This window comes from Nicotiana tabacum, chromosome 3, assembly GCF_000715075.1.
Source record: "Nicotiana tabacum cultivar K326 chromosome 3, ASM71507v2, whole genome shotgun sequence".
Classification (NCBI taxonomy): Eukaryota; Viridiplantae; Streptophyta; class Magnoliopsida; order Solanales; family Solanaceae; genus Nicotiana; species Nicotiana tabacum.
In genome coordinates, this window is record NC_134082.1 from 138,908,623 (window position 1) to 138,980,711 (window position 72,089).

At 37.6% G+C, this 72,089-nt stretch overlaps 2 protein-coding genes across 4 annotated transcripts; one reads left to right on the top strand and one right to left on the bottom strand.

Annotated features, from left to right (window-relative positions):
- Positions 1 to 19,298: 19,298 nt before the first annotated feature.
- Positions 19,299 to 21,218, top strand: LOC107796712 (protein WUSCHEL). Its single transcript, XM_016619508.2, has 3 exons — positions 19,299 to 19,891; positions 20,054 to 20,151; positions 20,654 to 21,218. The coding sequence occupies exons 1-3, from the start codon at positions 19,441 to 19,443 to the stop codon at positions 21,038 to 21,040; spliced, it is 936 nt and encodes a 311-aa protein (XP_016474994.1). The 5' UTR covers positions 19,299 to 19,440; the 3' UTR covers positions 21,041 to 21,218.
- Positions 21,219 to 30,216: 8,998 nt separating this feature from the next.
- LOC107811301 (protein ANTHESIS POMOTING FACTOR 1) lies at positions 30,217 to 38,443 on the bottom strand. 3 transcript variants are annotated; one of them, XR_012707864.1, is made up of 13 exons: positions 38,209 to 38,443; positions 38,024 to 38,115; positions 36,525 to 36,625; positions 35,595 to 35,695; positions 35,436 to 35,502; positions 35,253 to 35,352; positions 35,053 to 35,166; positions 34,831 to 34,968; positions 34,651 to 34,735; positions 32,817 to 32,866; positions 31,871 to 32,178; positions 31,216 to 31,389; positions 30,217 to 30,678 (listed from the first exon to the last, which is right to left on the bottom strand). XR_012707864.1 is itself a non-coding variant. In XM_075249973.1 (12 exons), exons 1-11 carry the CDS (start codon positions 38,213 to 38,215, stop codon positions 32,035 to 32,037), a joined length of 999 nt encoding a protein of 332 aa, XP_075106074.1. In that variant the 5' UTR covers positions 38,216 to 38,443; the 3' UTR covers positions 31,557 to 31,605; positions 32,023 to 32,034. The 3 variants fall into 3 exon arrangements, 1 of the variants encoding a protein (XP_075106074.1); XR_012707863.1 differs by lacking the exon at positions 31,216 to 31,389; XM_075249973.1 differs by lacking the exons at positions 30,217 to 30,678; positions 31,216 to 31,389 and adding an exon at positions 31,557 to 31,605 and having other exon boundaries at positions 32,023 to 32,178.
- Positions 38,444 to 72,089: the final 33,646 nt, after the last annotated feature.

Below are 72,089 nucleotides of genomic sequence, written 5' to 3' on the forward strand. Positions count from 1 at the left end.
GAACTACACTGACCTGATTCCTTTTTAGCCAAGGATATGTAGGCAACCTCGGAAGCAGGGTGCGGTCAAATCTTTCAAAAATACTTCCCACAGAGTATTCAAACGGGCAAAAATCACTCGTATTCGCTCACTTTATCTTTGCACGAAAACTCTTCGTGTTTCCGGGCAAAGAGGGGCAGCTGTGAGCACGTGATTTTTGCCCTATATGAATTACTCCCATAAATTCAAAACAAAATAATTTCTTTCAGTGTTCGCAATTTTGTGAATTTTCTGACATGTTCTGTTATTTGTTTGCATTTTGTGTGTGCATTTTAGTTAATGAAAAATACAAAATCTGTTGCATTTGCATTTAGAGTTTAACTTTGCATTTTCTTAAAAAATTAATTAATTTAATTGTTTTGTAAAAAGGGAAAAATCAAATAATACTAACGTAGTTTTGCATTTTTAATTTTAGTTTCGAATTTTGGTAGTTTTTCGTTGATTTGGTATTTAATTAATGGTGGTAATTATTATTTAGAATTAATTAATTTAATTTGATAAGATAATTTGATGAGGAATTAATTTAGGTTTTATTTTTAATTTTAATTTTATTTAAAAGAAATTAAAGGGAAAATTTAAAAAAAAAAGAAGAAAACAAAAAAATAGATCAGATTGGGCCAAATCTGATTTTTCAGCCCAAAATACCCGTTTAACCCAGGCCCAGACCATCCAAAACCCGGTCTGGTCACCGTTTTCCCCGAACGACACCGTTTCCGTGGCAACAGATCAGGACTGTCGAGGTTTCTTGATTGGAAGGTCCTGAAGCTGGGGTCATATGATATTTAAGTGTCCAAACCTCTCAGACCCCCCCCCCGGTCGTCTCCAACACTCCCAAAGACCCCAACCCAACCCCACCGTGCACCGCCACCGGAAATCGCCCTACGGCGGTGGTAGGTCTCTGATGGCTACCAAATTTACACCCTAGCTCCTTCTCCTTCTCCTCATTCCAAATCCACACCCCTTTTCCCTCGAATCACACTCGAACGTCTCAAATCTGGCTCAGAAGTTCCAAATCCTAATCCGCCGCCCTATTTTTCCACCGCCTCAACCGTCGGCGCCCCCACCAACCACCACCAAATTTACACCCCATTACCTCCTTCATCTCCTCTACCCTATCCCTTAGTCAGTTTTCCCCCATACATGGATTGAGCCCTTCAAATTTCAAAAATAGGGTTTGAGTTCAAAAGCCAAATTGGAGGTCATGCATGCAAGTTCAGTCCTCCGAGTTTCTCTGAATGTCTAAGTCTGTTTCATCTCAGAGTGGTGTTATTCATGTGTTCTTACCGAAGAACAGGTGAGTTGCACTATTTTGAGGTTAAATCAGAATTGTTCGATGTCTTCAAGTCTAAATCGGTAAGTTTTCTCTTTTTTTTCTTTGTTTTGTTTGTTATTTTTGCCCGCCTTTTCGTTTTCTCCCTTCTCTAGCATGTTCTGAGTGAAATCAGTGTCGGAGTCCAGTTTTCCTTCCCAAATTTTAGCCAAATGTCCTTTGTTATCTTCTTAGTTTCATGTTATTTTTCTTGATAATAGTCTAGGTTGGATTGTTAATTAATTGGTTAATCAGTGTTGTTTTAAATTTCATTTGTTTTAACTTTTAGGCCATTGGGGTTTTCTCTGTTCACATTTTTTTTGGGAATCTCATTATTGGCAAGGTTGGACCTGGGCCCAAAGAGAGGGCTCAGCCCAGGCCTTGCCAGAAATAACTTGTGTGGAGCCTTTGGGGTCCAATCGGACCCATTCTGGGCTGATAGGATAGGGTAAAAACAAGGAACTTGAAGGGTAATTTAGGAAATTGGGGTAGGGAATCTTGTTCTGACTAACTAGGAAGCTTCTAGGAAGCTGGGGAGGGGGACTAGTTTGAAGTTCTGAGATTTAAAAGAAGGATACCTAAGCAAAAACGAAAATTTCTGAAGGTTTGAAATGCAATGGTGAATTTATTAGAGCTGCCCTAGTGGCTTTCCTATAAAGGCATAAGTTACTTGCAGCTCAAGGGAGATTTTTCGAGAGCTGAAAATCCAGAAATAATACAGAAGCTGCATAAATTTACACTTTAATAGACTTCAAGAGCTAAAAAAAGGGTTCTGAGCAGCTGAAGGTTTTAAAAAAGAAGTCGAATCTGTTTGGTATTCCAGTTTTGGTTCACTCTTGAGTGGATTTTAGTTCTGAGCTTTGTGTGATATCATTGTGAATACAAAACTGGGCTAAAGTGGTCTTTTCTCAATCATTTCTGGGCTGATTTTGTTGTTGATTCCTGTTCCTACTACTGATTCCATTACTAATTCTTCATTTCTCTGTTTTGCTTTTTAACTTCCAGGTATTTCCTTCAAACCTTGAATGGAAATGAAGCTTGTTATGGCAATTGTGCTTGAATTATGTAATGCCAGTCGAAGAAATTGATCGTTGCCTTTTCCCTGTTACCTTACCAGCTTTGATGTTTATTATAAGTCATCTTCACGTTCATCCTAGACTCATATAAGTTACTTAGTTTATGGTCATTATCTTTTGGATTTTTTATAGTAATGTATAAATGTTTCCCTTTTATTCGCTTAGCTTGAATGTTTTAAGGCTCTTGATCATGTGTAGGAGCAGCAGAGAATTATTGCAAAGAAATTTTAGTAGTATTCAGTGTATTTCAGGTCTGTTTGGGATCTGTTGAGACCCATGTTGTTTGATTGAATGCATGTTACTCAGCTTTCTTTTAGCTGGCTTGGGCTCGCTTGGGCCCAAAGTTCATTTTTCTTGTGATGTGGCCTTGTGAATCCAAGGCAAATATGGGCCTGAGGTGCAGACAGGATTAGAATTATAATTTTAGTTACTCTATGTTTGAATAACTAAGAAAGCAAAGATGTTGGTTTAATCGCTGCTCAACATAGCTTTAGCTGATTGGTATTCAATAAAAATTTGTACAATGCTGAGTTCTTGGGTATGATCTGGCGTTGGAGCGTGCAATTGAGCCTTTAACGTTGGCCCCGTGCCTTCGACGCGCTGCAAATTTCGTTCCAAGACTTCTGTTATCTTTTGTGATTTGGGCCCGTGACTGATTTGGGCCGGCTATTGGTTAGGTTCTATATTGATGAAACGTTGTCCCATTTTATTAAGTCACTTATTTGCTTTAGACGGAATTCAAATTACCTTAGACCTTTAGCTAACTAATTAGACCTTTTAAAAATGGGTCGAGGCCCGCCCGATTAGTCAAATGTATAACTTATGGCCTTCAAAATCTCAATTTCGAACTTCCTTTAAAAATTGGGAACGAGGTGCGCCGTGTCAAATAAAATCTTAGAACGCATGGACCTCTACTAATTTCTTATGATTTAGATATAAAATAACAAATGTTCGTAGTTTGCTTTAGGCCCGTTTAATATACCACCGTGATCGTGGAGATGTTCGCGTGACATGATTACGGTTTCTAAAAACATAATGCGTTATTAATTGTGGACACGTTCGCATGACATGATTTTGACACGCCAAACAGACAGGTACACGTAAGCGTGACCCGTTTCAAGATAATTTTCTTAATTAAAAAGCGGTGAAAGGTAAATTCACATAGGTTCTAAAATCAGTAATTAAATAATTTTAGTAAGCCAAGTATGATCAAAGCGACCGTGCTAGAACCACAGAACTCGGGAGTGCCTAACACCTTCTCTCGGGTTAACAGAATTCCTTACTCGGATTTCTGGTTCGCAGACTATTAAACAGAGTCAATCTTTCCTCGATTCGGGATTCAATCGGTGACTTGGGACACCGTAAATCTCCCAAGTGGCGACTCTGAATTTTTAATAAATAAATCCCGTTTTGATTGTCTTTTAATTGAAAAAACTCCCTTTATTTATACCCTTACGGGGCGTAGTAAAAAAGGAGGTGTGACAAGGCAGAGTCTCTTGAAGCGGTGATTTGAACTCTCCGCTCCGAGTAAGAAAATGACACAACGGCAAGGCTTAAAGAAGAGCGGCTCTATGAGAGGATTGGAGAGGTGGAGAAAGAGATTTCTGGCCTCTACGATCGAGTTGTTGTTCTATAGGCCGAGAAGGCCCAATTGCTAGCACGGCCGTCCTCTTCCCGTACTTCAGATTCTCCTAATTTTCCTCGGGATTTATATGAGGAATGGATCCATTTCGAGGCCCAGTTAGACGTGTTTTGAGATTTGCATGCGGCAGGGTCTGTTGTTGAGGCTGACCTCGAAGATGTTCGTATTAGGACTCGTGAAGCCCGTGTCGCTTGTGGGTATGATCCTGCTATGCCTGAGGACGGTGATGACGAATGGGACAAGGGTGTAGACCGGCTCAAGGAGAATGCCTGGTATGAGGCCACATATCCTGAGGGCCAAGGTGGCGATGGCGAGGGTATTGATGGTCAAGGTGGCAACGATGTTGAATGCCAAGTTGTCGAGGATGTTGAAGGTCGTAATGGTGGGGGCCAGTAGTTTTCTCTTTTGATTTTTTGTATATGTTTTCCGGCGTCCTCACGAGCCTATTGTAAATAGTTTTAACTAGGTGAAATATCAAAGTTGTTCCGTGCATCTTCTTTTCTTCCTGTGGTTTATTTTCTGTACTTGTGTATATTTTTTGTTTTTTTTGTTGGGATGTGGTCGAGGGCTGATAGGTGTATATTCGAGAGAGGTCAAACATAATCTTTCGTTAAATCACGGCCGAGGGCCAGTAGATGTTTGTTTGATTGTAATCAAACATCACCTTTCGGTAGATTGTGGCTAAGGGCCGGTAGGTGTTTGTTTCAGCTTAGTCGAACATAACCTTTCATTAAATTGCGGCCAAGGGCCGGTAGGTGTTTTTTCGAGCGGGGTCAAACAAAACTTTTCATTAAATTGTGGCCGAGGGCTGGTAGGTGTTTGTTTGAGCTTAGTCAAACATAACCTTTCGTTAAATCGTGGCCAAGGGCCGGTAGGTGTTTGTTCGAGCAGGGTAGAACATAACCTTTCGTTAAATTGCAACCGAGGGTCGGTAGGTGTTTGCTCGAGTGGGGTCAAACATAACCTTTTATTAAATCACGGCTGAGGGCCGGTAGGTTATTCGAGCTTGGTCAAACATAACATTTCATTAAATCGCGTCCGCAGGCCGATAAATATTTGTTCAAGCTTGGTCGAACATAACCTTTTGTTAAATCGCGGCCTAGGCCGGTAGATGTTTGTTCGAGTGTGGTCGAAACATTACCTTCATTAAATTGCGGTTGAGGGCTAGTAGGTGTTTGTTCGAGCGGGGTCGAACATAAACTTTCATTAAATTGCGAACAAGGGCCAGTAGGTGTTTGTTTGAGCAAAGTCGAACATAACCTTTCATTAAAATGCGGCTGAGGGCCGATAGGTGTTTGTTCGAGCGGGGTCAAACATAACCATTCATTAAATTGCGGCTGAGGGTCGGTAGGTGTTTGTTCGAGCGGGGTCGAACATAACCTTGACACGAAAAAGGTGTGCTCATAAGCGTAAGTTTCTTATTGCTTTTGAAATTGTTGTTTTGGTTACATACTTGGAGAAATTTATAGGTTTTTGGGTGTTGGCTAGCGTTCCAGTCCCAGTCCTAATCTATTTATTCCCTTCATTGGTTGACTTGGAGAATATTGAGAGGTCGAGCAATGAAATAGTAACCACGACCCTACCATCACGTACTTCAACTCGAAGCATTGCCTTTGCCACCTCGTTAAAAACCTCCTTGAGAAAACCCAAATGGGACAAAACTCAAGTGAGGGAAAAAAGAGTACGACTTGGGGGACGCTTTTTCTGTCAGAAGTTGAAATGTTTGAGGTAACTGATATTCGAGTTGTTTAGTAGTAGCTTTCCTTCCATTATCTCTAGTTGGAATGAACCGTTATTTGCTTTGGCTGTGATTTTGTATGGACCATCCCAGTTTGTTTCCAGCTTTCCTTCTCAGGGATCTTTGCTCACCTGAGTTTTGGCTTTCAGTACGTAGTCCCCGACTTTAAGCAGCCAAACCTTTGCTTTCGTGTTGTAATAACATTCTGCTTGTTTTTTTTTGGTGACCATTCTTATATAGGCCATGTCTCTTTGTTCGTTAATTTTGTCGAGTTCCTGCCTTCTACTTTTGCTGTTTCATGAGAGTACCTTAAGTTGGGTTCTCCGGCCTCTATCGGTATTACTGCCTCATTCCCATAGACCAAAAAGTAGGGCGTCTCTGTTATGCTCGTCTCTGGAGTTGTTCGATAGGCCCATAATACTTCCAGTAGCATTTCCGGCCACAGTCCCTTGGCGTCTTCGAGCTTTTTCTTTATGATGTTTAGTATAGACTTATTGGAGGACTATGCTTGCCTGTTGCCCGCTGGATGGTATAGGGTTTAGAGTATCTTCTTGATGTGCCATTTCCCGAAGAATTCGGCAGTTTTCTTCCCTGTGAACTATGGTCCGTTGTCACAGTTGATTTCCTTAGGTAGGCCAAATTAGCATATGATGTTTCTCCATATAAAGGTGATTACCTCCTATTCCCGTATTTGGGCGAATGCTCCTGCTTCCACCCATTTAGAGAAATAGTCAATTAAAACCAAAAGGAATCGTACATTACCTCACCCTGCTAGGATGGGACCCATGATGTCCATTTCCTATTTGATAAACGACCAAAGGAAGGTGCCCGAGTGGAGGTGTTCGCCTTCTTGGTGAATTATTAAGGTAACAAAGTCTGCGGCATCATTTTTCATGGTGGGCCGGTAGTAACCCGCATGTATGAGGCATCTAACCAGTGCTCGATTACCGAAATAAGCTCCGCAATGGCCTTTGTGAACTTCTTCGAGGATGCACTGTGTTTGATTTGGGCCTAAGCACTTCGCTATAGGGCTGCTGTAAGTCCTCTTGTATAGGTCTCTATGAAGGAGATTGCATCTAGCCGCTTAAATTCTTAGTTTCTTAGCCTTTTTTTTGTCGCCTGGGAGTGTGTAATCCTGCAAATATGCAAAAATGCGACTGTGCCAGTCCCAAGTTAAGTTTATGGTTCTTACTTCAATTTGGTCTAGTGATGAGTTAAGGAGGTGGACTATACTGTTATCTCCTGTTCTGATGTTTTTGGTAGCTGCGGCTAGTTTGGCGAGGCCATCAACTTCGACATTCTACGCTCGTGGGTTTGATCGAGCTGGTATTTGTCGAACTAAGGCAATAGCTTCCAGATTTTGATTTGGTATTTTTGCAATATTTGCACCTTGATTTGGAAAGTCCCTATAACTTGGTTGACTACGAGCTGGGAGTCAAAGCGGAGTTTCAACCGTTTTGCCCCATATTTGAGTGCTAGCCTTAACCCTACAATTATGGCCTCATACTCTACCTGATTTTTAGTCATATCTGGACACCTTATAGACTGGCGAATTACTTCGCATGTCGGGACCTCGAGTACGAGTCCTAGTCCAGACCCTGATATGTTGGTTGCACCATCGGTGAATAGGACCTAGAGGTCTTGTGTTTAAGGGGAAGCTTTGATGGATTCCCTTTCGACTTCGAACATTATTTTTGCACTGAAGTCGACGACGAAGTCGACGAGCACTTGTGACTTTATCGCTGTTTGCGGCTGGTATGTGATATCGTGCTCGCTTAGCTCAATGGCCCATTTGGCTAGCCTACCCGATAGCTCGGGTTTATTCAAAATGCTCCTCAGGGGAAAAATTGTGACGACCAAGATAGGGTGACATTGGAAATAGGGTCTAAGCTTCCGTGAAGCTACGACCAAGGATAGAACAAGTGTTTTGAGGTGTGGGTACCTCGTTTTGGCGTTGATGAGTGTTTTGCTAATGTAATAAATGGTAGGTTGCATACCTTTATTTCGCGGATCAAGATTTCACTTACTGCTACCTCGGATACGGCTAGATAAATGAGGAATTGCTCCCCAAGTTCGGGCTTTGAATGCATGGGCAGTGATGATAGGTATGACTTTAGTTCTCACATATCTTAGACGCACTCGGAAGTCCATTTGAGGTCATTTTCCTTCTTGAGTACGCCAAAAAATTTGTGACATCTATCTGACGACCAGGAAATGAACCTTGATTGGGCGGCGATACAACCAGTCAACCTCTGGACTTGCTTTTTGGTGGTTAAAAGTTCTATTATCCCCTCTATAGATTTCATTTGGTATAGGTTGACCTTGATCCCTCGCTGCAACACCAGGAAACCCAAGAATTTTCCCGAGGCTACGCCAAACGTGCATTTCTCTAGGTTCAGCTTCATTTCGTATTGTCTGAGTATGTTGAAAGTTTCTTTCAGATGATCGATGTGATCCTCTGCCCTTTTGGACTTGACCAACATATCGTCTATATATACCTCCATGATCTTCCGAGCTGGTCTTTGAACATCTTGGTTACCAACCTTTGATAAGTAGCCCCTGCATTTTTTAGTCCAAATGACATGACCCGATAGCATTATGTTCCTTGGAGGGTAATGACGCGTCTACTCCTGGTATTCTTCCTAAATGAGAATTTTATTATAGACTGAGTAAGCGTCCAATAAACTCAATAATTTATGCGCGACTATTGCGCCGATGAGTTGGTCGATCTGGGGTAATAGGAACGAATCCTTCGAAAATGCTTTGTTCAAGTCTGTGAAATCCACGCACATCCTCCACTTCCCATTTTTCATTTTGACCATCACTACGTTGGCAATCCACTTGGGGTAATGGAGCCGTTTTCTAACACTTTTCCCACCTCCTCACGGACCTCATCGTTGATGGCAGGGTTGAATTTACGTGTGACTTGCCTTACTGGGGGTGGAATGGGTCGACGTTTAACTTGTGTGTGGAGATTTCCTTTGGGATGTCTGTCATATCTGCATGGCTAAAAGCAAACAAATTTGCATTAGCTATTAAGGATTGATTGAATTTACCTGGTTGTTCGAGTTTATAGCCAGTATAGGCCTTCCTACTATAATTGTTGAGGTCCAATTAAATAAGATCAAGGTCTTCTATGGTCGAACCTGCAGCCTCGGCCATGTCGGGGTCCATGATGACATCCCTAGTTTCTTCTTGCTTCGACCTCGACCCTGTTGATTGCTATGCCTCTTTTTCTTTATTTTTTTTCTGCTAGATGGTTGTGCTGTCCAAGGCAATGCGGTAGCATTCTTAAGATGTGCGATGTTCTCCCTATATGCAGAATATCCTCTATGGTGTCGGGAACTTAATTACTTAGTATATGCTGGATGAGATGGCTCTCATGGAGTGTATCCATGGTCGTCCCACTATGGCATTGTACGTCGTGGCCTGGTCCATAATGTGGAATGTCGTCTCCAGAGTCATACTGCCGTCCAGGACGGGGAGTGTAATTTCCCTGGATGGCAGCTCAACTACATTATTAAAATCGGTTAGCGTGATGCAAATGCGGCACTATCTTATCCTTGAGCCTCATTTGGGTAAGGACTTTGGTATAGATAACGCATGCACCATTCCATCGTCCACCATGATGCATTTGACATCGATATCCAAAATACATAAAGTAATAATGAGGGCATCATTATGTGGGAAAATCAAATCGTTGGCATCCGACTCGTCGAAGATGATACTTTCTTCGATTCCGTCGTACCCTTCGTGGGTGATAGACCGCTTGAGTTTATGATTGGTGGTGAATTTCACTCCATTGATAGAGGCGTCGTCGTTGCCACCAATGATCATATTGATGGTAAGAGCTGGCGATGGCAGCTTCGGCGGGCCTTGATGTTCACGTCCTTTAGTGAAGTTGGTCCTCCCCTTATCACTTAACAGCTCTTTAGGGTGCCCTTGCCATAACATATTTACGACTTCCTGTCTGAGGGCGATGCAATATTCCATTTTGTGCCCGTGTTCCTGGTGGAACTCATAGAGGGCATCATACTTTCTCAATCTTTGGCTGCCACTTCACTTTTCTGATATCATCTTTGGCGGCCACTTAACTTTTGTTCTAAGTTTCTCAAGAGCTTAGACTATTTCTATAGGTGACATACAAAAATTATGAGCAGATAATAAAGGAGGCATACCTCTTTCGTTCCAATGAGTCCCTATCCTTGGCCTGGACAGGCCTTCTTCATAGCGGAGGGAGGGTGGGGCGGCTGCCCTAACATATGGTTGGTGACGTTCCATGTTAGGCCGCGGAATCGGATGATCTCTTACGGTATTATCTCTTCGTTTTTTTATGGATTCGGCTTGTACTGAGGTTAGCCGATGAGTTGGTTCGTTGAGATCGTCCTCGTCTGCTCGGACCTCAGCACAATAAGCATTGTGGATTTCATCCTAAGTGGTTGGAGGATACTTCATCAATTGGCTTAACAGCTTTCTAGTTGCTCTTGAAGCACTCTGCTCAGCCCGTTCTAAAAAGCTGCGACCGACATCCCTTCGGATATGTTTGGCAGAGTCATCCTTACTCTGTTGAACCTGGCGAAGAAGTCCCTTAGTCCCTCTCCCAAGGACTGCTTAATAGCAAATATGTTGTTTACTCTCGCCTCGGCCTTCTTGGCTCTGACATGGGCGGTTACAAACTTGTCGGCCATTTCTTCAAAAGTTTCTATGGAGCGGGCTGGCAACTGCGAATACCATGTTAATTCCCCTCCCGTGAGGGTTTCTCCAAACTTCTTCAGCAAAATGGAGGACACTTGTTCCTTGGCGAGGTCATGCGGTGACGTAATAAGTCACATGATCTTCAGGATCATTCATTCTGTCGTATATCCTGAGATAGGGCGACATTTTGAAGATCTTTGGTATGGCATGTGTGGTTTCATTATTGTTGTATGGGTGCTCTACGAACTGGCTAGCGTTCCTTTTCAGCAGCAGCTTAGGAGCACCTGGTATCTTGTCAACTCGTTCTTGATATTCTTTCATCTGGTCTCGGAGTGCCTTATTTTCATTCTTCATTTCTTCCATCCTCTTTAGAATGGCAGCAAGGGCGTTGTCACCTACACTATCAGTAACATTGTGAGTTATACCTATTGCTGGCGGGAGCCAGTTGCACTGCTCGTCTGTTTGTTGTATCGTGCATGCCCTTGCGATTTCTGTAGTCTTGCCTGGAGCGGGTTTATTGAGGACGCTTGCTAGCGTGTCGGTCAACCATGCCTCGAGGAGTTTTTTGTTGGGGGCGTCCCTTCCTCTGTAGATGTGGAGGCCCCTTTTCTGCTGGGTTTCGTTATGTTGCCGCATAGGAGTGGTGACCTCTCTCGTCTAGGGGACGCGTTGGGGGTCGTGTCTTCACCTACTATTTCACAGCTTTCGTTGATGACATTCATGAGGTTGGTTGGGAAACACTCGTCATTCTTTCCCTTTCTCATCGATTACCTGCCATGTAGGGTTTTGTATACACAAAAAAGGAGATCTCGGGATTTTTGACGTTAGCGACTTGCGTTAATTATAGATCTAGAGGAAGCTAAAAATTTAACTAAGAAGCGCCAAATTATTTTACCAATAAATATAGATCTTGGTTCAAATAACTAAACTTATATTAAAAAGGGTTAATCATAGCTAATAATAATATCCTCAAATTGAGCTTTTAAAGAAGCAACAAATATTACGTAAATGTGGTCGGACAGTGGCGGTGGCATACAATAAATATTATAGAAATCATAAGCAATAATGTAGCATTTAATATTAATGAATAGCAATAAATGGAATTTAAGTAAATAGAATGAATGAGTCACCCAAGAAGGGATGAAATATGTGGATGTTCTTTCTGACAATGACGAATGATAGACAATCTCTTGAATAGATGAGTTATTCTCGGATCTAGTGGAAAAGTATAGACAAGAATCTCGGTGAAAAGGTGATGTTTGTATCTTAGCAAATTAGATCTGATTCTATTTCTCTAGTCAAAGTGTGTTTTTACAAATGAATATCACATGTCCCCTATTATTGTGTTTTTTTTTCTATTTATAGGAAACATGCTCCTAAGAAACCTTAATAGTACAAATACAGAGAATATCCACTAGAATATTCTCTTTGATATCCTATCTTGAAACTAGTCGTTATAACTCTGTCAAAGGTACTCGACCTCGGCTTCGACCCTTGTCGACTCTACGACTTCGGCCTTTGTTGACTCTTCGATCACAGACTTCGCCACTTCTTGAGTCATTTCGACAAACGACGACTTGAGAATTTTTTTCCCTAGTATTATCTTGGCTTAAATATTCTAAAGATAAATTTTGACCCATATAATTCTAAACAATATTCTAATTCTTCGAAAAGTTAACCGTATCTTCGTATTCGAATCATCCTATATTTAGATAAAACCAAACTTCATTTCTTAATTAGTTGCCTAAAAAATTATGCCGAAACTATTTAGAACGGACTGAGTGCTTTCAATATCACCTAAGAATCCGTATATTTTTAATTAGTGGTGGCAAAATAGTTAAAAGAAAATGATTAACCACATATATTATTCACTAAAAAATAGGTTGGATAATGAACTTTTTAAAAACGGGTCAAATATGGATAAGAACCATATTATCTATTTAGAAAATGGATAACTAATGGGTTTAACTTTTACATTTGTAAAGCCTCAAATTGGGGGTTCCTCAAGTTTAAGAAACTAGGAATTCTCCCAAAAGTGATCATATTCAAGAAGTCATGGATAATATGGTTATCCATATTATCCGCCGGTTAACCATATTTTATCAGTATTAATATGGGCCGGATCGAATAATTTATCCGTTTTTCATTACCCGCTTTCGACCCATTCCATATCTGACCTAACCCGCCCGTTTGCCACCCGCTGTATTTAACCGAGCACAATACATCAAAAAGCAATTTTGATAGGATTTAACTTATATACTAACAGTAAGATGAGTCTATTTTTCGGATAATTACTTCAACTTATAATGGACAATTACGTGTCGTTACATTTTGGTTTTCTAATAGTGTATAATCCTTAAGTTTAATTTGATGAGTCACTCATTGCATAGTAGGAGAGATACTGAGCTAGCTAAGAACAAATGGCATGTGGTCCTCTGTTACAAGAACTTTCAGTCAACTTAAAGCATTAAAACAACATACGTTAAATGGGTAACTCATCTAGTCTAGAACTAAAAGAAGAATGATATTTGGTAGTGGTCCAAAATCCAAACTGCATTTCTGGGTCCTATATATACTACTACATGTTTGTGAGTTGAAACTATTTAGAGTGCATTAAATTCATAGTCACCTACCTAGAACACTCCACAGTAAAACTCAACAAATGTGTGAAAACTTTAAGAAAAAAGTACATTAAAGCAACCATTTCCATCTCAGACTTTCTCCTTCAATGGACCACCATGCCCATATTATACGTAGGAATATCTAATCTTAGTAATTTTACTTCCTTCACGCGCATCAAAATTTGAAAGAAAAAACTATTTCAAATAGTGAATATAAAGTTTGTGGATTATGGCTAGGGTTTTTTTTACTTCATTTGGTTTGGTAGTCTCTTTCTTGGTATTAATTACAAAGAAAGCGAGAAAGAAATGGAGACTTGTAGCATAATATGTAGAAAAAGAAGGTAGAGAGATCTGAAGATGATGTTAGAAAAATCTTTCAAGATATTGCGAAAGCTAGCTATGGCAAAATTATACTTATATTTTATTATCTATAATACTAGGATATATTATGATTACCCGCAAGAAAAGGGAATATATGTACTTGTCAAGAATTGTAGAAGGCTAGAGATGAGGTAAGAGGTTTTGGTTTGTTTAGAAAATAATATAAAACGAAAGATCAAAGAGTACTGATGTTGAGCTTTACTAGCAAATCAATGTCCGATAGACTTTGAAAGACAATCTGGCCAAAGGAGTAGCCATCACTCCTTACTACTCTTTCCTCCCGTTCCAATTTTTTGTTCAAATTTCGAGAGCCTTACGAATTCTTTAAATATTTTAAATTATTAAATTATTGTGAGTTGTGACTTATACTACGTACTTTTTGTATCATTTTCAAATATGTAAATTTAAGTCAAAATATTACAAATTTTACATTGTATTCACAGTAAAAGTTTGAATCTCAATAAGCGACAATTGTAATATCAAATATTGTAGTACCAAATTCGAGAATTAAATTTAATAATATACTTATATACACACACAAAAAAAAGGTTTAGTTCATTTTAAAAGAAGACTTTATTCAAAATTAGTGAGAGTTCTCACAATATAAATTTCTTACTATAGTGCCATGAATTTTAGTTTTATTAAAGAAGATTCTAATTTTAATATAATTTAAAAATGTACTTCCATTTTGTACTACGGTAATTCTATCATTTTAGGTGTTCTTAATTAATATGATATTACTAGTACATACCCTTGAGTCTAAGGGTTTCAAGTTGAGCAGGACTAAGGCAGAATATCACGAGTGCAAGTTCAGTGCCGAGTCGGGGGAAGTTGGCATGGACGTGGGGCTTTGATCACAGGTCATCCCCAAGAGAAGTAGTTTTAAGTACCTGAGGCCGATTATCCAAGGGGACGGAGAGATCGACGAGGACATCACACACCGTATATAGGGATGGGGTGGATAAAATGAAAATTAGCATCAGGAGTCCTGTGTGACAAGAAAGTACCATCATTACTCAAAGGTAAGTTCTATAGAGTTGCGGTTAGACCGGTCATGTTGTATGGGGCAGAGTATTGGCCGATTAAGAACTCTCATATCCAGAAGATGAAAGTGGCAGAAATAAGGATGTTGAGGTGGATGTGCGGGCATACTAGGGTGGATAAGTTTAGGAATGAAGTTGTTCGGGAGAAGGTGGATGTAACTCCTATGGATGACAAGGTGCAGGAAGCGAGACTCAGATGGTTTGGGCACGTGTAGAGGAGGAGCCTTGATGCTCCAGTGAGGAGGTGTGGGAGGTTGGCCTTGGCGGGTACGAGAAGAGGCAGATGACGGCCTAAGAAGTATTGGGGAGAGGTGATCAAACAGGACATGGCGTTGCTGCAGATTTCCGAGGACATGTTCCTTGATAGAAAGGTATGGAGGTCGAGTATTAGGTTGTAGGTTAGGACGTAGTCGAGTCCAGGGGTGAGGCTAGTTTGATAGGGTTGGCCTTAGATTGCTAGTGGTTAATGTTGTATTCCCACTATCCTTCCACTTTTCATAGCATCGGGGCTTATTTTCTGATTTTGTTATTGCATTTCTACTATATATTTTCTAGTTCTTATGATGCTGTTATTATTTCTTTAATTTGGTTTCTGTTTGATGATACTAATATATTGTCCTTTCGCTTCTCTTCTCGGCTTTTCTGTCTTCTTGAGCTGAGAGTCTTTCGGAAACAACTTCTCTATCACTTCGGGATAGGGGTAAGGTCTGCGTACACACTACCCTCCCCAAACCTCACTTATAAGATTTTACTGCGTCGTCGTCATTGTTGTTTTTGTTGTAGGACATAGATTATACAACATTCCGTTTCACAAATAATGCATAGACTTTCACAGATATTACTAATGTATAAATGCAAGTACTAATTAAGTTTCTTATATGGATCCTTATTGCATTAGTTCCTACTCTTTTCTTTTCATTTTTCCTTCTTAGAGGTGAAAAATGAAGCGAGACAGCTGAGAGAAAGAAATAATATAAATGCATGATAATGAAAGGTAAATGTAATGATGACAGTAGCAAAATCAGAAAAAGAAAAAAAATAGCGCAATCTCAAATGTTGAACTCCCAATAAAGAGTGAGAGTCTGGTAACAGTCAGCAGAATTGAAGGAAAATTGGAATGAGACTGCAATACGATGACTTCAAGGTGAGAGTATATATTCCTTCCCTATATGTTAGACCTAATTTAATTTAATTTCCCCTAAGTTTCATAATTTGCAATAGATATCTTGAATTATCAGCGTATTTACGCCACGGAAAAAGTTTAACTAATATTTGGAGGTTTAGAAACTTCCAGAAAAGGTTAAATTTTCTTCGAAAAAATCTCCACCTAACAAGCTTTTTTTTAAAAAAATGGGAAAATTATTTATATAAAGAAAACTCCGAATATTCTCCCAAAAAATTAAATTTGATATATTATGTGAGTTTGGATTAGAGAAATAGTAAAAGTAATGTAAATGATATTAGAAGCGAAATGGTTTCAAGTATGTTCGGACATGCAAAATAAATAAAAATTATATTTTGAAAAATAAGAAGAATGTCCTACAAATTAAGAGCCGAGAATGACAAAACCATAGCCTATTTGGCCAAAATTTTAAAATGTGCTTTTTTAGAAAAGTACTCTTTATCAAAAGTACAATTCAAAAAAAATACTTTAGAACAGTAAGGGTTTCTTTTTATTTATTTTATACTATAATGATATTTATGTGAACACCACTTTTATATTTTTAATTTAAATTAATTTTTGAAAAGCTTATAAAATGAAATAATATATCAAACATTTTAAAACTAAATAAAAGAGTGATATAACTTAAACTTTCTTTACGATATAACCATCTTGAATTCGAGTACCTACCAACCCCATTAATCGTGATTCCCATTGCGTAAACCCCATTAAAGAAGGAATTGCTTTCGATTAATTATTTCTCCCATCAAAAGCTTAAATTCAGAACTCTTGTTAAAGTTAATAAATTATATCCGTCTCATCACATCCCTTAATGAGTATAACTTAAGTAGCTAAAAAGAAAAAGAAAAGAACCCGCTATTTTTAGACTCCAATTGAGTAATTGGGAGAAAGAAGTTTCCCTAAGGTAGGAGTCTAGCTGCAGTCTATCGGTGCATAGGAAAAGGTAGGATTTGGAAGATTAATAAAATGCGGCGATAGAAAGCAATTCGCTGAAAGGGACTGAATTTTTTAAAACATCCAATTATTTTGATCTCGTGCTTTTTCCTCCTTTGTCTGCATCAAATTTCATTGTCATTTAGACCAAAACCTAAACAAAAACCCTTAAGATTAACTTCTTTTTGTATAAACGACAAATAAGTATTTTCCTCCTCTATGAAACTTTTAATACACATAATATTTACATCAAATTAATTATTAATATAAGAATGAAAAATATCACATATATAAATTTAGTGAGTAGAAATATTTAGTATATGTGCAGAATTACTTGATACTTATAGTTAGTACTTGATAGAATAGTTGAGGTGTCTAATATTGGAACTGTAAAGAGTAATTTTGTAAAGAATACGTAAAACATGAGCGATGAGGTTCCTAGGTAGTATTTTTCATGAGTTGAATGATCATACTACGGAGTAACTCGTAATATCACTACGTAGAGAGCAGAAGTAGATGTTTTGGCAATAAATATTGGGTAGCGTGCTCTACTGTTCCGTAGCAGAAGATTATGAATTATGAATTATGAATTATGAATTATGAATTATGAATTATGAATTATGTTGACGTGATATATGCCATCCATGGCTTTCAATATAATGTTCTCTTTCTGTCTTTCACTCCTAATTCCATTCTCTTTCCACCCCTTTTCTTTTTTCACCTTCCTTCTCTGTGTTACTGCTTGTTCTTTTCCTAAATAGTTCAAGATTCTGGCTGGTATTTTCCTGTGGAGAGTTTCCATTTCCTATTTATAATTATCCAAATTATATGTTTTAAGGATGATATACTTAGATGGTACGTACTATTCGAATGAGAGAAAAATACACAAAGATCGGTTAACAAATGTGCTTAGACGCTCCATCGGAATATGATGATATTTACTAAATCGTACATAATACTACTTTTTAGTAGCTATTGTATAGGATTTCTTTAGAGTTAGCTTTTATACAGAGACGGTAAATAATTATTTTTACATTATAAAGAGCTCATTTGGGGTACTGAAAATCACTTTTACTTGTTCAACCTAAATTTATAAATAAATAGTTACAGTATGTTGTTGGATAAAATTGCTGAAATAGATAATAAGCAATTATTGTGTTTGGTAAAAATGTACTTAGTATTTTAAAATATTCTTAAAGCTACTTACAAAAAATAAATTTTAAGTATTTTTACATGAAAAGGACTAATAATGGAAATTGAATTGAGAGATAATCCGGAATTATGTTTTAGGAAGAGTATTTCAAAGATTTCACAAGATATAGTTTACCCAAAAATCATAAATGTTTTGGTCAAACCAAAAATGCTTACAAGCATCAGTAAAATCATACGAGGGGTAGATCAACTTATGACTTTTGGCTGATTTTGATTTATAAGTATTTTTTATGTTTACCAAACATATAATAAAAAGTGTGTATAAGCTAGCTAGACTAGCTTATTATAAGCTTGGCCAAACATACTCAAATTCACCTAAAAGATAATTATATATAACAATGTAGGTAATCGGAATTAGTATCTTAAAAAAATAAAGACAAATAACATACTATAACATGTTATAATAGACTAAAATAGTATATACTAGTCCTATAAATTACTGTAAATCCTTTCTTTTGGCGCAGTACCTACTGATGTGTGGATGAGGGACAGGGAATTATCTTCTATATTTTTTTACCCATCAAAATCTGCTGAAGAATTATTCTATTTCTTAGCGGTGTGAACTATAATAATATTTCCCATGTCCATTTGCTAATGCTTGATCTCAAATAAAGAAAAAAGAAGGAAAAAACTAAAAACTGGGAAATGCATGGTATCCTATATGATTAATAATGCTGAAGAACCAAAGAAGTTCACTAATGATCTGTTGGATATTTGCAAGTGCTTCAACTAGCAGAAAACTCTGACATTAATGCTACTTCTGAGAATGTGGCTTTAATAATACCCTCCCAATAGCAGCTGCATTTATATCCAAATGACCACACATCATTTGCAAATTAGTATACTTTTGAATCTTTTCTCTGTATTTATATATGGGAAGAATATTTGTATTACTCCTCCTCACCTTTTACTAGCACATTTACAACTTTACCCTAGTAATCTTTTTGTAAGTACTAGAGTACAAAGAATATCCTAAATTTCTGGCATATTTAACCAGAGACAAAGAGGCCATATCTCCCACATAAAGAAGAATTCCCCTAAATGAAGTCTAAAAATCACAAGAACATATACTAGATAGTAAGTAACATTTTGTAACAAAAATCCATTCATTCATTCATTGAAAAGAAGCTCTAATACTTTCTCTTCTGTCTTCTCATAAAGCACACTTTTTTCTTTCCCATATCTCCACTTAATAATCATAACTTGTCATTGCCTTTTCATCCAAGCAAACTCCTCTGAATTCCACCTTTTTCTAGCCCCTCTTTTGTCCCATATTTTTTTCTTAACTCTTTGCTCTGTCAATTTCAGTCCTTCTCTCCCAGATATCCCTCTGATTTCCTTCCCATGTGCCCCTCCTACACCCCCCCCCCCCTCTCCATCCCCCCACCCCACCCCCCAACAAAACCAAAACTTTCTTTATAATTCTCTCATTCTCTCCATGTAACTCCTCACTCTTCAGTCTTCAGTCTTCACCTACCTAGCCTATAGCCACATTCTTCATTTTTATCTGTTTTTTTTGTCTACATCCCTTTGTTCTCTTCTTGTTTTAGTACTACTCTCTATACACTATGGAAGCTGCCCAACAACAAAACCAGCAGCACTATCTTCACCAACAACATTTATCAATTGGACAGGTGACAAACAACATTATTGAAGATGGTGTTGGTGGTAATAGCAGCAAAAACAACAGCAGCAGTTTCATGTGCAGGCAAAGTAGTACGAGGTGGACACCCACAACTGACCAGATAAGAATCTTGAAGGATCTTTACTACAACAATGGAGTTAGGTCTCCAACTGCTGAACAGATTCAGAGGATCTCTGCTAAGTTAAGACAGTACGGTAAGATTGAAGGCAAGAATGTGTTTTATTGGTTTCAGAACCATAAAGCTCGTGAAAGGCAAAAGAAGAGGCTTATTGCTGCTGCTGCTACTGATAGCAACAATAATATTCCCATGCACATGAGAGGTGTTTGGAGATCTGCTGATGATCCTATCCACCACAAGTATAACAACACTACAGGTAATTTACTGGTCAAAATATCATGAAAGACAAAAGAAAATATAATCTTTTGCCTTTCTTTTTTGTAAGAAAGTTAACTTCTGTAACTATTACTAGGTACTAACATTTCACAAAAAATTGAACTTTATTATGAATGGTTCTAAGGACTTGTTTCATATACAGGTATTCACTGTCCATCAGCTTCTTCTCATGGTGTACTGGCCGTTGGACAGAATGGAAACTATGGTTATGGAACTTTAGCTATGGAAAAGAGCTTTAGGGTAAGTTTGGTGTAAATTCCTTTGCTAATAAGTTAAAAAGGAAACTACTTAAGCCCAAAAAAGAATCTTTTGGACCAGTTTCAAGCTATCATGACAATCCACCAATATTGGGGTAAATAGTTTCTGTTGCTTATGTTTACTCTTTTTTTTCGCCAAGTTTCTTTCTTGTAAACATGAAATGAAGAAGAAAAGGACATAGTCACATAATCAAGACAACAATTTTCCCAAACTTGTGAGTTTCTTCTATAAAGAACTAAACACCCTTTTCTTTACTTCCTCTTTATTTTCCCCTTAAACCAACTCTAATAACACAAATGGAAGAGATATTTCAAGTTATTAGCAGTAGGATAATACTTTCTTTGAGACACAAAAGAAAAGGTGCAATTTTTTTAAAAAAAATTGAGCTTGTCATATGCAAATTTCCTTATAATAGTATATACTAACTTAAATAAATAATTAACAAAAATTGAATTTCTAATTAATGTTAGTGGTTCAAAAACAGGACTGTTCAATATCACCAGGTGGTAACTCCAACGGATCAATGGGTCATCAAAACTTTACATGGGTTGGAGTTGATCCCTACACTTCTCATCAAGCTTATCCTTTTCTTGAAAAGACTAAACATTTTGATGAAACCCTAGTAGACGATTATGAGGAACTGCAACAAGAAGAAGAAAATTACCAAAGAGCCTCTGCTTTAGAAACTCTCCCACTTTTTCCCATGCATGAAGAGAACATCTCCAGTTTCTGCAACATCAAACATGAATCTTCAGGCGGATTCTACACAGAATGGTACCGTTCAGATGATCATAACTTGGCTGCTGCGGCCAGAGCTTCTCTTGAACTTAGTCTCAACTCTTTCATTGGCAGATCTCCTAATTCCCCTTAAATGTTTTAATAGTTTATAGGATCAGTACTTAGTTTCTTTAATTTAGTCTTATGCTAATTAGTAGTACTAATTTGGTGTGTCTATGGACCATGGTAATGTTAATTATAGTATTAATCTAAGTTACTTCCTATGTAATGTTAATTAAAGTACGGAAAAGTTAATATATGATGGTTCCAAAGTTCTCGATCGGCTGCACCAACTTGCAATATTTATGAGTTTTTGCCTTTTGTTACTATTAGACCTAGTTAGGTAGCAGACAGTACGAAGGAAATATATTGTACTGTGTTGTACCTCCCTGCAGTTAGAGTTGCCTACGGCAAAATAGAACCTAACATGCCATGGGTTTCTAGGCTTTATAGTACCCATATTCTAAGGCTAAACAGTAATAGAGACCGTGAACTGATTATGAATATTTAATGGAAGAATTTATTTTTTATGCACTTATACTGTTAAAGAAAAATTGCACCATTAGGTAAAAGTAACTTACAAAATCAGGTAATTGTCTATATTGAGTATAATGTGAAAACGTAAAAAATAAAGTAAATAACCTACTAAAATGTGTTAAAATATATATACAACAATAACAACATACCCAATATATTTCCATATTTGGGTCTGGGAGAATAGTGTGTACGCAGAACTTAGCCCCTACCTAGTGAAGGAAAATGTCTTCAAAATATAATCGTGTAAAATAATATTACAGGGTATGTAAGTTAAATTCATAGTATAATGTTTTAAGAACCGCACGGTCAAGGCTCGAGCCAGGGATCACAAACACTGGGATTCTTTTTTTTTTTTTTTTTCTTTTTTAGAAACTGCCAAATACCTTTTACCATTGATCTTTGGAGCATTGTTGATTTTGTGTTCTTTCTCCTTGATTTCCTTTCACTTGTACCAGCTTAACAAGTCAATAGATCATTAATGAAGACATTTTAGCTTTATTTGATTAAAGATAGAAATACCGATATTTGGTTTTCTTGTCACTTTTGGTAGCTCAAGTATCAAGAGCTGATTGTACCTATAATTAATATTGGGTTTGGTCATCCATTTAATTCCAAGGAGGAAAGGATTTTTGTGATAGTGGGTAAATCATTTTGTCTCATAAGAAGTAATGTGAGTATTGGTTACAGTATATAACCTATAGAATTGTCTTATTAAGTCTTTATTGCTCATTAGAATTTTGGTCAACAAGTGTCTATTTCATTGAGGTAATCATCTCATGCGTGTCTTGAACTTGTCTGTTTTACATCTCTCTCACGTGGAATAACAGATTGTGGTGTTCTTTTCTGAAATAACTTTAGTAATATTATCATATAGTACTAGTAGAATAATACTAATATTAGGGTTTGATCAAGGCCTTGAATGGATGATCTTTGCACTTAAAAGCTCCTACCCGTACTAACAAATGGCGACAATTAATAAGGGGAAAAAACAAAAGAAAGTAAACAAGCACGGATTTATTAGACCTAAAAATTTATGTTAGGAATATCTCTCCAACAATTGATTTTCACTTGGGTGCTTTAACTCGTTTATTAGACCACTGTAAAGTACAGAAATCTATATATCTATATATATATCTATATCTATATATATTAAAGCAAGAAAGTTACCATATATAATTGACATTATAGTTAAGCCAAGTGACAAGCTAATAAATGTCAATAGTATATGATAACTTTATTCTATATTTTATACAAATATAATATATATATATATATATATACGGAATTTGAATTAAAAGATAATTTTAAATTTATAGATAAAGTTCTAACATTCGAATTTAAATTAAAAATAAAATTTATCTTTTTTTATCATGTTATCATATTTAATTCGGTTAATGATCATATGCAATCATGTTAGGAAGTTTTGTTATTTTTTCTAATTATTTAAATACTACTTTGCCCTCTAGCAAAGAAAAAAACTACTCCATATAACTATAAAAATCTTTCACATTTAAAATCCTATAAGTATAGTTCTTTGAAACACTGTAGCTAGATTTGAATAAAACGAAATTCTTTTAAAATAAATGTAATATATAGGGTACATCTATATGTTTATCTAAATAACAAAAAAGAGCTTACAAAACCAAATAAAAGTTTACTTACATATATAATAAAGTAAACATACATGCTGGAGAAAGAAACATCATAAAATCAATCAATATAAAAAAAAGTTGTTTCTTTTTTCTTTTTGAAGAATATTTGCTTGAAGAGTCAATTTGCATAAATGGACATCAAACAAATAACAAAACTTTAGCTATACATATTAATTTTAATTTAGCATATTCAAGAAATTCAAGGGTATAAGCTGAAACCCCTTCGTTTAGCTGTAGTCAAGCCAATATTGCAAGGGTATAATATTTTTTTCGTTGAAGAATATTAGTTTTGAATCATTAGATTATGTAAAAGGTTTTTTTTTTCAAACTCAACAAGAGAGAAATTGGTTTCTAATTGATAGTTTCTATAGTGACTTTTACGTGTAACAAAGAGTATATATAAAGAAAAAATTGTTATGACATAAAATATTTTTTTAATGTAAACAAACTATTTCGAAAAAACTCTTTATTTTTTTAATTCAAAGATAATAAAAAGATAAGAATTTTTTAACATTAGTAGAGAGTTTTAAAATTGTTATAATAGAAGTTATATCATGAATAAACTCAAAAATCCGAAATCATATGGAAAATTTACATAATATCCGGCCATATTTATTGTTTACTTTTTATAGCTAATATAAATAGATGATATACCGGCAACACATGATTATACACATATTATAAATGGAGTATATATATAAATTACACATCATTCAATTTTTTAATTTAAGTGGTCAGGTGAGCACCTATTTAGGCTGATTAGATAAAGCCAAAAAAAAAAATATGAAATAATTTCAAAAAAAGATTAAAAATATAATTAAATTTCATATGTAGACAATTTTTTAAAAACTCATCCTTTTATAGTGAAATAAATTAATTTTTTGTAACAAAAGAAATGACGACATACAAAATATGATAAAAGAAAATAAATATTGAAAAAAATGTTAGAAAGATCTAAAAACCATAAATAAAAGAAGACAACAAATTTCTTCTTATGTTTCATCTTTGTTGAGTATAAAAAATTTAAAAGTTAATTTCATCGATTTCAAATATATTTTTTTCCAACTCAAATACATAGATTATAAGATAAGGATATCTTAGAATATTTTTTTTATTTGCATTACGTGTCGTTTTTTAAAAATCACTATTACTAACAAACTGATATGATATTCGAATTTGAATTGGAATACAATTTGAGTAGTTTGTATTGAGGTTAAGCCAAGTATGGTGTCGAAAAATAAACTACTTGACAATTTTAAAACAATATATGCAATATTTTATAATAATAATCAATTAATTTAACATTTAATGATTCAAAGAAGAAATTTTTTGTATATATAGGGTATTAAAAATTCAAATTCTGGGGCTAGAGATATCGATAAACTTAAAGTGAAGTCATACTGTAATAAATCCGGCCAAAGAATCATTTAAATTTTTAGATAGCCAATTTAAGTGAATTTTAAATTAAGGATAATATCTTCACTTGCATCATTATAAAGATAATCATTATTATAATATATATAAAGTTTTAGAAATTGAAATTTCAAAATAGAAATATTTTTTGAAAGATAAAATCATACCAAATAAGAGCTCAAGTCGTAGTATAAGAGTCACATCGTAATCAAAGAATCGTTTATATCGTGTCAACCTTTGTGCTTTGCCATAAATATGAGTTATTATTTCACTTTGTGGCTATTTTTAGGTTCCAATGACACTTATGAGAATAGTGCAAAAATAAAATTATAACTACGAGAATTGAGAAAATGTTAAGTCTTTTTTCATGTAGTGTTTCTTAATTAATAACTGACGATTATCTATAATTATTTAGAAGGTTTAAATGTTAAGGTTATTTACATATAATTCAAATAACCCAGATATTTAACATGGTTAATGTCAAATATCAAAATGGAGTAAAAAAAATTCACTAGCTAAAGAATTTTTTATATTTTTAGATAGCCAACTAAAATGAGTTTTGAATTAAGCATAATATTTTCAATTATATTATTATAAAAATAATTATTATTGAAAAATAATGCTTTAGAATCTGAAATTTTGAGAAAAAAATATTTTTTAAGAGATATCAACACACCAAATAAGAGTTCAAGTAGTAGTAAAAGAGTTAAGTCTTATCCAAAGAGTCATTCATTGTCTCAACATTTGATTGTTTTGCCATAAATATGGGTTATTATTTTGCTTCCTGACTATTTTTAGGATCCAATGACACCGGCAAGAATGGTATAAAAAAAGAAAAATAAAAGAAATGGTTAATTTTTTTTTATGTAGTTAATATCCAATGATTATCGATATTTACTGAGAAAGTGTAAATTTTAAGATTATTTACGTCAAATCCAAATAACTTAAATATTTGACATAATTAGTGTCCGCACATCCGTGCGGGGTACTAATACTAGTATGATCTGAATGACATGGATCCCCTCTTAATTACTACCTTTTTGAATATTTGGGAGAGCTCTACTGATTAACATCTTTATTGATTCCGTTTTACTTGTTACTTACTGAAGTACAATTTACTTTAGTCATCTTTCCCGGGTAGTTCATGATGTTTAAAGCGATCAATTCTGTTAGTACTATATGAGGTTTTTTAACTCATCTTTCGTTTCCTGTGCTACCGCACTTTAGAAGCATTTAAACAAAATGGCGTAGAAGACTAGTGTGGAGGAACACTACACCAAACACAAGGGTGTTTTTGGTACTAAAGAAATCTAAGCTATTTTCTTACTTATTTTTTGGTATTTGGTAAGTAAACACAAAATATTGTTCCAACTTCCAGGAGCATTATATACTATAATATAAGTAAACACTACAAGGAATGAAAGTGGAAGCGGGGGTAGTGGGCTGGGGGTGAGGGCGAGGGCGAGTGGTAGGGGGCAGGGTAGGGATGGTTGGTAGGTGGAGGCCGGCAGAGGCGTATCTAGAATTTAAATTCTATAGGTTCCACATTTAAAGTTTTTAGTATTGAATCTATTATATATTTTCAAAGTTATGGGTTAATATCTATTATTTATTACAATTTAGGTAATTTTTAAACATAAATTTATACTCCGCGCCGAAAGTACTGGGGTTTAGCTGAACCCGCTAGCTCTATATTGCATCTGCCCCTGGAGGTGGGAGGAGTGTTGGGGATTGGAAAAGAGGCGGATCGAATTAAACCCTAGAGGTTCAATTTTTAAATTTTTTAATATTTAACCCATTATATTTTTAAAGTTATGAATTTATATCCATTATTTTTATAATTTAAATAAATTTTTACATATAAATTTATACTCTGCATCAAAAATTATAAGTTCAATTAAACTTAATTAAACCCGTAGAGTATAAGCTACGTCCGCCTCCCGGTGGAAGGGGACTTATCCAAACTTGTGAAATTTATTTTTCCTACTCGCAATAGGAGTGTCATTGTCCCCATTTTGAGAGACAGTGTTTAAAGTATATCTCCTTTTTTACAAAAGGGGTCTTTATACAAATAGCATATCACATTTATTATTTACTTTTTTTAACAGATATATATATAAATTATATGCTGATTATACATAATTTTATAAATATTAAATAAGGATTTTAGTTTAAGCGGTTGAGTGGACGACTAAATAGATTAATTCCTCTTTATATAAAATTGGGCAAAAATAAGCACAGCGGCAAAACTTCACCTTCTTCCTCCTCTTTTCTCATTCATTTTCTTTATCCACAATTGTTCTTCCTGGGAAATGATAAGCAAAACTTGGTGCAAGGAATCTTTATCACCTGATATAAGTTGAATGTAACATAGATTGATCTTTTATGCTTGTAGCTGATGTTTTTAATATGTCTTGAGAACAAAAGGAAATACGTAATAAGTTACGCTTAACATCAACTTCATACATGTATGAAAACCAGTATAGCTGTTAAAAATAATCACATAATAATCATACAATACATTACATGATTATTCCTCGTAGATTAAACCTTATATTATTAAATGATCTTTTATGGAGTATTCAATAGTACTTTATATGTTAAAAAACTTCTTTTCTTTATATGCCTCTGTGATCAGTCAAGCATGCTCTAAGTAAAGAGAGAAAAATCCGTTTTGTTCAGCCACATACAATGAAGGGCGCGTGGAAGCAGTGATCAACAAGAGTATTGACAGACGACAGACATACCAATGGGGATTGGGGACCCAGCCTTAGGGTGGGGTGGGGTGGTGGGGGTGGGGTGGTGGGGGTAGGGCGGTGCCCTAGCTCTGAAATCCTAAGTCCTATAGCTCTATAGAGAAAAGGCAGTCAGTGACAGTGAGTGAATTAGTCAGGGCTTGTTGATATCCAATCTCATCCAACCCAATCCAAATAGTACACTAAAGAAAAGATTTTCCAATGATCATGATTTAAGAAGACTGCTCCGTCTCCCCTTTTTTCATCGTGAACAGCAATGGCAAAATGATGAGTTTGAAGAATTTATGATTTTGAGCAAAAGTGTGCCTCCTGCCCCTATACTAATGCGGCCGTTATTTTGGGGCAGAAAGGAAAAAGAAGAGTATATTTTTTGAGGTTTGAACCTTACCCCCCTTCATCGTAAATATCATCAGACAATTCTTTGCATGTCTCCTCATACATACTCCATCTCTCTCTCTCTCTCTCTCTTTCTCATCTTTACTACTTGTGTTTTCCAATGCCAGCATCCTCCACAATAATTCTTTTCTTTGGACTATGACCACTGAAATTCGAAATATTGCAACTTGACAACTGAGACAATAACATGTTGGGTAATGCAAGTGTTCTACTATAGATTAGGTACGTCTAGTTTTCACTACCTGAAGATAGAAGCACACAAGCAATTGGAAATGTTAAGATGATATTCCCTCCATCAAATTTTATGTGCTATTATTTGATTGGACATGAAGTTAATAAAATTTTAAAACGTGTGATCTAAATAAATTATAGATATTTGTGCGGCTATAAATCGTTTTATTAATGATAAAATAAAATTATAAAAGTTAATTTTTTTTAAATATAACATTACGAAGGTGTTTGGATTGGCTTTTAAAAAGTACTCCCTTTATTCCAATTTATGTGAACCTCTTTGACTGGACACGGAGTTTAAGAAAAAAATGAAGACTTTTGGAATTTGTTGTCCTAAACAAGTCCAAATGGGGCCCAGAGTATTTGTGTGGTTATAAAAGCTTCTCATTAAGGGTAAAGTTGTAACTTTAAGCTAAATTGTTACCAAATTTGGAAAGGGTTCATTCTTTTTGGAACGGACCAAAAAAGAAATAAGTTCACATAAACTGAGGGAGTAGCTTATAAGCTAAAACCCAAAAGCCATAAATTGGTAATACCCATTACCCAACTTTTGGCTTTTGGCTTTTAGCTTATTTTTGTACTTGTCATGTCTAAAAATAAGTGTTTTTAAGCACTTTTTATCATTGTCAAACACCACAAAAACTAGAAAAATGCTTAAAAGCCAATAAACACTTAAAATTAACCACTCCAAATACCCTCTATAACATTTTTTTGGGGGACACGTTAATAAGGAATTTGTGCCACATAAGTTAAGATAGAAGAAGTAATGAGTAACAGCTCGGCCTTACATCTCTACCCATCAAATGGTTCATCAAAGAATCAAAATTGTTACTTATAACAACTTTATTCTCTCCACCTTAAAGAAATTGATCTTGCACAATATATCAGATAAGGCAATTTAGGTCACCACTTATAATGGCAAAATGTCAAAAGTTCTAATCTCTTAACAACAAACTGAATTTTGGAAGCTAGCTGTGTGGGTGGCCTACGCCTTCCCGAGTGACTAGTTTGAGCACAACTCACTTGAATCCATCAAGCTCTACATTCGAACATTTGTAAGTGTTGAAAAATACCTAGCGATAGGGGAATATAAGAAATCATAGTGTGTGTATATATGCCATATATTGTTAAATTGTATGTTTCCAAACTCATTGAGTTTAAATCTTAGGATAGTCTTTTACACTTTGGTATTATACTTCCAGTTGCAAAAAAAATTCTTTCCAGCTCCCACGTTTTTTTTTTTTTTTTTTTTGCCTATATACTATACTATAACCATGGTATTTTTCTTTAATTTGCTTTTTTTTTTCTTCTTTTTGGCATTAAAATTACCCATAAACTCATTCCGACGCAAGCACCCCTGGTCCGACCCCGAAAAATGGAGATAATTATGACAACCATGGAAAAGGACTCGTGAAGAAGCAAGTCACCAGACACGAAAGAAAAACAGACAAAGCTATCTAACTGACATGTGGGCCAATGACGTCGATGGTCCAGGCCAGTTATTGTGATGGGCACATATAACACTTCATTCACATTAGAGTGATTTTCTTCCATCTGCTTTGGCCCCACTGCCTTCAAAAGCTTTTTTTTCTCTCAATAATTATGAAGCCAGTCCCAATCACAAAGATTTGGGTGGGATGCTTTACCATATATGGTTTGACAAATTTTTCATGCTTTCCTGGTTTTGATGACCCTCATTCCCTTTGGAGTACTGTCCTCTCAAACTTCTACTGAGCATGTGTTCGAAGAAAAACAGAGCCAATGAGGAAATTATGGACAATGCTTCTGTTCTTAGTTCATGGATACTTGGAGATTTAGTTGTGGATCCACGATGATCTTTGTAACTTTTTGAATCCACTTTTACGTAATGTCCTTTATGAGTAAGATGAGGCAAGAACCAGCATCCATTTTCACTTTCTAACATACAACTCGGAGAGATTTCAGTTCCGTTCACTTATTGTTTCAATTTCACCTCTGTATACTTTCAAGTAGTACGGAACTACTTGTCCTTGTTAAAATAAACAGCCCCGCACTCAACTCTAAGCCAATCCAACAACCGTCTTGAAATAATTTAGACTCACTACCATGGGTCGGTCGCTCTCTATACTAAGAAATTGATCTAACAAAAAGTGCTCATCGTGAGAAATCACTATGGTACATAACACAACACATTCCATAGAACATACAGAGCGGCAATGAAAATTTGATAGAATCTCCTGTATTGTAGCCAACTAAAATGTAAGTGAACAAAGCTACTGCAATTCACAATAAAGCAGGGAAGCAGAACGCTGAAGTATAAGCACATAACATCAAGAACAAAATCGAGTCAGATAAAGTTATTTACAAGAAGGAAATAAGGGAATACTGTCTAATTTATCTACAGCACTATACTTACTTGCAATCGAGAATACCAATTTACTCTTTCTTTTCCTTTTATCTTGAAATGGTAGATAGTTAAAACCATTGGTACAGCATCAGAAAGCCTCTCTTGATGCCGCATCTCCAGGCCCACAGGATGAATCTGGACTAAGTAGGAGATGGAGCACCAAAAAGTCCAATCTCATTAATTACATTAGAACCCTCAAAGTTTTAGAAGTTTCGCTCATAAAAATCACCAAATGTGATCTTCAAACAATCAAACAAGGTTCATGACAAATCAGTCCAGTAATAGGAGGACTATACCGCCACAGTTCTCAGCTCAACCAGTCATTTGACCTTCCAACTACAGATTTTTCTTGTAGCCCAAACTGCAATTATGTAGGACAGAACATCAGTAAAACTCAGAAGTCAATGATATCAAACAGGATATATTTTTTGACAAGCTATGTTGATTTTAGTACAATGAAGGGACCAAGATATTATGCGGCATTCATAAGCGGACATTTTTCTTCTAAGTTGCATCATTCAGCAAAAAATGGAGGTAATTCTATCTTTCATGAGTCTGACTTGGGAGAGAAGACAATAGGGATGAGCTTTCAACAAGCTATCGTCATTATGGTACTATGATAGAACCAGGACAATATGCAGCATTCATAAGCAGCAGACTTGTAAGCAGAATAAAGCAAGAAAGATAGAGTGGTTAGCTTTCTGGCCTTTGATCTACTGCTGAGCTTGTTAAATGTTCTATGCACATATGGTAGCTTTCCAGTAGCTGAACTAGTTAGCGCATAAAAATATTTGAGCTAAGTGTATAAGAAGAAACTAACCAAAAGCTATCCTATCTTCTACTGAATCTAGACTCCCCAATTTGCTCTATATACTATAGTATCCAAAGGCATATGTACCTTGTTTATAATGAGCCGGAGATTCTACCCTTTGGCCAGATAAAGTTGACATGATTAGGCTAAACTATTGCTCAAACTCAAAAACTGTTCTGAAACACCTGAAAAGTTTAGCATTTGCCCCTGACGGGCTACTCAATTGAGGCAGGTGTTCTTAACAGCTTTCATTTTCTTGCCCTGTATTATACAACAATTTCATTCAATGACTAAGGATATTATCAAGCAAATCAATATGAGCTGCAATAGTATGCTCCAGAGGAAGAGAGGGACAGAGAAAGAGAGAGAGGGGTCCCAGCAAATACATCAACATTATGATGAAAATTCAGTACCTGATCTTCCTGTGTTCTAGTTCAGAAAGCACTCTGAGGATCACGCATTATGATCTGCCAAACCCTAATGTTATGCAGACAATGCTCAGGAGGCACAAGCCAAGAAGATTTGGTATAAACACAAATGGGAGCAAAACCTGTTGATTTCACTCCACTGTCTACCAAAATAGAGGATAGGATTATCAGAGATAATGTCTTTAAGAACCAGTTGTATCAGTACATGGCAGTGTCTATGTAAAACAATTGATGCCATGCAACAACTAACAAACTGTGTAGAAATCTACACATTGAAAAAGAAATCTTGAGCTCTACATAAGAAAATTCAGTACCTGAACTTCCTGTGTTCTAGTTCAGAAACCACTCTGAGGATCACGCATTATGATCTGCCAAACCCTAATGTTATGTAGACAATGCTCAGGAGGCACAAGCCAAGAGGATTTGGTAGATTTGTTCTATCTCTTCCCAATACGCACGGACTTACCATGAAATTCCTCTATTTTCTTCCCACATAAGCTCCCAATTTCGATAAGTCTGGGATCCAAAATGAAAGCTCAGAAGAACCAGTCACAAACATTAAGCTTCCTGGAGCCCACTTGATCATAGGTGGCTCAGTATCTGTACTCATCCAACTGGCTACCTAAGAGATGCAGATGGAAGAATAAGATTGGTCAATACAATCAATTAAGCAAAGAGCTATTGTAACTAAGAAGCTTCACCGCTTCTGTATGGAAGAAGCTGCTTGAATTCTTTTCTTTTTCCAATTCGATCTTCAAGTGACACATTCTCCCTCACACTACTAGTATGACTCTCCGCTTACATCATTTCACATCATTTTCTATAGCTATTTATCAATTGTTAATTAACAAGTAATTCAAATTACAAATATTTCAAAGCGACATCTTTGTCAACCCATGCACACACCAAAATGTGGCATGATACGAAAAGAAGTGAACTCCCTAGAAACACTCACAGGGCAAGAGATGCAATTGAAAATAGAAGGGTGTGAGGAAAGGAAACAGTGGTTGACTCATCCCTAAAACTAGCAAAAAGAAAAAGTTGGTCCGTAAAGCATTATATTTCCTTCTGAACAAACTCCTTTTATCATTTACAAATAAAGTTTCCTGCAAAGAGAATACTAACATTAACCTCCCTCTAAGATTACAGCTAGTGAGTCTTCCCCAAAAAATAATTAAATTATAGTAGCTAGATATACACTTCTTATCACGAGCAAATATAAAGGGTTTGATAATAGCAGATATATGGTTTTGTTCATACCTCTTTGCCACTCCGGACACTCCAAGCATACACACTACCATCACCTGATCCTGCAAAGTAGTTCAAAGCAACATGTTATCTTTCTCTTTTTACCTTCTCGTTCTTTTGGGAGGGGGGTGGGATAAACAAATAAATTTGCTGGAAAAATTTATTTCATTTGGATATGCATCGGAGGATTAAGAGAAAAAAGAAAATGAACCTAATTGTCTATAAGACAAAAGAATCTGATATTCATATACCCTTCTGGAGTTGATTCTGTCCTAACCCTACACTGGTTTCTGGTTAAGCAGCTTCACGGGCTATAAAATGTCTAGTGATTCTTGCTGCGAGACTACTTTCCCTACCAAAAGACAAGCTGCTAACTAAAGCAATAGATGAATAAGCTTCCGTCTTTCTCCTCTTTTCTCTCTTAAGTTGAATGAAGTTCTTCTAGAAAGATTTAACTAATTTCTAGGGGAAGCTCGAGATCATTTCACCACTAGTACTAAGCACAAAATTTTCGTCATTTTTATTGCACCACTTCTGTGATGAGTACCTTCGATGATTGTACCTGTGAAGACTTTCACAAATGGACTAACGTAATCTAAAAAAAAATATGATCTTAATTTAAAGCAGGAAAAGAGGAGGAATTTTTTAAAGCAAATGCCTATATTCTGCCAGTACGAACTCAATCCATGCAAGTCAATAACATTCACGATTTTGAGAATTAATAAACTAGCCTCAAGCACAAATTTGTTGTATTTAAAGTTTCTTTAGTCACACACTTAACCCCCCAGCAAAATTCGTGATTTTGATCCCAACTAGTTGTATCTCCGATATGGATCCCTTTGCTTTTATTGCATTCTGCTCTTAGTTAAGTTTGCATTGATTTCTAAAGATTTCAGGTAATTTGAGACAATTTTCCTTTATGTCATTTTAGGTCTACTTATGTTCTTTGAATTATGTAACACGATAAAAAAATTCTTCATGGGTGGCAATGAGACTTGAACACAGAACCTCTATATGCTCTTATACAACATACAACATTAACTCTAATTATAGGAGCTCTCCAGATATCAATTAAGCAACCAACCAAATTCAAGCAATTTTTCTCCAATTATGCAACCCAGCAATGCACACCCACCACCTACAAATAGAAGGAGGCCCTATAGAAGCGAAGCTTATCATCAGGACCAAACAGTAGTACACAAAATTGCATCCGCATAATAGAATGATCTGTACACCAAGATTTGGAAAGTGAGAGAGACATGATATCCAGAGGACTTGATGCACCATAAAAAGAAAACTGTAGAATGATCTACACACCAAGATTTGGAAAGTGAGAGAGACATAATATCCAGAGGACTTGATGCACCATAAAAAGAAAACTGTAGCAATACAGTGTTATCAAAGGCGAAAAGCGCAAAAAAGCTCTAAGGTCCATTGGGGCTTCAAGCGCAAAGCACAAATAAATCATGGGCTTTAATGAAAAAAGGCGCAACGGGAGAAAAAGTAAAAATATGCATGTAGTCTCCAAGACTAATCATTATAAGCATTAATAACAAGTATATGGACAAAGAAATTGAAAATAATTTAAGATAAAGTGAAATATCAATTGTTTAAGGTCGCTTTTTCAAGATTACACTCATTGGCGAGAAAAGTATGCCTTAGAGCTTTGATGCAACACTAAAGCGCCCACAAAGCGAGGCGAAGCGCTCAACGTGTTTTAAGCCTCGCTTCAGGGCTTAAGCGCGCCTTTGACAACACTGTAGCAATATCATAACTTCAAAATGGAAGAACCAGAGGAGTATTAAATAGCAGGAGCCCAGCATGAATATCATGAAGAAACTGTTACCTGATATAACAAACATTCCTTCTGGGCTGAAAGATGCCTCTAATGTTGAACTACTTGAAACAGGCTGCACATTATATGTTGATAACTGCAGAAAAGAGGGTGAAAGCATAATCTATTTAGTGACAACACTACAGAAAAAATCCAAATGCTCCTCTGAACTCAAGGGTGGAAACAACTCACTAGTGTGCCACGAAAAGAATCAAGCACATGAATATGCCCATCCGTAGTTGTCAAAAGCATAAGTCTCCCATCATTACTGAACTTAACGATGTTAGCATCAGACAAATCTCCACCAACAGAGAAAATTTCAAAAGGCCCCTTCAAAGAGTAAAGCAAAAGATGAAATTGACAAATATTATGCATATCAAATGGTAATTCATTTTCATGTATCAGATGCAAAACCTTTTCATAATTGCGTGCATCAAACATCCTTATATATCCTCCAAAAGCAATAGCAAATACAAGTCCTTGCTCATCAATTGCAGTAGCTGGTCTTCCTTGCACTCGAAGAAGGCCCTAAGAACAGTAAACTTAGCAATTAATCAGATAAATGAAAAGAACATTTGGTAAGGATTATAATGTCAATGAGCTGAGGTCTTTACCTGGCATTTATCAGCTCTTTGATCCCAAAGTAGAACAGATCGATCGAGCGAGCCAGAGAGAAAATACTCCTTCCTAGAGCATAAGCTAAGAGACACAACCCTGCAAATGACGAATACAGACCTCACTTTAGGATTGATATTCATTGGAAATCAGATAAAAGTTGATACTGCTGAGAACTGTGCCTGTCACGATGACCCTTGAAATACCGCAAGTACTTGTTGTCATGCAATGAAAGAAGCCGTAGAGATTCTGAAACAGTCCATCAAACAAATTAGTAATTCACTTGTTCTGCTTTGCAAGGATTATGCACAGGAATTTGTGATATTAAAGTACGCCCATACCATCCCAACCATTCTTGGAAGAGTATATAACAGTTGTAGGATGGGAAGTGAAGCTAACAAGATCAACCCCGTACTTTTTGCTGTTAATAGTCTTCAAACATCTGCAGTGACGGATAAATCACATAGCACCTCCAATAACATCGGAAGAAGGCAACAGCAAGATGACATTCCAGAAAAAGAATAAATATCTTATGATAATACAAAATGTGGGAGCAGAAGAGCATTTTGCCAAGTTCCTATGAGAAGCCACCTTTTTGATAGAAAAGAGTTCTATGAGAAGCCAACGTGGTTACTATTGATAGGAAAGTTTAAGTTTAACGCTTGAAAGATTTTTCTGAGTATTTAGGCACATTATATTGCACCATCAACTCTTCTTTTCATGGACCTTAATTAACATCGATGTTATTAATTTTAAAAATAATAATAGTTTATCCATGCAGGCGTTCTGACATGACCTTCTTTTGGCCAAACTGATATATCCACTAATTTAGTTCGTCTTAAAAGCTAAATAAAAAAGGGTGACTTCAAATCGCAAGTGGAAATAACCATAACAATAACTAAACCTTATTCCCAAGCAAGTTAGAGTCAGCTATATGAATTCTTACTACCATGTCGCTCCATTTAACCCCATCTAGAACCAATATTATACCAACTGGAAATGACTAATAGCTGTAAAAGGAATTTAAATAATTACTGGGTGCAGCAGCACTTTTTTTCTTTTTTGGCAACCAATACGCCATCTTATTGAACATTGCTCTTTTTGGGCAGAGAAAGAATATTAGAACATCTTTAACTTTTCTAATACATCGCTTATTCAGCAACTGAAAGATCTGAACCACAGCCTACGAAGAGAACCAAAAAACAACAACGAATAAAGTATGAACTATTTAAATAATTACATTGCCAATAAAGTAAAAGAAAGATGCTTACGTTGCATTTGCAACATCATATAGACGAATGGACTCATCATCACTGGCCGTCACCAGATAATTTGATGTTTTATGAAAATCCATTGAACTGATCCTACCACTCTGCATGTAGGCAAAATCTATGTCAATATTTCTAAAATGATTTCACAGTCTAGACACTCTAGCAAAGAAAAACAGCATGTTTCACCAAATAGAATATCCTCAGTGACGAGTCCAACTAATAGGAGATAATAAAATTGTATGCAGTTCTAAATACATCAAATGATTCTACACTAGAAAAGTTACACGGTGATCAATCATAGCTCTTGAAAGTTAGTTTATATTACCATTACTCAATCTTTCAAAACACAAAGATAGACCAGAATATGCAATAACTAACAAATAAGGATCATATGACTACAATATTAGAGCTTGTTCTGTTTGTTGTATGGAAAAAAATAAAAATCCCCAGTATGAACTTCTATACTATTAGTACAATGATTGGTCTTCAGTATAAAACTCTAACTACTACTACAACTCTAAGTTTTCCTGATAAGGTACAAGTTTTTACAACTCTAAATTACTATGTAATACAGAGTTTAGCTTCTTAAGAAAAAAAGAAGGTTCTGAATAAAACTCTATATACCTAATACTTGCATAACTTATATCGGAACCTATATATTATTTTGTACAGGTAGAATGTGGAATAAGAATACGTGTATTAGCCATACAAGGATTAGGTAATTTGTCTTTTCTGCATAACAATCCATGTATTATTATTCATCACACAAAAACAACCCCTATAGTATAACACCTAAAATACATAACTCGTCCATGAACCAAACGACCCCTTAATGTAAGAGCTGAACGGGTCTTAATACTTGTCAAATAGAACCAATCTTTTGTGTGCCTGTGTATATTTCTTTCCAAAAAATTGAGCAATAGATCTGTTTATTTCACTAGCAAGTTCTCCAACTACGTTAACAACCAGTAATGTAATATAACTTTAAAAAAGAAGGTGTATAATGCTCTTATGTATTAGCACTCATCAAAAATCACAAATGATGATAAAACAACTGCTTTAAACCATTAAAATTTAAATTTAGCTTAGAGAAACAAGATTTTCCCAACTTAAAGGTCAAGCAGCGGTCCTAATAATAATAATAATAATAATAATAATAATAATAATAATAATAATAATAATAATAATAATAATAATAATAATAATAATAATAATAATAATAATAATAATAATAATAATAATAATAATAATAATAATAATAATAATAATAATAATAATAATAATAATAATAATAATAATAATAATAATAATAATAATAATAATAATAATAATAATAATAATAATAATAATAATAATAATAATAATAATAATAATAATAATAATAATAATAATAATAATAATAATAATAATAATAATAATAATAATAATAATAATAATAATAATAATAATAATAATAATAATAATAATAATAATAAAACAAAGAGTTATAGAAAACGTACATAGTCGCGAAACGTCATGCCGACTTCCATACTCTGTAAGATTTCTTCAGTGATCTCTAGTGAGACCTTGTCTTCTCTCTCAGGTTGTCCACCTGAGTAAAATTTACAATTGTCAACAAGCAACAGTAAAACGAATTAACTCAAGGAGAACTCAAATTGCTTCTGCATCACATTTTAAACTCTACCTGCCATGGTTGTTCTTCAATAACTAGAGACGCAAATTCCACTGTTTGTGCCCCACCGACGACGGAAGTTTTCAACTGAGAACGCGAGCGAAGAGATGTCGCGCTTTTCTCCAGGATAACTCAGGATCTGTTAGAATTGGGCCGTTTTAGATACTTGGGGCACCTTTGTTAGTGATAGCATGGACTAGCCACTTTTCAGGAGCAAAGTGTACAGATAATCAATCGACTTTAAGTCATTCAAATTATAGCCGAAGTTTCTGAATTTTTATAAATTTAACCACTTTAAATTAACTTCAGACTCGTGCAATTATAGCCGAAGTTTCTGAATTTTTACAAATTTAATCGCTTTAACTTAATTTCAGGCTCACGCAATTATAGACGAAGTTTCTAAATTTTTACAAATTTAACTACTTTAAATTAACTTCAGTGTCGCGCATCTAAAGTTCAGGGAAGTATATTTATTTAAATCCTTCACCTAAATCCTTTTTTTCCACATCTAGCATATTAATTGAAAAAAATTCCTTGAATTTCCTTAATCGTGTTTGAAACAAGATGTTCATAATGTAGATATGAATTTAAATTTTAGCCACTGACAAGCATTTACATGTTTAGTGTAGTATTTTACCATCTTATTAGGCAATCCACCATCATTGCCAAGTTATCATCCTGTGCTTAGTTTAGATGTTTAATTGTAGTTAGTCTTAAGTGATATGATTATTGAATAAAATAAGCTCCTTGGGTATTTACCCACAAAAGAATTAGTAGTACACTTTTACACTGTATACTAATGTAAAATTTTATTTTCTATGTTGATAGCACAGAGTACTCTTATTCATTTACACAACAAATAAATGTTTAAACCGGAAAAAAAAGTATGTTTACCTCGAAAATACGAGTAACAATTAAACTTGATTTGTGGTTTTAAAGATATGTGATTTAGTTCAATACCAATTAATAATCAAGAAATATGAAGTAAAAATGAAAGAGACAAGTGAATCAAACCAATGTTACTCAGCTGCGGTGACCTCGAGCCCAGTGACCTCGAAGTGGGCTTAGAACAATAAGAACAATTAAGTAAGAAAAGTAAAGCAAGAACAATTCTGATGAACAGTAGGCAAAAAGTAGAGAGTATATTCTTTTCTCAATGATTAGATGATCTTACAAATGATTGGAGTCCCCTTTATATAATAGAGGAACCCTAAATAAGGAATATTTCTATTTACAGTAAGGAATATTCTTGGTACAAATATCTAACCGCCTAGTACGGAATGGTACAATCCTATTCCGGGAAGACGAAGGCCGAAGCTGCATAGGCCAAGGCTGAAGTTGAGAAGACGAAGGTCGGGCCTGACAAGTCCATTGTCGTGTACTTAAAAGATGCCGAGGTTGTTCAAGCGGAGCTGAGGGAGGCCTCCGACCGGGGAAAACAGAGCAATGATTTGGCCAAGTGCCAAGCCCGGAGGGAGAATCTCGAAAAAAAATCCACGCCCGAGAGTTCAACCTTGTTGAAGAGATAGCCGAAGCAAAGGCGCGGGAAACCGATGCCAGGTTTCTTGTCTCTTACGATGACGAGGATGTTGTGAGCGGCTCCGGGGACGGAGAAGGTGAAGAAGGTGCCTCCGAGGAAGAGGGGGTTCCTGAAGACAAAGGTGTCTAGGGTGCAGTTCCTGAGGATGGCGCTTCCGGGGATGTGACCCCGATAATAGACTAGGTTCTCTTTTTCTTTTTTTGTGCAAGGGTCCTTTGTGGGCGTTATAAAATATGTTTTGTAAGACACCCCTTATGAATTTAAAGTATCCTTTTGCTTTGTCCTCGACTTGCGTTGAATTCTATTTTGTTCTTATTTGCGAAGATTTCGATTGTACGATTCAAATAATCGGTCCGATTATTGGTTCGGACTTAGAACATAATAAACCCTTAGGTTTTTATTGTTCAATATAATACCCCTTAAGGTTTTGTTACTCTTCGAGCTAAGTTTAAATTGATTCGATGTGAGCTCGGGATGTTGGATTTCTCGAGTTTGAGTTGAGTGAGAACGAGGTCTCGAACTTTATATGTTTTGGCCCTTAAGCCTTTTTAAGTTGGCCCTTAGGCTCTTATAATTTAAATTGATTCGATGTGAGCTCGGGATGTCGGATTTCTCGAGTTTGAGTTGAGTGAGAACGAGGTCTCGAACTTTATATGTTTTGGCCCTTAAGCCTTTTTAAGTTGGCCCTTAGGCTCTTATAATTTAAGACTCTTATACATCGGCCCTTAGGCTCTTATACATCGGCCCTTAGGCTCTTTAAGTTGGACCGATTCGGCCTCTAAAGTGGCTATAATTTTTTCCTCTTTTCGGCTAAAAGACTTAGTGAAAATTTTTGTATGCCTTAGCATGTATTTTTTGTACCCGTTTGGGTTTTTCGAAGGTTCAACGTATCAAAACCTTATTAATAATTAGTTTGTGTAAACATAATCGAATACCTCTTAAGGCTGATGTTATCGAAGCCTTTAAATTATTCGAGGGCTGAATTTATCGAAGCCCTTTATATTTTGCTTTTGCCAAGGGTAGCCTGATTTAACCGTTTTTTTTAAAGTGTTTGAAGGCCTTTAATTTATGGCGGAAGTCGGACGTCTCCGAGCCGCATTATTTCGGGCGTAGCCTTTTTATATGACTGTAGGTTTAATATCGGGTATGTCACTTGGACTTGTTTCCCGATAACTTTTTCGAACTTGTCCGAAAAGTTAGTCCCCGAGTATATTGGTCTTGGCCTTTGTTTCAAGGGGATGCCTCTTTGAGGTCTCATGAGTCCGAGTTTTTGATGACTCGGATATGCTGACTGTTGATGACAGTCCCCGAGTATTTCGGGCTTGTATTTGCATTTTGGCTCTTGAGCCATTTCCCGTAGGATTATAAGTGTAGAGCTCGTATAATAGTAGACTTTATCGAGATACAAAGGTGTTTTTGATATAAACATAGTGCTTCTTTAAATAATTGATACATGCGTACATGTTTTGTCGTAGGGGATCGACTATTCTATATGGACACGGTTTATCTGACCGTTTGGCCGATTACAAAGTTCTCCTATCGAGGCCCTCTTGGACATAAAGTATTTTCCTGAAAATATAACCTTTGAGGGTGATGCCCCCCAGTATTCGAGGTTAATTGAAAAGAAGCCTTGGATACTGTTGAGTTCTCCTTAGGTAGCACATAGTTGTTACCTCGTTAAAAACCTTGCCGGTAAAACCCATTTGGGACAAAATCCGATCTAAGGGAAAAAGAGTGCAACGCATACTTTAAAACCTAAGGCCTTCGTGTAAAAAGGGTGCCTTCGAGATCATATGTCTTTAATAGCTTCGATCGGAAATTTGCAATGAGTTAATTTTAAACTCAAATGGACAAAAGGATAAAGTCATACCTTAGCAGTAGTATCGTTTGTGTAATGATATGTTCCAATTGTTTGGCAGTTGTTCGCCTTCTATTGTGCTAAGTTTGTAAGATCATTTACCGACAACTCCGAGGACTCGGAACGGTCCTTCCCAATTCAGGCCTAGTTTCCCTTCATTTGGGTCTCGAGTATTGAGGGTGACTTTACGTAGGACTAAGTCCCCAATTCCAAAGTGTCGAAGGTTGGTTCTTCTATTGTAGTATCTTTCAATCATTTGCTTCTGTGCAGCCATCCGAACAAGTGTTTCCTCTCATTTTTCATCTAATAGCTCGAGGCTAGTGTTCATAGCCTCATGATTTGATTCCTCCGATGCATGTCGAAACCTGGCGCTCGGTTCTTCAACCTCGATGGGGAATAGGTCCTCGGAGCCATATACTAAAGAAAATGGGGTGGCCCCCGTGCTAGACTTCGATGTTGTCCGATATTCCCAAAGTACCTCGAGTAAAACTTCTCTCTATTTTCCCTTTGCATCGTCTAACCTTTTCTTTAGGTTTTGAATTATAGTTTTGTTTGTGGATTCGGCCTGTCCATTTCCAGTTGGATGGTATGGTATTGATAAAATCCTCTTTATTTTGTGTGCCTCGAGGAACTCCGTCACCTTGATGCCGATGAATTGTTTTCCATTGTCACACACAATCTCGGTGGGTATCCCGAACCGGCATATGATGTGGTCCTAGATGAATTCAATAACTTCTTTTTCTCTAACCTTCTCAAAAGCCTGTGCTTCCATCCACTTAGAAAAATAATCAGTCATAAACAAAATAAATTTAGCTTTACCTGGGGCCGTTGGTAGAGTGCTGACTATATCCATTCCCCATTTCATGAAAGGCCACGAGGATAGGACTGAATGGAGTTGTTCTCCGGGCTGATGGATCATCGGTGAAAATCGTTGACAATTATCACATTTTCTGACAAATTCTTTAGTATATTTTTCCATGCTATCCCAATAATAACCTGCTCTGATGATTTTGCGAACCAAAGACTTGGCGCTAGAGTGATTCCCACAAGTGCCTTCGTGGATTTCTCGAAGAACATAATCGGTGTCGCCCGGCCCCAAACATATCACCAATGGCCTATCGAACACTCTTCTGTATAATGTTCCATCCTCATTTAGGGCGAACCTAGCAGCATTGGTTCGTAGAGCCCTTGATTCTTTGTGATCCGATGGGAGCTTTCCATTTTTCAAATAGTCGACATACTTATTCCTCCAATCCCAAGTCAAACTTGTTGAATTTATCTCAGCATGACCCTCTTCAACCATAGACCTCGATAGCTGGACGACAGTCCCCGAGACGATGTCATCTTCATTGATCGAGGATCTCAAATTAGCAAGTGCATCGGCTTCACTATTTTGCTCTCGAGGCACATGATTGAGGGTCCATTCCTTGAGGCGATGCAATGTTACCTGTAGTTTGTCAAGTATCTTTGCATTCTATCTTCTCAAACCTCGAAACTCTTGTTTACTTGGTTCGCCACCAATAGGGAGTCACATTTGACCTCGATGACCTCCGCTCCCAAACTCTTAGCTAGCTCGAGACCTACAATCATGACCTCATACTCGGCCTCATTGTTAGTTAATCAAGAAGTTTTGATAGATCGCCTAATGGTGTCACCCGTGGGTGGCTTCAAGATAATGCCAAGCCTGGATCCCTTCACATTCGAAGCACTGCTTGTAAAAAAGAGTCCATACCCCCGATGTCGTACCCGAACTTAGCAGGAGTTCTTTCTCCACTTCGGGTACGAGGTTCGGCATAAAATCGGCCACGAAGTCAACTAGGATTTGAGACTTGATGGCTATTCGGGGTTGATATTCGATATCGTACCCGCTAAGTTCAACGGCCCATTTGGGCAATCGGCCCGATAATTCGGGCTTATGCAAAACATTTCGAAGGGGGTAAGTGGTTAACACACATATAGGATGACATTGAAAATATGGTTTTAACTTCCGAGATGTGCTTATCAACGCAAGTGCTAATTTTTCTAAGTGAGGGTACCTAGTTTCGGAATCTCCTAGAGTTCGGCTTACGTAATAAACAGGAAATTGCGTACCTTGATCTTCTCAAACTAGTACTCTACTTACCGCTATCTAGGACACTGCCAAATATAGGTAAAGATTTTCATCTGCCTTCGGGGTATGGAGCAGAGGTGGGCTTGATAGATATCGCTTTAATTCTTCTAAGGCTTGTTGACATTCCTGGGTCCACGCAAAATCCTTTTTCTTTTTGAGCAAGGAAAAGAACCAGTGCCTCCGATCTGATGACCTCGAAATGAATCAATCTAGAGCAGCTATTCGACCTGTTAACCTTTGCACGACCTTCACACTATCCACGATCGTGATATCCTCGGTGATCTTGATTTTATCGGGGTTAATTTCGATGCCCCAATTTGACACCATGAAGCCGAGGAACTTACCCGAGCCGATTCCGAAGGCACATTTCTCCGAGTTAAGCTTCATATTGTATTTTCTCAAAATTCTAAATATTTCCTGCAAATGAACTAAATGGTCCTCTATGCACAGGGACTTAACCAACATATCATCAATATAGACTTCCATTGTTTTACCTATTTGTTCTTCGAATATTTTGTTAACTAGGTGTTGGTATGTTGCTCCTGCATTTTTAGTCCTAAGGGCATTACGTTGTAACAATAGGTTCCAATTTAGTAATAAATGAAGTCTTTTCCTGGTCCTACCAGGAGTAGGCATCGAGAAAAGTTAGGATCTCGTGGCCGGTCTTGGCATCGATCATACGATTGATATTGGGCAGTGGGAAAGAATCTTTTGGACATGCTTTGTTCAAGTCCTTATAGTCTACACACATTCTAAGTTTGTTTCCTTTTTAGGAACTATGACTATATTGGCTAACCATTCGGTGTACTTTACCTCCCGAATAGACCCTATTTTAAGAAGTTTGATTACCTCGTCCTTTATGAACGCATGTTTTACCTCGGACTAGGGCCTCCTTTTTGCTTCACCGGTTTGAACCTGGGGTCGGTGCTTAGCCGGTATATGTTATTTCCGGTAGAATTCCTATCATATCTAAATGGGACCAAGCAAAACAATCCATATTATCAATAAGAAGAATGAGTTTTTTCCTAAGTTCGGGGGTTAATCTCGTTCCTAGGTATACCTTTTTCTCGGGCATGTATTCGATCAGTATGACCTGCTCCAGCTCCTTGATAGTTGATTTGGTGGCATCGGTTTCTTCGGGAACGACGAAGGTTTGAGGAGTAGGTAAATCCTCATCTTCGTCTTCGATTACCTGTTGCTCCGACTCCATCGAGGCTGGAGGCGGTGATTGCTATTTGGCTATCTGCTTACCTTTGGTGCTCGACTTCTCTGAGGTTGAAGGCTCTGGTATCGGCACCACTTCCTCGATTGCAATATCTCTTTCGCAGCATGTTGCTCTTCGTAGACTGTTTTCACTCCTTCCTCTGTTGGGAATTTCATCATCCGGTGAAGAATTGAAGGCAATGCCCTCATGTTGTGTATCCATGGTCTCCCGAGGAGTAGGTTATACATCATGTCACATTAAATGACATGGAATCTAGTGTCTTGTATGGTCCCGGCTACGTTTACTGGCAAGATAATCTCTCCCTTTGTTGTTTCGCTTGCCATGTTGAAGCCATTCAGGACCCGGAATGTAGGTACAATCTGATCTTGTAGGCCGAGTTGTTCCACGACCCTCGATCAGATTATGTTTGCTGAGCTACTTGGATCCACTAAAATACGTTTAACTTGAATTTTATTTAAAAGGATAGAGATTACTAGGGCATCATTGTAAGGCTGAGATATGCCTTCTGCCTCCTCGTCATAGAATGATAAGACGTCCTCGGGCACATAGCTCCGAGTTCGTTTCTCTCTGGTGATTGATACTTTGGTACGCTTGAATACAGGTTGTTGAGGGGCATTGACTCTGCCAATAATCATGTGGATTACATATTGTGGTTCTTCTTGCTCATTTTTCCTTACGTCTCTCTCCCTAAAGTGATTCTTAGCCCGATCACTTAGGAATTCTCGAAGGTGTCCCTCGTTGAACAAACGAGCCACTTCTTCCCTTAGTGCCTGCAATCTTCTATTCTATGACCATGTGTGCCATGATACTTGCACATCAAGTTCGGGTTTCTTTGAGAAGGATCGGTTTGTATAGGCCTGGGCCACTTGGTGTCTTTGATTCTCCCAATAGCAGAGACAATCCCCGATGCATCTATGCTAAAGTTGTACTCTGATAATCGAGGAGCTTCGACGGGGTCGGTATGCTTATCAAACCCGCTCTTACTCATGAGTCCCTGAGAACTTTGGCCTCGATGGTTTCTCCGATCATTTCGAGGAGTGTTACAACCCGAGTTATTGCTTTTTTGATCGACGTACGGCTGATACCATTCCTTGTTTGATCTCAATTCTAGGTCTGTGTCCCTCGGGGGCTTGGCTGTGAATTTGTTAGGATGAACTGAACCCGAGGGGGCTCCCAGCTGGTCGTCCTCGACCCTGATTTTTGATTGGTAACGATTGTGCATATCTGACCATGTCACAGCTGGATACTCGATCAAGTTCTGCTTTAATTGTCGAGATGCAATCGAGCTCATTTCATTCAAACCCTGCATAAAAGCTTGTACTGCCCAGTCATCCGAGACTGGTGGTAACTCCATTCGGTCCATCTGGAACCTAGACACGAATCCCCTCAACATCTCGTTGTTCCTCTATTTTATCTTGAAGATATCCAATTTTCTTGTGGACACCTTTATGGCCCCGGCGTGTGCTTTTACAAAGGCGTTTTCCAACATAGCAAACGAATCAATAGAGTTAGGAGCTAAGTTGTGATACCAAATCATAGCTCCTTTCGATAGTATTTCCCCAAACTTTTTCAACAAAACTGACTCGACTTCATCGCCATTCAAGTCATTTATTTTGATCCCACAAGTGTATGAAATAATATGCTCGTTAGGGTCGATTGTCCCGTTATATTTGGGTATATTGGGCATGCGAAACTTCTTGGGAATGGGCATCGGAGCCGCACTCGGGGGGTATGATTTTTGTATAAAAGTTTTGGCATCTAAACCTTTCAAGACCGGAGGTGCCCCGGTATTTGATCAATACGGGAGTTGTAAGTCTCCACCTTTTTGTCATTTTCTTCAATCTTCTTTTCTCTGGACTCGATCCTCTTGATGAGCTCTTCGAGAATCCTCGTAATGGTGGGGTCAGTCCCCGAGTCATTTATGTTCGACCTCTCCGGTGCTGGTTCAGCATGTTGAGTATTTTCACGTTCAGCTACGCTCGGAGTTTTATTCTGACTTTGAAGTTGAGCGATGGCGATCTGCTGAGTTTGCTACATCTCGAATATCACTTGGAGGCTGATTCCCCATCTCCCATTCCTCGTGCTCCTTGGCCACCAGATCGGGCTTCCCTACGCTCATTCTCTACGGGGTCTGTGCCTAAATACGCGTTTAGAGCATTATGTGAACTGACATCAACTGGCTCCATATTTGGTACTTTCTCAAGGTTTATTGGTGGTGCTCCGACCCATATACTATTGCTTTCTCCAAGACCTTCATTGTCATTGTTGCGCCCCTTTTTCCTCGCGGAGTCCGGGTTTCGACATTCATGGGGGAACAACTCGTTTCCTTTTGGGAATTAGGTATTTGAAGAGTCGCCACCTAATAGATTATGGTGTGTTAGGACACCTAGAGCGATTAACTCATGTAACTAGTTTGCATCACCAAAGATTAGGGTAAGGGCTCGAAATAACCTTGAGGGGAAGGTGTTAGGCACCTCTCGCGGTCCACAACGGTGGGTCCCGGCCAAACTTAAACTATGTGAATTAGTCAATTATCAAGTAAGCAAGCATTTGCAAATAAAGTAGTTTTCCCCATCTAAATGCATATATGATCAAGGAAGTTTAGATAATAAAGGTAAAAGAGGTTTGGATAGCTTACACGTGTATATGTAAAGAAAGGGGAATTTTAGATAATGTAAACACATATAGGAATTGGGAAAGGGAAGTCCTAAGTTGATTAGCCTACAGGATCAATCTGTGCAATGCCCGGTAATCCTCCTCAACTAGAGGGGCTACACGTGACATTAGCGTGCAGGTCATCATATCTTTTTACTACCCATCACCCCACCTTTAATGGTTATATAAGCGAGTTTGATTAATGACCCCTAAGTGTGTTGTTACCCGTCCCTTCCTTATGGTCCTAGAGGAACTTAGGACCTCTAAATCCGGGTAGTTCTAGACAAACCTAAGGTATTTAAAAGATAAAAAATCTAGGCGACAAACAAATAACATGTAGGACAAACAAATAGAAAAAAATAGTTAACAGGCTCATAGTCCGCATGTATATAGGCAAATAAACAGCACGTCTAAAACACAAATTCAGATAATTTCTAGAAAGAATCTTAGGACAAGGTATCTAGGTGAACATTAATACACAGATCTTGCAACGGTATTTCATAACTCAATGGCAGGGTCTAAATCCGTTTACTTACTGGTTTTAAATATGTGAGAATTAAACAGTTTATACACAATCGAAATGCAGTTTCTAGTTTTATATAAGGACATTCATCACCTAAGGCTCGCCAAGGCGTGAGGACTATACAAGAACTGTTTGAATAGTTGAGATCTTTTAACCTATGAGCATACTGATCTAGGTGATACATATTATAACAGGTGTTTTATATCAATTTGTATTTAGAGACATGACGTCTACGTATGGGATTGTTTAAACCTTTAGTAGACAGTGAATGGAATAAACACGATTCAAACAGATATAAATAGAGTTCCTAGAAACATGGTATCTAATGTATATAAGAGATGACTATTTTGTTAGGGTAGGATTATTAACCTAATAGCAAGATCTCTAAGTGAAAGTACTTATGCAAGATCAAAACGGGAATAGCGATATATGGCATGTAGTATGCTGAAGCCATAAACGTGAAGGTCCTAAAATCAGGTTATCTAATGCACAAGATCATCATGGTTTAAATGCAAATGAACACATCCATCATAGAACATGGATTCTAATACAGATTTGCAGAATATAAAGCCTATAGCATGTTTTCTACCCAGTTTTACCCACAGTACCATACAACTACCCTCGCATTTCATAGTTACCCCAATATCTTTTTACAAATAATTATTACATACCAAGATTGAATAAATTACATAAATACGATATAGATTCAACTATATGGAGCCTGATGTAGGCCCAAAGCAAACCTGGGTACCAGGACTTCAGTAGTCTCAAATGCCAAGGGTTTCATAGCCCATTTCATGTCCAGGTGTGTCAGAGTTCCCTAAGGACCTCAAGGATCCCGGGCAGTGCTCACACCCAGACTTTTCACAATAAGGGATTGAGTAAGTGTAGTGTGGAGTAGCCACCCCCAGTGTGCCAGAGTTCCAAAAGATCTCAAGAGAATCCAAGGCAGTACACAAACTAGAGGGGCAGAACCTAGGGACTTAAGAGTAGAGTGAGAGTGCTTGACATAGTTTTGAAAAGTTTTTGACAAGAAAACAGTACTGAAATGATTCTATACGTAAAGAGGTTTTCTGAAGAATAAGAACTAATTGAGTAGTAAAGTAGTTTGAAAACAATGTGAACACTTTTGGAAAAAAAATCAGCAATCAGTCTAATTGGTTATAGGACAAACAGGTTTAGCATCACTCAACAACAAATTTCACCCAGGGGTTGTGAGAACTGGGGACACATAGAGCATATAACAACAGGATGCATAGAGATTTTCAAAGGTATTATAGGATTAATAAGTTAGTTATCAAATATGTGGTAGAGACGTAGAGCAAGGATCACAGAACAGCCATGTTGAAAACATATTAACACTGGACAAGCTAAGCACACAACCAGAGTTACTTTGGGATACTAGACAACTTAGCAAAGCAGATTAAGCAAGAACGTAAGTAAACAGTTTAGGCAAGCATCATAAGTACTCCTAGTTTAAACATGCTGACATACTTAACAAGCAGATTGAAACATGTTGGATAAAGAGTAGGCGAAATTGGACATATTATTCACATGTTTAACAGAACCAAATTCAGACATGCTAGTTGAAACAATAATAAGGCAATGTAATTTAGACATGCTGGTTACATATTGAGTAATATGATAGTAAACAAGAAATAAGATTGGAACTCATAATCAATGAACTAAAACAACAATGAAACACATAGAGGTTTTAGACTTCAAAATTGAATTAGGACATACCAGTTAGGAGAGAAAAACACAGAGTATAGAGCAGATGTTGTACAATAGCTAGCCTTGGCTTACAACCGGCTAGCTCAGTGAAGATTGCAAGTAACAGAGAAGAACAGAGAGATTTTAGGTGAAAGTGTATTTTTTTAACCAATGTTCGTGTGTTAGAAGTGAAAATAGAGGAGAGTATATATAGTAGTTAAGAGCAAAAGAATAAGGTAAAGGAGATCAATCATTCAGCAATTAAGGAAGCTACAGAATCAATTACACATAAATTAGTGTAGTTTTCCCTTAATTAAGGGTAATTACCCAACGGTAAAAAGCAAAACACATTTAAGGAAAGAAAATCAGGTGAGAAATTAGGGGTAAATTGATAGAAGTTCAATTAAAGAAATAATTAGTGAAGAATTAGTAAATATCACAGTTAATCGAATAAGGTAAGAAAACTAAATAAGGTCGCAAATAAAGAAAATAATCAAGAATCAACACATAGTTTTTTAACAGAGCCAATCAGTGAATCAAAAATTGAAAACAATACTGATCTAAGGGAGAAAATATAAGTCTTCCACAAATAGACAAATAGGCTAAAACACAATTTCATAAACACACAGAAATCAGTCGAGAAGTCGAACCAGAAACCCTATAGAGATGAACTAGGGTGAAAAATTACAAGTCATTAAACAAAATAATGTAGCAAGTAATACATGCAGGCTTAGAGTCAAAGCAAACTATAAGAAACTTAGGGCTTTAGCGTAAATCAACTAGGATATAGGCAATCTCAACATGAATCAATCAGTAACACTTAAGAACAACGATTAAACACTCGAAAATCAGAAAAGCTTTGAGAAGGTGAGTTCAGTGAACCCTAGTTTTAGGGAAAATGGAGAATCAATTGAAAAACCATAAAACTTTCGTGAAGACATGTAAAATAGGTTCGATTCATCTCAGATATGGACAGATCCGAGAAGGTCAAAGGCTTTAAATTAGGGTTTTCAGAAAGGCAACACAGACGAGCATAGACTTAGGAATCCATGGAAAAAATGAGAAAGATCTTACTCAAGGTCGAGCAAAATGGCCTGAAATAGGCAAGAAAATCCCAAGGTGTAAACAAACCGCTTATGTCCATTGAGAATCTCCTCAAGGATCCAAGAAATGGAGATACCATAGCAAGTAGGAGGCTAATATAGGCTTGAGAAGACAGAGAAACATCGAAGAACGGAGGGCTAAGCCGGTGATGGCGCATGAAGACTAGGGTTTAGGTAGAGAGCGTTTGAGAGAGAATGGAACAGGTGATGGCGGGGTATGGTGGGAAAATGATTAGGGTTAGGGGGTCTTTTGGTTTAATTATGGTAGGGGAGTCCTGGACCGTTGATCAAGAATGATCAATGGCCAGGATTGGCCAAGGGGTTTGGGTCGGGCATGTAGGGAATTGGGCCTAAGGCTTGGGCTAATTTTATAAGGGGTATTGGGCTGGTAGATTTTAGGCTAAAAATTAAAACATAAGAGACTATTTGTTAATTACCCCAAATAATTGATTAAAAAATAATTTGTAAAATAATTATTAATTATAAAAATGAATTTCATGCATAGAAATATTTTAAAAACAGTTATTTAGTATTTTAAAATACAAAGGACTAATTTCTGGTAAAATAATGCAAAAATAGTTTGACTCAATAGGACCATAATAGTAAGATTAAATCAAGACATGTTCTAAATTCATTTGTGATGCAATTTTACAATTATTTATTAAAGGTAAAATACTAAGCAAATTAATTTAACAAATGTAGAAATTGTGAAAAAAATACCAACTGATGCTAATGCATGATTTTGAAGATATATATGCATTTTAAAACCATTATAGGGAAAAATTGGGTATCAATAGCTGCCCCTCTTTACCCGGGAAGGATGAAAGAGTTTTCGGATAAAGAAATGATGGCCAATTTTGACCGAATGAGATGTTTTTAAAAATATAGGCCGAACCCTGGTCTTTGACTGCCTACATATCCATGGTTTCACAGGAATCAGGCCTGTGTAGTTCCAGATTCATCGGCGGAATATACCGATGAAGTCATTACAAGAATGGACACAAGATTTCGGGATGGATGCAAGAGTGGTTATGGTGAACTGTCAAGTTTGAGATAGTTGAAGGAACTGGAGCGAGGTCGCTCCTACTGGGATAGCGGTTGCTTACTGGTCACCTGCAGATAAATAGATGCTACAAACATGTATTTGCGCAGAAATTTAAACATGATGTTGATTCCCTTTGGACCATGAAAGTTGTCTTTGGATGGTTGAGGATGATGTCCTTAGACCGTGACGTCCTGGGCCATGAATTGTTTAGTGAAGTTTTGTGGGCCATGAAATGGTGTTCTCGTGCCATGAAGATGGTGCCTCCGAACCATGACGCCTTTTAATAATGATATGCAAATTTGAGAGATCCTCAGGCCATGGCATGATATCATCTGGCTATGAGGATGATGCCTTTAGACTATGATGCCTTTGGACAGATTGGCAATATTTCAGCCCATGAGATGCAATAATATGATGCTAAGTGAACAAGACAAGGCTTAGTCTTGTGAGGTTGAGGGCAGAGCTTAGCCCAAAAGAGGAGCAAATAGATAGTGCCAGAATAGAGCAACATTTATGCAAGGAGGGACAATGCTTAGTCCCACGCAAATAGAAGGCAGTGCTTAACCTTATGCAAATATGGAGGTAGAGCTTAGTCTCATGCAAGATTCGGGACAGGGCTTAGTCCCATGCAAATGGAAGGCAGTGCTTAGCCTTATGCAAATATGGAGGTAGGGCTTAGCCTTATGCAAGATGGAGGCAGAGTTTAGTCTCATGCATGATGCGGGATAGGGCTTAGTCCCATACAAATGTAAGGCAGTGCTTAGCCTTATGCAAATATGGAGGCAAGGTTTAGCCTCATGCAAGATGCGGGATAGGGTTTAGTCTCATGCAAAGAGAAGGCAGTGCTTAGCCTTATGCAAATATGGAGGCATGGCTTAGCCTCATGCAAATATGGAGACAGGGTTTAGTCTCATGCAGGATGTGGGACAGGGCTTGGTCCCAAGAAAATATAAGGCAGTGCTTAGCCTTATACAAATATGGAGGCAGGGCTTAGCCTCATGCAAGATGCGAGACAGGGCTTAGTCCCATGCAAAGAGAAGGCAGTGCTTAGCCTTATGCAAATATAGAGGCAGGGCCTAGCCTCATGCAAATATGTAAACAGAGTTCAGTCTCATATAGGATGCAGGATAGGGCTTGGTCCCATGCAACTGTAAGCCAATGCTTAGCCTTATGCAAATATGGAGGTAGGGCTTAGCCTCATGCAAGATGCGAGATGGGGCTTAGTCCCATGCAAAGAGAAGGCAGTGCTTAGCCTTATGCAAATATGGAGGCATGGCTTAGCCTCATGCAAATATGGAGGCATGGCTTAGCCTCATGCAAGATGCGGGACATGGCTTAGTCCCATGCAAATAGAAGGTAGCAAAGTAGATTGTTTCTTAGCTGGGGCTACATTCACTGTCTGGTGGCCCGATTGATAGTGATTTTGCTTCGTGTATCTACTTGCGAATGCTATTGCTACGTCATATGTGCCTGCGTTCAAAGAAAAAGTGTAAGTTTTGCGAGGAGGAGGTTGGTTCGTGCCTTTGTCCACTAACCTTACTTTGCTCCATTCTAGAGGCCTTGTTTGAGTTTCCTTGGTAACACCTAACTGTTACAGAAATAGAGTTTTCGAAAATATGCAATTATTGATAAAAATAGAGTTATTTTAGAAACATATTGAAACATCAAGTAATTTTAGATGAACTAGTGTTTGTAACACATTTCAGAGACATTGCAGCTTTCTCGTGTTAGAATTTTGAGGGTCCTCCTCAAAATTCTGCCCCAGTTTGGTGGATGATCCTTCGTCCGTTTGCAAGTAACGAAACTTGTCGATCCTTCTTCAGAATTTTGAGAATCCTTCTCAAAATTCTGCCCCAGTTTCTTAACCAATTTATGATTTCTGGCATGCAATGGCGTTGGCTGGACTTGCTCCGGAATTTTGAGGGCCCTCCTCAAAATTCTGCCCCAGTTTCTGATCTTGGGGGAAATGAAAATTTTATTATGATATGACCGAACCCACAGGGCTGCCTACACATCCCCTCTTAAATGGGAATCAGGTCAAGCGTAGTTCAATTACATCATGTGAATGTGAAACATCTAAGCATAATATCTTTTGACTGCGTCTGAATTGATTGGTTTTGGCCAAATTTATCCATCTATTTCGGCAAGTGTGAGTGCTCCTCCTCTTAGCACCCTGTGAACCATGTAAGGACCTTGCCAGTTGGGAGAGAATTTCCCTTTGGCTTCATCTTGATGTGGGAAGATCTTCTTCAGCACCAACTGTCCTGGTGCAAATTGCCTTGGTTTGACTCTTTTGTTGAAAGCTCTAGACATTCTATTCTGATAAAGATGACCGTGACATACTGCGTTCATTCTCTTTCCATCTATAAGGGCCAATTGTTCATAGCAGCTCATTATCCATTCTGCATCGCTGAGTTTGGCTTCTTGTATGATCCTTAAAGAAGGAACCTCTACCTCGGCTGGGATGACAGCTTCAGTACCATAAACCAGCATGTAGGGAGTTGCCCCGGTTGACATACGAACTATAGTGCGGTATCCCAACAAAGCAAAGGGAAGCTTCTCGTGCCATTTCTTGTGGTTTTATACCATCTTCCTTAGTATCTTCTTGATACTTTTGTTGGCGGCTTCTACGACTCTATTCATTTGAGGTCTATAGGCTATGGAATTCTTGTGCTTGGATTTGAAAGCCTCACACATGGCTTTCACCACATCACTGTTGAGATTGGCGGCATTATTAGTGACAATAGACTCGGGAACTTTGAATCGACAAACAATATAATCTTTAACAAAGTCCGAGACGACTTTCTTGGTTACAGCTTTGTAGGATGCAACCTCTACTCATTTTGTGAAATAGTTAATGGCTACTATAATAAACCTATGCCCGTTTGAAGTGATGGGCTCGATATGACCGATGACATCCATCCCCCAAGCGGCGAATGGCCAAGGTGATCTTGTTTCATTAAGCTCATTCGGCAACACTTTTATCATATCGGCATGCACTTGACATTTGTAGCATTTGCAGACATACTAGACGCAATCTGTCTCCATAGTCATCCAAAAGTAACCACCCCTAAGTATCTTCTTGGCCAGGACAAAACCATTAATATGCGGGCCACAGGTCCCAGCATGTATCTCCTTAAGTAGCTTAGAACCCACTTTTGCGTCGACACATCTTAGCAATCCCAAATCAGGAGTTCTTCTATACAAGTTTCCTCTGCTATAGAAAAAGTGATTGGACAATCTCCGAAGTGTGCATTTCTGAGTGTGGTTTGCATGCTCCGTATATTCTCCTTTTGCCAAATACTCTTTGATGTCATGGAACCAAGGTTTTCCATCTGCTTCTTCTTCAACATGGGCACAATACATCGGCTGATTATGAATTCTCACTGGGATGGGATCAATGAAATTCTTGTCTGGATGCTGTATCATGGATGACAAAGTGGCTAATGCATCGGCAAACTCATTCTGAATTTTGGGCACATGCCGAAACTCTATCTTCGTGAACCTTTTTCTCAATTCTTGTACATGGTGCAGATATGGCAATATCTTGGAATTCTTGGTGGCCCACTCTCCTTGTACCTGGTGCACAAGCAAATTTGAATCACCGATTACCAGTAGCTCCTGAATATTCATGTCGATTGCCATGTTGAACCTTAGTATGCAGACTTCATATTCTGCCATATTGTTGGTGTAGGGAAATCTGAGTTTAGCAGATACCGGATAATGTTGACCTATTTCTGATACCAAAACTACTTCAATACCCACTCCTTTGAAATTTGTAGCTCCATCAAAGAACATCCTCCAGCCATCGTATACTTTAGTAATGTCTTCTCCTACGAATGATACGTCTTCATCAGGAAAATATGTTTTTAAGGGTTCGTATTCTCCTCCCATTGGATTTTCAGCAAGGTGGTCTGCCAATGTTTGTCCTTTGAATGCCTTTTGAGTTACATAGACGATATTGAACTCACTTAACAGTATCTGCCACTTGGCTAACTTCCTAGTCGGTATGGGTTTTTGAAATATGTACTTCAAAGGGCCCATCCTGGATATGAGGTATGTGGTATAGGCACAAAAGTAATGCCTCAATTTCTGGGCCGTCTAGGTCAAAGCGCAACAGGTGTGTTTCTGCAGAGAGTATCGTGCTTCATAAGGTGTGAATTTCTTACTTAGGTAGTATATGACTTGCTCCTTTCTTCCTATCTTGTCATATTGTCCCAGAACACATCTGAAGGCTCCATCCAACATAGATAGATAGAGTAGCAAAGGTCGTCCTAGCTCTGGCGGGACCAAGACTGGTAGTGTAGACAAGTACTCCTTGATTTTGTTGAAAACTTCCTGACAATCCTCGGTCCAGCTTGTCTCGACATCTTTCCTCAGCATCTTGAAGATGGGTTCACATATGACTGTGGATTGTGCTATGAAGCGACTGATATAGTTGAGACGTCCTAGGAAGCTCATCACGTCCTTTTTTCTCCTAGGCGGCGGTAACTCCTGAATAGCCTTTACTTTAGACAGGTCCAGCTCGATCCTTTGACGACTGACAATGAATCCCAGTAACTTTCCTGCAGGAACCCCGAATGCACACTTTGCGGGGTTCAGTTTCAAGTTGTACCTTCTTAATCTATCAAAGAACTTTCTCAAGTCCTCTATGTGATCCGCGGCCCTCTTGGATTTGATAATGACGTCGTCCACATACACCTCTATTTCTTTGTGCATCATATCATGGAAGATGGTTGTCATGGCCCTCATGTAAGTAGCCCCAACATTCTTTAGACCAAATGGCATCATCTTGTAATAGTATACCTCCCACGATATAATAAAAGTTGTTTTCTATGCATCTTCTTCATCCATCCAGATCTGGTGATAACCCGTGAAGCAATCTACAAAGGATTGGAGTTCATGATTGATTCAATTGTCGATCAGGATGTGTATATTTGGCAGTGGAAAGTCGTCCTTAGGACTTGCTCTATTTAAGTCTCGATAGTCAACGCATACTCGGACTTTCCCATCTTTCTTCGAAATTGGTACAATGTTGGCTAACCAGGTTGGATATTCAACCACCTTGAGGACTTTGTCTTTGATCTACTTAGTAACCTCCTCCTCTGAGTTTCTGCTTCACCGGCGGACACATGGGATTGGTAGGCAACTTGTGAGCTACTATGGATGTGCTCAAACTGGTCATGTCATCATATGACCATGCGAAAATGTCCTCATACTCCTTTAAGAAACAAATGTACTCCTTTTTCTCTGTCGGCGATAAGTGATTGTTGATGCAAGTCTCATTGACGATCTCGGCGTCCCCCAAATTTAGTGCTTTGGTTTCGTCCAGGTTGGACTTAGGCTTATTTTTAAAGTTTTCAACCTCCCTGACAACTTCCTCAAGTATCTCATCTTCTTCATCTGAATCACTATGCTCATATTGCATTGCCTCATTACATGTCATAGTCACTGGTTCATCAGGAAAAGTAACAATAATGTTGTAGAAAGAAAAAATGTGGAAGATAATAATGAATAATAAAGAGCAATGCATTTGATGAAGACTTAAAACAACCAAACAAGTACGACTTGATGAATCGAGCATTTATTTTGAAACAAGTGAGTCTTTAAAACAAAATTACTGAAAATCTTAGATGCCTAGAATGACTATAGAAATAAAATCTGCAAAGCTGCCCAGGGACTCGGCAGGCCCGGGATGGTGTGGCGGTCCAGTTCCTGAGAACAACTCCCTTCTCCATAGTCTGAATAGTGAGGCCTTCTTCCCCCTCCCCCTTAATTATTGCACTGCAATTCATGTCTTCGTCCTCAAAGAACAGATTCCTCAACCCAGCCAATGCTTCTTCTTCTGTAGTTCCCCATATTGTGTCATCTTGGTAAAAAGTTTGACCTAGATGTGGTACTGGTTACTCAAGAGGGTAATAAGGTCTACGCCATGGAGGCGACCAATCATCATACTCCTGCCATGTATACTGGTATCTGAGCCCGAAAGTAGTACCATGATGTTTCAGTTGTATTGGTTTAGTAATACCCTGGAGATTCTTTCCAAGCCCTTTGCGGGTTCATAGCTAGACTATGGTAGTATGCTTTCTATTTTGCTACTCCACCATTTGTCCTTCTCAAAGGCATTGACACGTTCGATGTGATGATAGGTTTCCCCTTATAGCCTTCTTTTATTCCCGACAACCGGGATAGTTTGACTGGTGTAAATGGGGTTACTCCCGTCTCTGTGAATGATCACATGTAGTATAGAAGCCATAGCTCCAGCGGCATGTATCCATGGTCAACCCAACAGAAGATTGTACGAGGCTAATATGTCGAGCACCTGGAATTCAATGTTGAACCAAGTTGGCCCCATCTGCAGGCAAAGATTAATCTCCCCAATCGTGGCCCTTTGAGACCCATCGAAGGCTTTCACGTTCATGCTTCCTGCCCGTATTTCATGAAAACCTTTGCCCAATCTTTTTGAAGTATCCAACGGACAATGTTGAGGCTTTAACCCCCATCAATCAAGACCCTAGAGATGAATTTGTCTTCAAATTGCACTGTGATATGCAATGCTCGATTGTGATTCAACCCTTCAGGCGGTAGCTCATCCTCATGGAAGATTATTTTATGACTTTCCAGCACGTGCCCTACCATATTGGCCATTTCTCCGCAGGTGATATTGTTGGGTACATAAGCTTCAGTCAACACTTTCATCAAAGTATTCTTGTGCGCTTCTGAATTTTGCAACAGTGATATGATGGATATCTGGGCTGGGGTTTTGTTCAAATGATCAATGACAGAATATTCCCTTGCTTGTACTTTCCTCCAAAGGTCATCTGGCCCTATTTCAATGACAGGCTGCTTGGTAGTGGCATCCTTACTTGGTCCTCCCAAGTGTTCAGGTGTATAGATTCTTCTAGTCCTAGTCATTCCTTGTGCAGCATCGGATTCCTCCATCTTGGCCTTTCCTTTTCGCCTAGCTTCAGCAGCGTAATCCCAGGGTATTGCTTTTGAGTTAAAAGGAGGTGTGGTTGATGCTGTCACTGTGAAATATGTGGCCACTTCTACTTCAAATGGGACAGGGGTGGTCGCAGGTAGAGCTACCTCTACGTCAAACAGAACTGATGTAGTTATCTCAACTTTGATCGGTAACTAAGTCTGTACTATAATAGGAGTAAGTGTGAATGCGGGTTTAAAGTCATCGCCTTATAGAATAAGCCCGATTGACCCCTCAGTATCCCATTCTTCATCCATCTCTATCACATGTATCCCAACACTCCTATGATCTGGGAGAAGATTGTTGCGGACATTGGGTGCAGCTTCTTTCGCTTGTATAACCTTGTTGTCAATTACTGTATGGATTTTGTCTTTCAATGTTCGACACTCGTCAATGGTGTGCCCTTTCATACCAGAATAGTATGCACATGTTTTGTTTGGGTTGACCTATTGGGATGGGTTTTCTACTGCCACAGCAGGAATGGGAATGGCGTAACCAGCGACTTTCAACCTTTCATATAGCTGGTCGATGGGTTCAGCAATAGCGATGTATTGTTTGGGTGGTTTGCGGCCAAAATTAGGTCTTGGCCCTGGATAATTTTGGCGAGTTAGAGGTGACTGGAAATGAGATGGTTGGGAATTATAGGTATGATAGATGGTGGCCGATTGGGAATATCTAGGAGATGGGGGTTGATATGTAGGGGGTGGTGCTTGGTAAGCGGGTGGAGGTGTTTGATTTGTGGGTAGAGGTGATTGATATGTGGGTGGAGGTGTTTGATATGTAAGTGGAGATTTCGAGCCTTGAGCCACCATTACTGCCCCAACGTTTTTCTTCTTTAATATGCCGCCTGATTATAATGCCTTGTTTGTGGCCTGTAATGTCTCAAAGTTTGTTGCCATCCCGCTCTTGATGCCTTCTTCGATTCTTTCCCCAAGTTTGATGATATCAGAGAATTTATAGTTTTCAATAATCGTCAACCTTTCATAGTATTGCAGATCCTATGCTCTGAGGAAAACTTTTTCATATGTTCCTCGTCCAAAGATGGCCTGACTTTGGCTGCTTCTGACCTCCAATGAGTAGCATACTCGCGGAAAGTCTCAGTGGGTTTCTACTTGAGGTTCTGAATGTAGAAAACATCTGCTGCATTTTCTGTGTTGAACCTGAATCAGTCCATGAAATTTGATGCCATACTCACCCAGTTGGACCATTTCTTAGGATCTTGACAGATGTACCAGGACAAAGCATCTCCAGTAAGACTCCTCATAAAGAGTTTCATCTAGATCTTTTCATCCTTTTCGACCCCGACAAGTTTGTCACAATAGGTCATTAGATGAACCCTGGGATCACCTGTACCGTCAAACATCTCGAACTTGGGAGGTTTGTACCCCTCTGGCAGTTCTACATCTGGCTGTATGCATAGGTCTTCATAGTTCAAACCTTTAATCCCTTGGCCTCCTTCGACACCCTGAACTAGACTAGTCAACTTCTTGAGTTCTTCAACCATGTTCTTGATGAGTAGGTCCTTCTCAGCGGATTCTGTTGTATAGGAAGTTGGTTGGATAGATTGAGGTACGGTTTTCATGTATATAGGGTTGTTTTGGTGAGTGCCAAGAGCCTGGGTGCAGTGGTGGTCATTGGTTGAGTTTTGAGGATCAGGAATGGGTTGTGGTGTGTTATGGAGAGTATGATAAGTGGCGGTTGGTGGGTACTGGATTGGTTGATGGTGGTGTTGTGGCGGAGTCGGTATTGGTAAGAGATTGAGATTTTGAGGTAGGGTTGCATATTGATGCGGTGCAAGAGGGTTTTTTGGATGTTGGTTCAGTGTGTTTTGGGGAGACACTGGGTTTTTGGTGTTTTGTTGGTTAACATCAGGGACATTCAGGGTGAGGGATAGGTTTGCCAAGTTGCAGACCTGCTCAAGTTGCAGACCTGCCATCGGGGACATTCAGGGTGAGGGATAGGTTCAGTGTGTTTTGGGGAGACACTGGGTTTTTGGTGTTTTGTTGGTTAACATCGGGGACATTCAGGGTGAGGGATAGGTTTGCCAAGTTGCAGACCTGCTCAAGTTCTACCTTTAATTCTAGTATCTTTTGTTTCAACCTCAAAACTAAATCATTTGGTGGCGGAGTACTCCGACCGTCTGAAGTTTTTGCATTTTCCACATTCTCTCCTTTCGAATACCATTTAAGTCGTCCATTTTAGCTTTGCCTTTTCTCTTTGTATTACTTGGAGGAGGAGGGGGTGGTGGGCCTCTAGATCTGGTGTAATACGCTGATGATGCCAGTATGTGCAAACCAACCTTAGTGGATGGGAATAAAGAATAAAGAAAAACAAAAGGTAAACAAGTTAGTAAGGATTCTGAAATGTTTGCAGTATTTAAACACATATTGCGGGAATATAAATTCGCATCCTAATTTGGGAGCCCCGTTGTGCCCGAGGTAGGACTAGAGACAAATAAATTTGGAGAAATTCAGTGCCAATAATTGCCTCATTTCATTAATGTAAAAGTAAACGACCCAAAACGACACTAAATAAAATAATGTTGCTAGTGGAACTTGGCCTTATTACATTTAAAAGAAAAGCAAGTAAATCTAATCTACTTGGTCCCAGAAGGACCCTCTTTTGGATGTTGTTGTCGATCAACTCTTCCATCTCGCACATGTTCAGTAGTAGGAATGCTCTTGCCAGATGCCCTCATTTATTTCCTTTAGCGTTCTGGAAGTCGGTGACCCTCTTCCTTATCTTCCCTTCCAATTCCATTAAACTGTATTCCAGATATTCCATCCTCTCACTGGATTTAATAGCTCTTTCTTTCCACTCGTTAATCATTTCCATGTCGACCTTATGTTGCGCCATATTCTCAGCTTCAGACTCTTGAACTCTTTTGCGTAGCTTGTTGTACTTTACCTTTGCTTCGACAAACTCATCTATGACCCTATTTCCGGGACCAACCCTTGGCTCAAAGACTCCTAATAGATTATTATCCAACCATGAGGGGTAAAAGTATGAATGGACCGCATGATATCTATCTGGATCGATGGTATCCTTCTCCATAATAATCTTTAAAGTCCACATATGTTGTGCTTCATTCTTATATGGGTTGGTGTCACCCTGGAAATCAGCTATGAAGTGACTCATCTTAGCAACCTGTGGTATGACTTGTCTCCTGCCTGCCTGTCTCATAACTCTAAGGGGAGCATAAGGGTATATCCCTCTTAACCTGATCAACACCAAATATGGGACATCTCTAGATCTTATGATGAACTCGTCGGTGGGTAACCACTCGAACATCCACTGAACCTGGTCCTCAGTCAACTTGTTGAAAAACTGCACCCATCCTACAACATCCTTAGGTTGATCGAACATATTTAGAATGTAAGTCATCCTTTTAGGGTGATGGAAGGCCATGTGGTCATTCCACGGCCTTTGTGGAAACTCTTGGCGATATTGACCCCTTTGGAGATGTTCTAACAGCCAGACTTGTAATAGCAAATTTCAACCCTCAAAGAATCTAGACCCCTTCTGATCATAGAACAATAGTATATGTCTGCCCCTCAATCCCATCCATCAGAGTTTTAGCCACTATGGCCAGCCTAGTATGGATTTTATCCCCTTGGATTAGGAATACCAGCATGCCCAAGAAGCGCACAATGAACACGATGACCCTACGATGAACCCAGCCCAAAGAGGTGATTGAGAACTCATCATCAAAAATACGGTAAGAGCTACTGTGACTATATCTTTCATAAAGGAAATCAAAAGATATGTAGGAGTTTTTCAGGCACTCCAAATCACCATTTTTATTTAGCCCCATCATCTTAAGGAACCCTCTAGTGGTGCAATTTTTAGGTGCTAGCAGACCAAGGCTATCCCAAGGCAACTCAGCAAATCCCCTTATTTCTTTTAGAAGAGGAGTCATTTCTATGTCTCCAAAACGGAACACAGCCTTTTCCTTATCCCAAAATAGAGTGGCAGCCTCGATTAACATCTTGTTTGGTTGAAGATCCAATAGTGATGGCAAATTCACTAAGACTCGTTTCACATGATTTTGGTCACTTGAGGGAAGATCCCGGCTATCACAAGGCAACTCAGCAAATCCCCCTTTTTCTTTTAGAAGGGGAGTCATTTCTTGTCTCCAAAATGGAACACAACCTTTTCCTTATCCTAAAACAGAGTGGCAGCCTCGATTAACATCTTGTTTGGTTGAAGATCCAATCGTGATGGCAAATTCCCTAAGACTCGTTTCACATGATTTTGGTTACTTGAGGAAAAATCCATCCACCAATCTATCAAAAGTGGAGGAATACTACCGACCATACCGAATTTGGGGACTTCATGCCTCATTTTCTGCAAAACAAGAGATAGTTAGACCCTTTCCACCTCCAGGTTTGTCTATTTATACAGTAATGATTAGCATATTGGCATTTATTTCTCCAAAATTAATGCACACAATCGTGGTTACATCCGTTGGGATTGTGGAAAACCCGATGGACTTTTGGACAAGGCTTGTTTTAAAGGGTTATTATGCGGACAACATATTAACCTAGCTAGGTTTGACCATGATGCATATACAATTAATAAGAGTAAGGCTGCTATAGAGGTCTAGACTGGGACCCTCAAGCGAACAACTTGAGGGGGAAAGGCACGGAACTGTCGAACGCACCGCTGATCGACTAGTTTACCATAAATACATCTTTCCGAATTTAAAGGATAATATATAGGAAGAACGCAAACACTCATCAAGCATTGCTATAGGATTGATTACGCACGAGTGGAATATGATGCTGAGCATGATTTATGCAACAATAAATAGCATGTTGTCAAGTATTTGCACGTAAATAAAAATGATAAATGCTGTATTTAAATAATTAAAAGATAGTTACGGAAAAAGAAAATAAAGAGACAAGTCAGTTTTAGGAAAATGAAGAAATCATAAATAAGTAGTTAAATCCAAATAAAGGGGAAAGGGTACACGGGATACAACATGCTTAGACTAATTCACAAAAAATAAATCTGTTATGGTAAGAGCCTAAATATATCCCCAGCAAAGTCGTCATGCTGTTGCGACCCCTTTTTCCTCGCAGAGTCTGGGTTTCGATATTCATGGGGGAACAAATCATTTCCTTTTGAGAATTGGGTATTTGAAGAGTCTCCACCTAACAGTTTATTGTGCGTTAGGGCACCTAGAGCGATTAACTCATGTAACTAGTGTGCATCACCAGAGATTAAGGTAAGGGCTCGATATAACCTTGAGGGGAAGATATTAGGCACCCTTAGCGGTCCACAACGGTGGGTCCTGACCGAACTTAAACTATGTAAATTAGTCAATTAACAAGTAATCAAGCATTTGCAAATAAAGTAGTTTTTCCAATCTAAATGCATATATGATCGAGGAAGTTCAGATAATGAAGGTAAAAGAGGTTTGGACAACTTACACATGTATATGTAAAGAAAGGGGAATTTTAGATAATTTAAACACATATAGGAATTGGGAAAGGGAAGTCCTAAGTTGATTAGCCTACAGGATCAATCTGTGCAATGCCCGATAATCCTCCTCAACTAGAGGGGCTACACGTGACATTAGCGCGCAGGTCATCATATCCTTTTACTACCCATTACCCCACCCTTAATGGTTATATAAGGGAGTTTGATTAACGACCCCTAAGCGTGCTGTTACCCGTCCCTTCCTTATGGTACTGGAGGAACTTAGGACCTCTAAATCTGGGAAGTTCTAGACAAACCTAAGGTATTTAAAAGGTAAAAAATATAGGCGACAAACAAATAACATGTAGGACAAGCAAATAGGGAAAAACAGTTAAAAAGCTCATATTTACCTCCGCATGTATATAGGAAAATAAACAGCACGCCTAAAACACAAATTCAGATAATTCCTAGAAAGAATCCTAGGACAATGTATCTAGGTGAACATTACACGGATCTTGCAACGATATTTCATAACTCAATGGCAGGGTCTAAATCCGTTTACTTACTGGTTTTAAATCTGTGAGAATTAAACAGTTTATACACAATCGAAACGCAGTTTCTAGTTTTATATAAGACATTCATCACCTAAGGCTTGCCTAGGCATGGGGACTATACAAGAACTGTTTGAATAGTTGAGATCTTTTAACCTATGAGCATGCCGATCTAGGTGATACATATTATAACAAATGTTTTACATCAACTTGTATTTAGAGACATGACGTCTACGTGTGGGATTGTTTAAACCTTTAGTAGACAGTGATTGGAATAAACATGATTCAAACAGATGCAAATAGAGTTCCTAGAAAGATGGTATCTAATGCATATAAGAGATGACTATTTTGTTAAGGCAGGATCATTAACCTAATAGTAGGAACTCTAAGTGAAAATACTTATGCAAGATCAAAGCAGGAATAACGATATATGGCATGTAGTATGCTGAAGCCATAAACGTGAAGGTCCTAAAATCAGGTTATCTAATGCACAAGATCATCATGGTTTAAATGCAAATGAACACATCCATCATAGAACATGGATTCTAATACAGATTTGCAGAACATAAAGTTTATAGCATGTTTTCTACCCAGTTTTACCCACAGTACCATACAACTACTCTCCCGTTTCACTAGTTAACCCCAATATCTGTTTACAAATAATTACTACATACCAAGATTGAATAAATTACATAAATACGATATAGATTCAACTATAAGGAGCCTAATATAGGCCCAAAGCAAACCTGGGGTACCAGGCCTTTAGTAGTCTCAAATGCCAAGGGTTTCATAGCCCATTTCATGTCTAGGTGTGTGAGAGTTCCCTAAGGACCTCAAGGATCTCGGGCAGTGCTCACACCCAAACTTTTCACAATAAGGGGTTGAGTAAGTGCAGTGTGGAGTAGCCAGCCCCAGTGTGCCAGAGTTCCAAAAGATCTCAAGAGGATCCCAAGGCAGTACATACACTGGAGGGACAGAACCCAGGGACTTAAGAGTAGAGTGAGAGTGCTTGACATAGTTTTGAAAAATTTTTGACAAGAAAATAGTACTAAAATGATTCTATAAGTAAAGAGGTTTTCTGAAGAATAAGAACTAATTTAGTAGTAAAGTAGTTTGAAAACAATGTGAACACTTTTGAAAAAAAAAATCAGCAATCAGTCTAATTGGTTATAGAACAAACAGGTTTAGCATCACTCAACAACAAATTTCACCTAGGGGTTGTGAGAATTGGGGACACATAGAGCATATAACAACAGGATGCACAGAGATTTTCAAAGGTCTTATAGGATTAATAAGTTAGTTATCAAATAGGTGGTAGAGACGTAGAGCAAGGATCACAGAACAGCCATGTTGAAAACATATTAACACTGGACAAGCTAAGCACACAACCAGAGTTACTTTGGGATACTAGAAAATTTAGCAAAGTAAATTAAGCAAGAACTTAAGTAAACAGATTAGGCAAACATCATAAGTACTCCTAGTTTAAACATGCTGACATACTTAACAAGTAGATTGGAACATGCTGGATAAAGCTGTAAGCAGAATTGGACATACCAATCACAGGTTTAACAGAACCAAATTCAGGCATGCTAGTTGAAACAGTAATTAGGCAATGTGATTTTGACATGCTGGTTACATGTTGAGCAACATGATATTCCCTTCGTTCCAATTTATGTAAATCTGTTTGACTGGACACGGAGTTTAAGAAAAAATAAAGACATTTTGAGTTCGTGGTCCTAAACAAGTCAAAAAGGGGACCTGAGTATTTGTGTGGTTATAAAAGCTTCTCATTAAGGGCAGAATTAGAAGTTTAAGCTAAATTGTTTCCAAATTTAGAAAGGGGTCATTCTTTTTGGAATAGAAAAAAAGGAAATAGATTCACATAAATTGGAACAGAAGGAGTAGTAAACAAGAATCAAGATTGGAACTCATAATCAATAAACTAAAACAACAATGAAACATATAGAGTTTTTAAACTTCGAAATTGAATTAGGACATACCAGTTAGGAGAGGAAAACACAGAGTATAGAGCAGATGTTGTGCAATAGCTAACCTTGGCTTACAGCCGGCTAGATTAGTGAAGATGGCAAGTAACAGAGAAGAACAGAGAGATTTTAGGTGAAAATGTGTTTTTTAACCAATGTTCGTATGTTAGAAGTGAGAATAGAGGAGAGTATATATAGGAGTTAAGAGCAAAAAGAATAAGGTAAAGGAGATCAATCATTCAACAATTAAGGAAGCCACAGAATCAATTATATACAAATTAGTGTAGTTTTTCCTTAATTAAGGGTAATTACCCTACGGTAAAAGGCAGAATACATTTAAGGAAAGAAAATCAAGTGAGCAATTAGGGGTAAATATCACAGTTAATCGAATAAGGTAAGAAAACTAAATAAGGTCTCAAATAAAGGAAATAATCAAGAATCAGCATATAGTTTTTTAACAGAGCCAATCAGTGAATCAAAAATTCAAAACAATACTGATCCAAAGGAGAAAATATAAGTTTTCCACAAATAGACAAATAGGCTAAAACACAATTTCATAAACACACAAAAATCAGTCGAGAAGTCGAAACAGAAACCCGATAGAGATGAACTAGGGTGAAAAATTACAAGACATTAAACAAAACCATGTAGCAAGTAACACGTGCAGGCTCAGAGTCAAAGCAAACTATAAGAAACTTAGGGCTTTAGCGTAAATCAACAAGGATCTAGGCAATCTCAACATGAATCAATCAGTAACACTTAAGAACAACGATTAAACACTCGAAAATCAGAAAAACTTTGAGAAGTTGAGTTCAGTAAATCCCAGTTTTAGGAAAAACGGAGAATCAATTGAAAAAACCATAAGACTTTCGTGAAGACATGTAAAAATAGGTTCTATTCATCTTAGATATGGACAGATCTGAGAAGGTCAAAGGCTAAAAATTAGGGTTTTCAGAAAGGCAACAGAGACGAGCATAGGCTTAGGAATCCATGGAAAAAATGAGAAAGATCTTACTCAAGGTCGAGCCAAATGGCTTGAAATAGGCAAGAAAACCCCAAGGTGTAAACAGACCGCCTAGGTCCCTTGAGAATCTCCTCAAGGATCCAAGAAATGGAGAAACCATAGCAAGTAGGAGGCCAATATAGGCCTGAGACTTCTTTAGTAATTCTTGAATCCCCTATCGTGTTGTTATCACCTGAAGACTAGGGTTTAGGTAGAGAAAATTTGAGAGAGAAGGGAACAGGTGACGGCGGGGTATGGTTGGAAAATGATTAGGGTTAGAGGGGGTCTTTTGGTTTAATTATGGTAGGGGAGTCCTGGACCGTTGATCAAGAATGATCAATGGCCAGGATTGGCCAAGGGGTTTGGGTCGGGCAGGTTGGTAATTGGGCCTAAGGCTTGGGCTAATTTTATAAGGGGTATTGGGCTAGTAGATTTTAGGCTAAAATTAAAATATAAGAGGGTATTTGTTAAATACCTCCAAACAATTGATTAAAAAATAATTATTAATTATGAAAATGAATTTCATGCATAGAAATATTTTAGAAATAGTTATTTAGTATTTAAAAATACAAAAGACTAATTTCTGGTAAAATAATACAAAAATGTACGCATGGGCTATAATTGCAAAGTTATTGCAATTATGGCCAAAAGATGCCAATTTGGCTATTTATGAAATAGTTTGGTTTCAATAGGACAATAATAGTAAGATTAAATCAAGACACGTTCTAAATTCAATTGTGATGCAATTTTACAATTATTTATTAAAGGTAAAATACTAAGCAAATTAATTTAACAAATGTAGAAATTGTGGAAAAATATCAACTGATGCTAATGCATGACTTTGAAGATATATATGCATTTAAAAACTATTACAGGGAAAAATTGGGTATCAAAGTCATGAATAGGTGCGTTTTGTGTGCTAGACATGTTTCAGCCTGAGAATAAAAAAATCTTGGCAAGAAAAAGTGTAAAAACAACGTGTGCTATGAGAATCAGTAAAGAAATAATCACTATTATCTTTAGCCCCACGGTGGGCGCCAAACTGTTTACCTTGAAAATACGAGTAACAATTAAACTTGATTTATGGTTTTAAAGATACATGATTTAGTTCAATACCAATTAATAATTAAGAAATATGAAGTGAAAATAAAAGAGACAAGTGAATCAAACCAATGTTACTCAGTTGCGGTGACCTCGAGCCCAGTGACCTCGAGCCCAGTGACCTCGAGGTGGGCTTAGAACAATAAGAACAATTAAGTAAGAAAAGTAAAGCAAGAACAATTCTAAAAAGTAGGCAAAAAGTAGAGAATATATTCTTTTCTCAATGATTAGATGATCTCACAAATGATTGGGGTCCCTTTTATATAATAGGAGAACCCTAAATAAGGAATATTTCTATTTACAGTAAGAAATATTCTTGGTACAACTGTCTAACCGCCTAGTATGGAATCATACAATCCTATTCCGGGATTTGCGCCATGATCTTGGGGACGTGGCAGGAATCTAGCTCATTCTGTTATAAATCCATAACGGTACTATTTCGGGTACGTCGAGCACACTTAACTCCGGTGTTTCTCGTACTCCTGTCTTCGGGCATTGTATTTTGTCTTCGAGCTCGAGTCTGGTCCGCCGGTCTTCGAACTCGACCTCGTCCGGACTTGGGCCTAGGACGGACTCCCGTAAATCGGAGGCAAACGATTAAGAGACAACACTGAGAAATAAATTGTATTAGACCGATAAAATTACAGTGTGTGATTGTATTTTGTTTATCGATCTAGATGCATAAGAAACGCCATGGCAAGCCTCTTGATGAGTATTCATGTCCAGTTGTCCACACAAAAGAAGAAGACAAAAAGGAGCTGAACACTTGTTCCCTCAGAGTTTAGTCTTAAAGTTTATGTAAACAGAAAATAAGTAATCCAACATGAAGTCAGTAAGTCGGTGTAGTCAATTACCCGCAAAAAAGAAAAGGTAAAAAGCTAGGGAAAGAATAAAGAACAAGAAACCCAACATTCACTCTGTAGTTTTTCGTTACACAACAATTTACAAGCTATGTGTCAGATCGAATTTTCGACCTTGAAGGTACAAACCCAAAATAAATAAATAAATTGTTTAAAAACGAAAAAGGTAAAGCCTAATTGATATACTCCAGTATTTAAATAGAAAAAAATTTCACATAACTGGCACAGGAAAGACAACCTCCGAGGAACCATCTATCAACATAAAACTACCGGCGGAGGAATCACCATCACCGCCGTCATCAGTGGTGGCGGACTTCTTAATGAACTCTATACAGTCGGCGACAGCTTCACTGTGATGAGGTTCATGGCCGGAATAATAACACCTATGTGAAATAGGCGATGAAGATCGCTGCGGATCCTGTTGGTTGGCTTTGGACATAGCAGATAGCATGATCAACCGGAAAACAGCTTGCCGGAAACGATCGAGCACCGACATCGGCGTTAGCCGGTTACTTTTTCTGGTGCAGTTGCTGCCTCTCAGTTTTGGCATGCAAAAAGGATTCTTCATTCTTCTTCTTCTTCCTTTTGATTTCTCCATTGATGAATATTGGATGATCAGCTCTGTTGGTCAAGGCTTTTTGGATGATTGGTCTAAGGTTTTCTTTGTGTAATTGTGTGGGAATCTAGTAGCAAAGTTCCAACCACATGGTGTTTAATATATACGTACCAAGAATGTGCTAATGTTAAAGTTCGAGCAAAACGAATCTTTTATTGTTGTTTAGGCAACTTTTGAAGTTTATCTAATGGGCAAGCTAAGTGCCGAATCATTTTGAAGGAAATGATAATAGATTATACTATTAGTTTAAAAAGATAGAGTGAATATGAAATTTGTGGTTAACATGATTGTTCCGTTTTTGCTTTTTCAAGACATGATTGTTCAATTAAATAGCAACCAATTTGCATTTTGCTTAACGACAAAGTTGCATCATCATTAATTAGCAGCCATCAAGTGCAATAACTGCACAAACTTTTATTAACGCAAAGGCAAATAATCTCAAAGATTTTTCTTCAATATCACGATGGCACAAAATTAGAACAAGATTACGCAAGAAAGATGGTTAGAACTTTTTTAACTCATACTAATAATTAAGAAATCGTTACGAGGCATGCTAGGCCGACAAATAATTTTTGAAGAAATTAAAAGGTGAAAGACAAATTATTACTTAATTTTACATACTCTAATATATAAGACATGATAAACTTCACAAAAATATAAATGGTATGCATATATTGTGTCACATAAATTAGAGTTATTTTATTTCTTTGGTAAAAAAGTAGAATTATAATTTTGTAATCACTTTCTATCACTAATTAGAATACTGCAACTGATAGATCAACTGGTTGTTATCAAAACTCAAAAGCATGAGAGTATATATATAAATTAAAACACATTCAAGATTACCCATGTATTTCGGTCGTTGACTCATGTTTAGTGTAGAACACTTCAGTTAACTTCTAAGAAAATTCTTACATAAAAACGTAAAAGAATCAATTTTATTAGCTTGTTTGTGAAAAAAAACACTGGTAATGAAAAATATATGAAAGGGCCATTATTAAGGCCGAACATCTTGCTGGAAATACTGCGAATCACATTGAAGTCAACACTCAAAGCCAGAGACTCCTCCAGAAATCTAGCAACTTAAATTTTAATTATGTATTATTTCTTAGCGAAATGACAACTAATTAAACTAATGCATGGTCTCACTCATTGTCTAAGTTAGGGAAATGCTCGTATTGAGTAAATTAAAAATATTCACAAAATATTATTTTAACTGTTTTCCAATAATCGTTTCGTGGTTTTAAAATATTGAGACAAAAATGGGATCGAGCTAATAAAATCCTTGTCTTGTGTGGAGAGTTTCACATGCATACATGTGAGCCTAGTTTGATTGGAGAGAATACTAGTAGTACCACCAATAGCAGTTTTTCTTATAAATGAGAATAAATATTTATTCCTTTACCATTACGTCCATATTCAATTCAATATAACCGACTTACCGGCCATTATACGTTCGATGTTATTCAACCATTCTCTAACGTATACCAAGATGGTGACCAGAAAAAACAAAATTTTCAGGAATAGATTATAACTTTGAAATGAGTGGCTCTTGAACAATGAGAATTTGAAAATTACAAAAGATTTGTACACCAATAA

Bases quoted from the DNA above. Each gene is read 5' to 3' on its own strand.
- LOC107811301 (XM_075249973.1), bottom strand. The intron at 36,626-38,023 runs GTACGTTTTCTA...GCCTACATGCAG, and splicing joins GCATGACGTTTCGCGACTAT to AGTGGTAGGATCAGTTCAAT. The intron at 34,969-35,052 runs GTTTTGCATCTG...TACTCTTTGAAG, and splicing joins ATGCACGCAATTATGAAAAG to GGGCCTTTTGAAATTTTCTC.
- LOC107796712 (XM_016619508.2), top strand. From the start codon at position 19,441: ATGGAAGCTGCCCAACAACAAAACCAGCAGCACTATCTTCACCAACAA. The intron at 19,892-20,053 runs GTAATTTACTGG...TTTCATATACAG, and splicing joins CAAGTATAACAACACTACAG to GTATTCACTGTCCATCAGCT. The intron at 20,152-20,653 runs GTAAGTTTGGTG...GTTCAAAAACAG, and splicing joins CTATGGAAAAGAGCTTTAGG to GACTGTTCAATATCACCAGG.